The sequence below is a fragment of the Ammospiza nelsoni genome, chromosome 6 (genome assembly GCF_027579445.1).
Source record: "Ammospiza nelsoni isolate bAmmNel1 chromosome 6, bAmmNel1.pri, whole genome shotgun sequence".
NCBI classification, from domain to species: Eukaryota; Metazoa; Chordata; class Aves; order Passeriformes; family Passerellidae; genus Ammospiza; species Ammospiza nelsoni.
Window position 1 is genome coordinate 49640463 of NC_080638.1, and position 70649 is coordinate 49711111.

The 70649-nt window shown below is 40.3% G+C and overlaps 5 protein-coding genes across 6 annotated transcripts in view; all 5 read right to left on the reverse strand.

The window, feature by feature from the left end:
* The window catches only part of LOC132074978 (alpha-1-antitrypsin-like), an 8208-nt gene extending 2951 nt beyond the window's left edge, over positions 1-5257 (reverse strand). The window contains exons 1-4 of the mRNA XM_059475098.1: positions 5227-5257; positions 2943-3584; positions 2025-2295; positions 1338-1482 (exon numbers count right to left, since the gene is read on the reverse strand). Of these exons, the coding sequence (XP_059331081.1) occupies positions 1338-1482; positions 2025-2295; positions 2943-3570 (1044 nt within the window). The 5' untranslated portion in view covers positions 3571-3584; positions 5227-5257. The remainder of the gene's footprint in view (positions 1-1337; positions 1483-2024; positions 2296-2942; positions 3585-5226) is intronic.
* A 3309-nt stretch (positions 5258-8566) lies between these two features.
* On the reverse strand, positions 8567-15391 carry LOC132074479 (alpha-1-antitrypsin-like). The gene is made up of 5 exons (XM_059474318.1): positions 15275-15391; positions 12979-13648; positions 11247-11517; positions 10449-10596; positions 8567-9477 (listed from the first exon to the last, which is right to left on the reverse strand). Exons 2-5 carry the CDS (start codon positions 13634-13636, stop codon positions 9286-9288), a joined length of 1269 nt encoding a protein of 422 aa, XP_059330301.1. The 5' UTR covers positions 13637-13648; positions 15275-15391; the 3' UTR covers positions 8567-9285.
* A 14192-nt stretch (positions 15392-29583) lies between these two features.
* On the reverse strand, positions 29584-35058 carry LOC132074877 (alpha-1-antitrypsin-like). Of its 2 annotated transcripts, XM_059474916.1 has the most exons (5): positions 35013-35058; positions 33589-34278; positions 32877-33147; positions 32020-32167; positions 29584-31286 (listed from the first exon to the last, which is right to left on the reverse strand). In XM_059474916.1, exons 2-5 carry the CDS (start codon positions 34259-34261, stop codon positions 31080-31082), a joined length of 1299 nt encoding a protein of 432 aa, XP_059330899.1. In that variant the 5' UTR covers positions 34262-34278; positions 35013-35058; the 3' UTR covers positions 29584-31079. The 2 variants fall into 2 exon arrangements, with proteins under 2 accessions (XP_059330899.1, XP_059330898.1); XM_059474915.1 differs by lacking the exon at positions 35013-35058 and having other exon boundaries at positions 33589-34306.
* A 9576-nt stretch (positions 35059-44634) lies between these two features.
* Positions 44635-52245, reverse strand: LOC132075068 (serine protease inhibitor 2.1-like). The gene is made up of 5 exons (XM_059475235.1): positions 52078-52245; positions 48723-49385; positions 47613-47883; positions 46806-46953; positions 44635-45984 (listed from the first exon to the last, which is right to left on the reverse strand). The coding sequence occupies exons 2-5, from the start codon at positions 49366-49368 to the stop codon at positions 45790-45792; spliced, it is 1260 nt and encodes a 419-aa protein (XP_059331218.1). The 5' UTR covers positions 49369-49385; positions 52078-52245; the 3' UTR covers positions 44635-45789.
* Positions 52246-62832: 10587 nt separating this feature from the next.
* LOC132075177 (alpha-1-antiproteinase F-like) overlaps positions 62833-70649 on the reverse strand; it is a 14222-nt gene continuing 6405 nt past the window's right edge. Inside the window, exons 3-5 of the mRNA XM_059475387.1 lie at positions 67968-68238; positions 65579-65726; positions 62833-64405 (exon numbers count right to left, since the gene is read on the reverse strand). Of these exons, the coding sequence (XP_059331370.1) occupies positions 64217-64405; positions 65579-65726; positions 67968-68238 (608 nt within the window). The 3' untranslated portion in view covers positions 62833-64216. The remainder of the gene's footprint in view (positions 64406-65578; positions 65727-67967; positions 68239-70649) is intronic.

The following is a 70649-nucleotide window of genomic DNA, read 5'->3' on the forward strand; positions in this document are numbered from 1 at the left end:
AGTGACAAGCTTTATAGAGTGTCTTTCTGCAATACAGCCCACGGATAAGGTTTTTCAGGACTTTCTGTGTTAGGTGTAGCAAATTCATGTTTAGAAATTCACATGAGCTATTTCAGTGATTTTGGATAGCCCTCTATTTTCTTTCTTCATTATCTCCAATGCATCTATTATTTTCTCTCATGAGTCTCTGCTTACCCTTCACCAATTTACCTGGCTTTCCAGGCATCAATCCCATATCTACAATCCAGGTATTTCCATATGACATAGGGAGGAATGTGAGGAATCACGAATAATATATGATGGAAGGACCTCTAGAGGCTGTTGAATGCCACCAACCCTCCTGCACTGTGTCATTCTGACACCAGATGAGGTTACTCAGGATTTAATCCAGTCAGGATTTGCATATTTCAAAGGACAGAAATTTCATAAGTAACCCATACTAGGTTTTGATCACCCTCATGGTGAATTTTTTTACATAAACCCCAATCCAAATATTCCATTTTCAATCTTTTTGGTGTTGTCCTTTGTTGTATCACAGTTCATCTGCAGAAAGAGTCTGTGTCCATCTTGTCTCTCCCTTTCTAATAAATATCTGTAGGCAGTGCTAAGAACCCCCTGCTCACCCTCCCTTCTCCTGGCTGGCAGCTCTGGCTCTCCCAGCCTCTCCTCATCCATCAGTGCTCCAGCCACACGGCCATCCTGCTCACCCTCCTCTGGACTCACTCTGCCCCAGGGTGTCCATGTGTCCCTTGGATTTGGGAGCCCCAAACTGGATGTGTTGAACTCCAGAGGTAGTCTCACAAGAGAAGGATCGAGGGAAGGCTCCCCTCCCTCATGACACAAGGCATATACTCCTTGGGACATTAGAGAAATCATTCTGTTTGTCTGTTTTCTCATTTCTTGCTTGTGAAATAGGGCTATCCCTGTCCCACAAGTCTCTTGTCCATATAAATTCTGAAGTGCTCAGACAATGTAATAATGAAAGGTTTATACATAGTATAAGAATGATTATTCCCAGACTCATGTCATAACTATGATTCTTGCCATGCATTACTTCTTTAGCCCCAGCTTTTTGTGAAATTATTCCTGCTATGCTTTCCAGTTGTTTTCCTCTTCAGAGACCTTCAGCTAAGCCTGTAGAATCACTGTGCACTAAACAATTTAATATTAAACTGTAGGAACAGCAGCCATTTGAGGCCTAACCTTTTCCTTCCTTTATTACCATCATTAAACAAAGTCTACACTCCAGGGGCAGGATCAGCCTATTTGCAGGATTAAACCTGCTTTCAAACAAAGCAGAAAAATCTCTTGATTACCGTCCCTGCTTGCATACTTACTTTGGAAACCTTCAGAAGATCTTTTGCCACTCCAGAGAGATCAGCCTGATCACTGAACACCTCTGTCACACCCATTTTCTCAAACAGGCTCTTAACATCATAGGAGCCAGAGATAGAGAATTTTGGAAGATCCAAGTAGATTTCTCTTTTCAAAAAATAAATAAAAATATGGGTTTGTTAATGAAAGATTCCTTGAAGCAGTATCTATTGTAGGTATATATGCATCCCAAATACCCATGGAGCTAAGGCTTGTCTTTCAAAGATAGTGATAAATCTCATGTTAGAGAAGCAGAAACTGAGGTACCTGTGCCCCCAGCCATGGGCTGATCCGTGTTGCAGGGGTAGTGATGGTTTATGAAAGTGACTGACTGGAAAGTATCATCCAGACTGGAGAAAAAGAAATAGTATTTCCTTTTTAACTGGATTCCTGCAACTGAAGGCAGGTTCCTGAGGGCAATCTACCTGTGTACAGGATCCTCACAGCTGGGAGCTGTGACGGGGGGAGCTGAGAGGAGTCCCCTTTGGTGTGAAATCCCATGATAGCTTGTCTGAGTTAAAAAAGTTGAGTAGTGCTTGTTCCTCAGAGCTGTACTTAGCAACTCATCATGGTATCCTAAGCTTTACCTTTCCTGGATGAGTAGCTTTAGCCCATTCAGTAATTCAACAAAGCCACAATTAAAATATTACCTTTCTTCAAGTGCTCTCAACCAATTAGACACAGTTTCTTTTAGCAGAGCATCTTCCACCTGTTTCATTGTGTCTTTATCGGGCAGAACAAACAATGCAGTAACATTTCCTTTGTATGGCATTTCTACTACCCAGCATGACAACTTCTCATCCCTGTGGACTTTAAAGTCATCATTTTGATGCATCATTTTGACCTTAACCGAATTCTTGGCATCCAAGAAGAAGTCATCATCTTTTGTGATTAAACTGTCAAAAGGTCTTTCCCAGGAGCCTTTGAAAACAAGAATGAGTATAGAATTGAAAAAAACAGAGGGACTAATAAAGGCATGTCACATTAATTGATGCTTAAAACAATATACATGAACTGTAGAGACAACAACAAGCCTATCTCAATTTAAATATGCTTGTTGCCTGGCCATGGAAAGAAACTCCACCTCTTTTTAACAGGTTTAATAAAAATCCCACAAGAAAAGTATTAAGTTCAAGCTTGGAGTGGAAAAGAGATGCATCTTTGCCTGATGAGATAATGGTAAATCTTTCACAGATCCCAACTATACAAGATTGAGGCTTATTCCTTTCATGCAAGTGTCATCTGTGTTTGACCATGTCCTGCACAGCAAATACCTGTGCCTTTCAACAAATGATCATAAATTCTGAATTTCTTCAGCTAAGAACCTGCTTTTAAATTTGCATGCCATTGATCAGTACATCTGCTGGTTCTGTTATTTTTTCATTTTTTAAAATTTTCTCATATAGAAAATGATTCTTCATACCTTCCAAATATTTTCCTGTGTAATTTAAAACCAGACAGACATGTTTTAAATTAGATTATAAGATATGTTCACAATGTGAAAAAGTTTTGTTTCATAGAACTTCCAGAGCTTATTTGTATAGCTGCGACCCATGCCTGTGACTCACCTCTAAAGAAAATGTAGTTAATGAGAATCATCACGGTTTCTGAATCAAGGCCCTTGACTAAATCAACAAATTTGCCATGTGTTTTTGTTTCCACATACGTATTGATTTCCTTTATAGCCTGTGGAAGATTCTGGAAGTTACTAGATACAGGTTCAGCATAGTAAAAATTGGTGACACGGTCTAAAAAGTTTTGAAGCAATTTGACTTTGTTATCTATGAACAGGGCATTGCCCATGTTCAGCTGGTCTTCTCGGTGAGGGTCGTTCAGCAGCTGGAGGATGCGCTGAAATCCCTCGTGAATCTCCTGCTCCTCCATCTGTGTCAGATTGAAGCCAAGGCCTTTCTGCAGCTCTCTGAGCGTGTTTGATCTGGCCCCCAGGGTGAGCATTGCAAAGGCAGTGGAGATACTCAGAGGAGAGAAGAAAATGTTCCTGTTGCCCGACTCATCTCTGATCTGCTTGTAAAGCTTAAATGCAAAGTCAGCATTGCTGGGGGCTAGCTTGACATGAGGCAAGTTTTCATGATCAGCCTGGGACTGCTCTTCTGGGCCTGGTACTTGTTGTACCTGCTGTTGACCCTGTACTTGAAGTCCAAGAAGCAGCAAACACAAATACAGTGCAGACTTCATTGTCCTGAACAGTTCTGTTAAGAAAGGAGAGAGCAACTTTTAGATCTAAAGAAGTTTTTCTTTACTGGATGAAAAAGATTTTAAATTCTACATACTGATTTTCAGATGTCAGTCAATACAACTACTATTCTTTTTGTAAATGCTGCTATATTTGGCCTACAGTTTATTTCTAGTCAGTTCTTCTTATTTGTGACCAAGGAAAAAGGAAATAAGACAATAATGTGGTATTAGCAGGGAAGAATCAGCTTCCCTGAGGTGTTGTGTGTGAAATAGTTCTTGTTTCTGACCAGCATGGCCTCAGTGGATTCCTAAGTGCCTTGGGGCACAAGGCTGAGTTAATGCATTTGCACCCATCTATCTGGTGAGTACTTTGGCAGAGGGACCAACTTTTGCTGATATGTTTCTGTGGTACATATGGTCTTGTAATGACTTTGGATTTCAAGCATTGCAGAGATAGCTATAGCAGTGTGTAAAATCCACCTAAATGCACATCCATTAAACTGTTTATATAATTCTGCCTCTCATATAACCTCTCTGACCCAAGACCTATATTATTTCAAGATTTTACCTTTAGTGTTTCAGCAAACTGAGGCTAAATCGAGAAAGGTTTTGGACACTCTATTTTGTACATAAGCCATCCATAAAGTTGCAAAGCTCAAGACTAAAGAGCTCAGGAAAAGCTACAGTGGAATCTGCCTTGTATTACATTGTATATGTAATTTGACAACCTTTCCTTTTCCTTCAACTGACATAAGCAAATTCTACATAACCCCACAGTCTCTCTTCTGTCTTTTTGGGGGAAGAATCCTGTGACATATTGGAGAAGAATACTCTCCATATAGTGGCTCATCTAAATTATCCCAAATGACAGAAACTCAAACCCATAAAGAAAGCAGTGGCCCTGAGGGAGAGAGAGATGGTCTGAATACTGCTCATAGGAGCTGTATACTTATCCTGGAGAATGAGATTCTGCCCAGAATCTGCCTCAGGCTGTGTGTCTATGCCAGGTTAAGGTCTTGCACCAGAGTTATTATGGGGATTTGTCATTTCCAGGTTGCCCCTTTTCTGGATGTCCGTTATGGAAAAGTGGAGATATAAGCTGTTGAAGTGCTGAGTGTGGGAGCTATGCTCAGCATGTCTAAAATGCTGGGTATAAACACTGACTCAGGAAAAAAAAAGGCATTCTAGCTCTTGATAATTCATTTTGTTCTGGTAACAATTAATTTCATAATTTCCCAGATCTGCCTTTGAGAGAGACTGATTTCTGTTGCAGGCCACTTGACTGCAAGTAGCCCGGTCTTTAAGCACATTAGACAGAAATGAAGCTGCTCACATTAGCCCTGCATCAGCCTGGAATAGCTGGGACATTGAGATTTCAACTAAATTTATTCCTCTGGGAGCAGAGACAAGGTTTTGTTCTTCATGTAGGTACTGATTGTTGGATATTCATTTTGGACTTCAAATCTTGTCATTCTGTCACTATAGCTAGGAGCTGGATCACGGAATGAATTATGCTTCAAACATTCAGAAAATGCTTCCAGAAGCTAAAGTAATTTCCATTTACTGTACAAAACAAATCAATCTCAGGCGTAAATAGCAGGGATTACACAGAGCATAAATTCAAAGACTTCTAAGAAAGCATAGTATGGTACTTACTGTGCTGGACTTTTCTTTCACAGTGCTTCTTCCCTCATTCATTTGCTTTCTAGTATTTAAGTTAACGTCCACTGGTAAAGATTAAACAGGGCAAATAAGAGTTATTTGCAAAGCAAAGAGTAAGTAAATGATTTTTTTGTGGATATCAAATATTTAAAGTCTTTTTCCCATCACACAGCCAGAATGATGCCAGCACCTCTCACCTTTCTAAAGGGAGAGAAAGACCAGAGACTTTGCTACTCTTGGCTCAAGCTCAACTGTACATGAAAAACTTTACCAGTAACTGTGGTTAATCAGTTCCTGAAAACAGAACATGAGAAGATCTGGAAAGCTAATAAAAGGCCAAGAACATGGATTCCCTGTCTCACTGAACTTTGTGCACTGGATACCCTGATACAACAATGCCAGCTAATTGAGTACCCAAGGCAGCAGCAAGTTTGTTGAGGTACAGCTCTGCCCTGCCCTAAATGGCATCATTTAATGGCCTCAGAACACTGGTTAGCTTCTTGAGGGATCATTAATGAGTATTTTAGAAACTAGTAAAATGAAAAGCAAAACATAGCATAGCTAGAAAAATAACTGAAATAAGAAAACAAATGAAAGAATGAAATGGGCAAAGTTTTCCACAGCAAAATGTTAACTGAAGACAAGAGAGAAGACCTTAGCTCCTTGTGCACAGGAGAATCATGAATTACATACATATCATACTATCTTACACTAGGATCCCTCTGAGAGGAAGCTGAAACAGGCACAATTAAACTATTTAGAAGGTTATATAAGGATGAGGTGCATGGCACTTACCCTAATTAGCAATGACTAATTATTTCCATTGAATGTACATGGTTTTGCCCCAGGTAAACCTACAATTTATCTACACACAGGAATCAACCATCATTGTTATTGCTATGTAACTGCTCTCTTACAAGACAGAGGCAGGGTTGGTGAGCATATATTCCTACAGAGAAGTTTTTTTTTTCCATGATATGTGCAAGTACCCAGAAAGTTTATTGCCGTATTATGTAAAATGACTGAGTCTCAGGAGCAGCAAGTATGCTGTTGCTTAACTCTAGCAAAGACAAGATATTTCTCTCAAGCCTAGGCCTGCCTGCATAGATAGCATTAATCTTTCAGCCCAGTCCTAATGCTTGGCTAGCCTTCTGAAGGATGCCACTGTTTCTTGAGAAGGATTTCTGGGAACAGCAAAGGTGCTGCAGTGATTCCTCTCCTTTCTCCCAGGAGATGCAGCAGCACTCAGCATGTCAGGGCGAGAGTGGAAAGTTGCTTCTGTCCCTGCTCACAACTCCTAACACCAGATCCTCTGAGCCTGGCCCAAGTGTCTTCCTAGACAAGGTTAAGACCAGCAGTTACAGCAGACCCACAGATGGCCATTTTCAAAGAATCAGCTTCCAGCAGTTCCAGGCAGATCAGCGTGGGTAATGCATCCATCAGTCACACCCAGTCCTTTGGAAATCTGCCTTGGATGCTAGGTGCCAGAAATAGAGACTCAGATAATATATGTTGCTTCTGTTGAAGGCAATGGAAAATGAGGGTGAATTGCCACACATAGGTATCACCTGCATGTCAGCCAGGAAAAACACAGGAGGAGAAAGCAGTTTGTTACTTGGCTGCACATTGCTGTTGTTGAAAATGGCTGTGTCCCCAGAATACGGTGATATGCAAGGCCAAACTAGAAATTTTGAGTAGTTTTGCAAAAGGAGAGCTATCCAGGGGAATTGCACAGAAGAGAGCTTGGAGTTCCTGGATGCTTTCAGCTAGGTGGTGGCTGGGACAGGGAGACTCTTTCTCTTGGAACCAGGGGAGTTATAAAAAGGACTGACAAACATGCTTCTCCTATTGGCCTGATGATGGTCTATAGGGAAGGAATTAAGGAATAATTTCATTATCTCTCTCTCTGATCTCTCTGACTCTGCTCAGTTATGCAATGTGTCTTGGTTCCTCCTTTTCCAACTTTTCTCCTTCTAGGAGCAGTTTCATTCCTTATCATTTACTTATTTCTGTTGCTGCTTGGTCATCAGACTATCATTGTCATCTGATTATTATATCCTGGCTTTGCATGTTATATTTGAGGGCTTTCCAGGGCAAAGGATTTCTGACTGTAAAAACAAATTTCAGTGAGATAAATATGTACATTGCATCAGAAGTCATTATGCAGCCATTTCTTGTTTCCCTATAAAGATGTATCATTCAAGGTATGTCTACAAAAGTTCATCTAAATTGACTTCTTGACATATGTAACACCATTAAAATCTGGAGATTGGTGTCATTGCAAAACTGGTATAAGTAGAATAAAAATAACCCCTTTCGGTAAAAATTTTATCTTTTTCTGTAGAGGGCATCCCAAATTACTTTCCATGTCATAAAAGTACGTGGGTGCCTCACAGCCTGTGACTTGATGTAGTTTTGAAGGGCATTTATTGAACTGCCAAATCTTATTTCCCATCAGGGTCTCCAGTTCCTTCATTTTTGAGAAGCAGTTGTGAAGGCCTATCAGCATCACCTGGGACTTGGTGTTATTAAAAAAAAATGCAAATTGCCAGCAGAGGGTGAGCTTGTGGGGCTGAGTGGTGAAGGGACACTTTCCCTTGTTCACTGTGTCTCCATTTGTCCCAGTACACGGAGCAGCTCTGGGGAACAGACCTGGCCTTCAGCCTGCAGACACATTCTTATACTTTCAGAACAGTTTCAGACACATGCCACCATATGATTCTTCCAAACAAGTGCTAAGCATGTGTTTGGAGTTAGCCCAGGCCAAGGGCCATTTGCAATAAGTAGGTGGGATGACTTGCAGGGTCAGGATTAAGCAATGTGGATATGACCTGTGATGAGCCAGCTGACCTCATGGTTAGAGAACAGATCTTGGAGCTCTTTATTTACCAGTATAGATGTAAACTCTGGAGATAGGATTAATCTCACTGTTTGTTTTTTCCCCTTCCAGGTATTCATATCCTGTCCCTTCTGAACATACACATTCTATTTACAAGAAATACAAGACTAAATCTATAATGCAATGCCGGTAGAAGCTTTTGGATATCTAGCCAACTATAACATTTCCCAGCACTGCTTTCATATAGAATGTTTGTGTAGAGTTTGTTACATTAATGGGCAGCCCAAGGAAGCCAACACAATGTGGGTGAATGCCATCAGCTGTGAATGTCCTAAAGGAGAGTACGGAGTAAGACTTGACCTGCAAAGGAAGTGCCTAGGCCTGGTCTAAAGTGACTGACTGTCCCAGTGTGTAATTTGCAGCTATACCTTCCTTCCACTGGAAACCCTACAATGTCAGAAGGTGTTAGCGTTCAAAAACACAATCACAGAGCGATTATATGCGGTGCTTTTTATTAAGAGCTCTGGGAATCGGGGTATATTCAACCCAAATCTGACTCCGACCATACATCCGAAATGATCGTGTTTTATACTCTATCGTTACATAGCTTTCATGTTAATTATTAAACTTATATTGTTCTATTGTATACATAAATTTAGCCCCTCTCTGAATTTCCAACATAGTTTCTCACTATTCTTTTTATGGTTATATAATAATTACATTTTAATTACTAAACAATCATCTCATCTAACAATTATATAATTTATCATACTGCTTACGCAGGTGCAGTTGATCTGGGAAAGCACAAAGCCTAACATTTTAGATTCTATCTTTAACTTTTTCCAGGGTTCCACTATCAAAGGCAGCCTGTAGTTTGCAGAGATTTCATTTGGATTTATCCACTCAAATTTTATTTACTTTCACTCTTCCAACTAATACTCTCAGCTGGATATTGCCTTGCCTTTCAAAGATGGCACTCATCACTAAAAGGCTGATTTATCAAATATTTCACAATTCACTAATAGGTATATCTCACTGGTTATTTTCTATGGAAGGACGAAGCAAAAAGAATGTTTCTAAGAATGACTGCACTCTTTCCTGATTTCTGTGGAAAAAGAAATTTGTTAATAACTGTTGGGATATAATTTTAATCACACAATGGGCAATAATTTAATAAAATGCAATTCAAAACAATAATATCAGCCAGTGACCTGTCATTTTTCAGTTGGGTTTACAATTTTTCCCATGAAGAGGATGCTCTGAGTATAGTGATCAACAATCAACAGCAAGAATGGATGATTGAATCTCACAATGGGAGGAAGAGAATGAGGAAGAAAATCTATGCTGCTGGCTGCTGCAGCCTCTGTGCCATTCTCACGGATCTTCAGCATGGCCTTGTGAGTAGCCTACAATAAAATACAGCAAGAATTAATGTATGTGGAAGATGTGGTGTGAAATTATTCAAATTGACCCAAAGGTAATTTAACTGCTGCCTTTCACAAAAATTGCTGATAAGGCAGGAACCAGGAAGAAGGGCACTACAGCCTGTTGTGTGGTTTTAACCATTTTGTCTCAATAAGCAAATATTTACACATTCAGTGTTCCTCACCACAAGTGCATCAACACAGACCTTAGCAACTGCACACTTTGTGGAATTAATTGAAAGTAAAATAACCAAGCAAACTCCCAGGGAATGTCAGTTTCAAAGGGAAAGGAAAAAGGAATCCAGAACTGCTCTGTAAGTATTCCTAACAGCACTTGCGCACAGTTTAGCCAGGAATTCAACACTGCTACCAATTTTTTTGTTATTGTTGGGCATTTAAAATTTTTTTTTACTAGCCCCAAAATGCTAGAAAATTTTAAATTATGTTTTCTGAATGACTGTAAAAATGCTAGTTTTTATCTTCCCAATGTTTTCAGGGAATGGGATGTTTTCCTCGAGTCTGGTCCATTTTATGTTTTTAGCACTCAACAGAGTCTTCAATAGTAACAGCAATTTCTAAATCCTTTAAAATTGTAGAATGCATGTTAGAGAAAGTCCACTTTTTCTGTCAGTGTGCTGATGCAAGACATGCACAACTCCTAGTTACCCACAGGCACCACTTCTACATGCAGAAGATATGTTGTGTTTAGTTTCCTGGTTAATTGCCAAACCCATCCCTCCATCTACCCTCCAGTTTTGCTTGCCACAAGAAAATATCCCTATCTCCAGATCTTGGAGAAGTCTGAGGGAGTTTAAAGGGACTTTATCAGCTAAATGTTCTATTTCAGAGTATCAGCCAGCCCTAGCAATAAGTACAATTTCACAGGTGAACTTAGGGTAAGGCAATTGGGTGTTAAGGAAACCATGGATGGTTGTTTCTGCTGATAAACTTACTTTTGAAACCTTCACATCTGGGTTTCCTGTGATTCCAGATAGATCAGCCCGATTTGAAAACACATCAGTTACACCCAGATTCATTAAGATCCTCTTTAAGTCATAAGTGCCTGAAATGGAAAGTTTTGGAATATGCAGTTCCATCCTCCTGTCAATCCAAAAGCAAAGTATGGTAGTTATTGCAATCAGAATATGCCTTGCAGTGAAGATTCATAACTTGAAGGTGGTTCTTCTGTGCTACAATGATAGTCTTTTCAGCTAAGAAACATGGCAGGAAAAAGAAGATAAGAAGATGTTGGTCTGGAGGATAGAAAAGTATGGAAGGAGAAAGATATCAGATCATACTTCTTTTATGATTCTGCAACACAGTCTCTTTGTGAGACACTAAAAAGTAGTGCACCCAGCATTTTTGGGACAAAGTTTCTTTTTCTAACCTTGAAAGTTCTGCTTTTGGAATTCACACCCCATTCTCTCTGAAGGATCTGACTGCTATGTTGCAGTATTACCACTCAGTATTTTGTCTGAGACAAGGGAAATGGTGATACTTAGCATCAGCTAAAAAAAATGTATGGGGAAAAAAGAATTAAATTTTCCACCTCAGAGATCTCTCATCACAAAGTAATCCTGATTCTAATTTTTTGCTGAAAATATCAAATAATTTGGTCTGATCCTTCGTACCTCTTCTGTTGTTTAAACCTCCCTTCAAAAATACAAGATAGAAACTGTAAAACCTGACCATAGCATTTAGACTTCAGGTTCTGACTACCTCAAATCATCAAATCAAAATTCTATATTTACCGTCGTTGAAGAGATCTTTCCCAGTTAGAAACAGTGTTTTTTGTCAGGGCATGTTCCAACTGTTTCAATTTTCCTTTATTGGGCAGGATAAAGAATGCTGTAACATCTCCCTTGTAAGGAATCTGCACCACCTTGCAGGACAGCTTCCTGTCAGAGTATGCTTTATAAAATCCATCTCGAGCCATCATCTCCACTTTAACTGAGGTCTTTGCATTCACATAGAAAAAGTCCTTGTGAGTCCCCTTAATATTGAAGGGATTTTCCCAGTAAGCTTAAAAACAAAAGAGAAAGAATGGAGTTGAATACTTATTTCAATGAGGATATATTAATATTGTCCTGACTAATGTACAATAAATAAAACCATATCTGAATATTTACACTTGGAGATAAAAAAATACTCAAAGTTTATTAAATATCTTATTATTTATAACAACTAAATACCACAGGTTAAATTTTGTATGGGCTTGTACACAATCTTTCTAAGTCAGATAAATTAAGTAACTTCATCATGTAACCTTATGTTTTATTTGAAGCAAATGAAAACTGACCAGAATCCAGGGATTTACTGTTTTCAGAATTATGCTTGTAAAGCAAGTTTCACAGCAGATGTCTAACTTTTAAAAGTTAGCATGTTATGCTCTTCACATGGTTTTTTATGTGTTTTTCATCTTGTAGCACTAAGGAAAAGCTCACATGCTAGAGAAACAAACTTTTGGACCTGAACATGACTGTAGTATGGTAAATGGAATAGTGCCTCAAGGTCTTTAGTCTTCAAAATGCTTTGCTCTGTATGTTTATTCAACTGAATTTTCTATGATATTTTACTGTGTAATAAAACAGGTCATTCACTAAACAAATAGACTGGGATTATACCTTGCATTCTGTAAGTATGGTTTTTTGGCTTTTTTTTTTTTTTTTAGATGTTGAATTGAAATAGCCTAATTTAAAAAATAAATAATAGAATGTAAACTCCACAATATTCTGGTTACTTTATAAGTTTAAGCCTTCTCCCTTGCCCTCCAGGAAAGAAATTTACTCTGGTATGGTGCTCAGACTAGGAAACCTGAGATTAGGTCACCCAAATTTATAAAGTATATAAAATAAAATATTTTTGTATTTTGCTAAAACTTCATAATTTCCAAATAATCCGTTCTGGGTGGGAAATTCCATGTATGTCCTGCATGCTGCTACAAATGAACACCCAAGAAGAAGTTAATAATTTCCAAAGCAATACATTCAAATACTTCTTGGGATGTGTGTAATATGATGACAAGGTGTAGAACATTTGGATTCCAACTCCAGAGGTACCTACCCATGTAATAGTCATGGACTGTAAGTAAATTAAAGTTTTAGGCAATTTTTGTTAAGCATCATCTTCAGATTTTAGTTTTCTCCTTCACACATACAATGTGAAAACATTTTGATTTTTAAAATACTAAGTAGATGAAGTCTGCCAGAATAATTTAGCAATACATGAATCTGTTGTGCTCTGGCAATTCCCTGAACCTGAATATTGCAAGTAAATGAACTTTTATGCTTAGAAGTCTAAATATGTGCTAGAAAAATTTAGATGCGGAAGAGGTATCAGAGTGGAAAACTTTCAATTTTTTTCATAATAGTCTCATTTGAACACATTCACTTAAAAATTATTCAGAAATAACTTGGTGTACTTGTTTTACTTCAGGTGAAACAGCACAAAACAGATGCATTAAATAGCATCTGTGTAACTTACCTTTGAAATAAATGTAGTTAACAATTACCATCAGAGTGTTTGGATCAAGGTCCTCAAGTATTTGGTTTATATTCCCACAGGTTTTATTCTTTACATAATCATTGATCTCTTTTTTAGCTTGAGTGGAATTCTGGAAGCTGCTGGAGACAGCTTTTCCTCTGTACAGTGTTTTGATGTCCCTCAGAAAGGTTTTCATTGGCTTGAGGCGTTTGTCCATGAACAGGGCGCTGCCCATGCTCAGCTGCACCTGGCTGCCGGGGCGGCTCAGCAGGCGGAGGAGCTGACCAAAGCCGTGGTGGATCTCCTCCTTCTGCATGCTGGTGAGGTTAAAGGCCAGTGCCTCCAGCAGCTGAGCCTGGCTGCTGCCTCGGGAGCCCAGGGCCACAAGGGCAAGGGCAGCAGAGATGCTGACTGGGGAAAAGAAAATGTTCTTGTCAGGCTCTTGAGAGGTTGCTTGCCTGTAAAACCGGAAGGCAAAGTCTGTGTTGCTTGGGATTATTCTTTGGCAGGACTCAAGAGGATCTGCATCAAGAGAATACAGCTCCTGGGGGTCAGTTGCCTCAGGCTGGTCAGTGTGGTGATCAGTCTGGGTCAGACTGTGGGCACTGAGGTGAAGCATGGCCACCAGCAAGCACAGGGGGAGCATGGCCTTCGTCATTCTTCACAGATACTGCGTGGACAAAGAACAAAAGGTCTTGGATGCTGGAGGTTGGCTGTATCAACACCTCATCTTTTATTTCTGTCTGCTGCTGCTGCCTTCAAGTGGAAATCACTGTTATGTCCTGACCTCCTCTTTTGCTATGGAAGCGTTTTTTAAATCCTTGTGCTTTTGAGTTTACCTGTAATTCCTATTCATTGCTGCCTATCTCAGCTCTACTTTACTCTAGCTACAAAAGTTCCTTGTTAGTGGGAAAAAAACATGTGAGTATTGAAGAAAAATAAGAGTCCAAGGGAGAGAAGAAGTGAAAAGGTGCCCTTTTTTTTTTATGACAATGCAACACATTAGAAGCCTTCTGATTAATTATTTTGTGCTTATTTCCTAAGACCTCCAAGGACTATTATGCTATTAGGGTTTGAATGAGTTTTATGTTAAAAAAAAGCAGTGCTACAGTGCTATATCAAAGGAAAACAATATGAGATTGCAAAATTCAGAATTGCTATTTTCTCTCATTCCTGAGTCATTTTTACCATACAAAGTGGCTAATCATAAGAGCTGGTAAAATTTTTCTGCTTCAATACCTGATTAAATTAGAATATGTTTGTCTATTTTAAATGACCACTCATGTGTCACCTGTCTTTCAGACGGGTTCCTTCTTGTGTGTATCCCACATCTGGTCATAGGGAATGTGAGACCGTAAGTGTGGACTTGGCCTCTCCTGTCTTTCCAAGCTTCACATCAGCAGGAAAGTATCCTTTTGTAAGTTAAATATGCCTAAGGCCAGAGTAGTGCTCAGCAGCAAGACTGGATCAGGGCATCTTGGACATTTGTAGTGACTGTGATCACTTTTTGTCTTTGTTTGTTTACTGCTTTCTCTTTTACCAGTTCAACCAAGAACATGCTGGGTTGATTTGTGGTGCCTAAGATGGTTAACCTGTCAGATAACAAGTAAAAGCTATTCCCACTAAAAATATGCTACCAGTGACTAGAAAAGCTCCAAATAGCCTTCACCTAATGTCCTGCTTGTAACAGATCAGCTTCAGGTAGAAGATCACAAGCTACCTGCTTACCCCCTAGTCAATGGTAAAGGCACTCAAAAGACATGGGTTCAGCAGAACAGGGGAGAGGTTTACTGGGATTCTCTCCACCCTGGGACAGCACTCTGACCACCAAGGTTTGGGTGAAAAGGAGCCAGCTTTGCTCTGTGTGATCTGGGTAAGTTGGAATTTACAGAGGACATTGGCATAGCAAAATCAGTTTGTGAATTCTGAGTCATCTTACTGTGAGCAAGACACTTATTCACTTCAGTTTTGGTTATCTGATTGTAAGCTTTAGGGGAAATTAGTAATGATAAATAAAATTGACAGTTGAGAAGTCAAAATACTTCTGTTATTGAAGCATACTTTTTTCTAGATGTTTTTGAGCTATTTGGGATAAATATTCAGAGCAGTTATACTTTGTGGAGCTGCTATAATGAATCCCCAGAATTTGCTATTCAGTATTTCTTAAGTTCAGCTGTCATTTGAGTACTTAGAAACTAGATTTCACCCTTGAAAGCAGATGTGCTTTATGACTCACTGAGCTAAATACCATACAGCTGGGTCAGAGTCATTAAGATAAAGTTAGCTGGGTACTTACTTTACATTCAGAGGACTCGTGCTCTCAATGGGCTGTGCTGTTTCTTGCTGCTTTACTAGTACCGCTGTTTTCCTCTGTTAAACATTACATGGCTTCAGATACATATTTCCTGGAAGCACAAAGCTGAATGCTGATGAGGCCGGTGTTCCCTGACCTTGTGTGCATGTGTCCACATCCCTTCACTCCAAACAGAGCAAAGACCACTGGGCCCAGGCCGGTCAGTAGAGTACAGTGTTACATCCCAAAGGGTATGCAACTCCTAAGCAAATATTTATTGGAAATGATATTTTGGTGTCAAGAGCACAGCACTCTGCCCTGTGTGCTGAGATGAATATAACCATTTATCTTTGCCCAGCATGAAGCAATGAGTCCTCTTGGCCTTGTAAATAAAGAGGGCACCTCATTCAGTCTTGTAATGGTCTCCTCACAATCATATGATTCTTTCTGGAGCTCTGTTAAGGACCTCCTAGCCCATCAAGATCTGAAAAGTACTTAATGTAGGTTTCAGCACTTGAAAAAGCTGTATAAAATATGTACCATCACTCCAAGTGCCCAAAGACAATACTGAACAAATGCAACTGCTGTAATGTATATGAGCAGCAACCTAGTCTCAAATACATCACACAATAGCAAATGATGGAAGAGAGTAATCCAGAAATATTAACCAGTAATAAATCAAGGCAGTATCAAACTGTGAGTCTCACCCTTCTTATAAAGATGTATTTCCCAGGAATCTTCCAAAGGAGGGTGAAGATAAGTGCTGTGAAGCAGGTTCACCACCATTCACCAGTGGAGGTGCTGTTCAGATGCATGGTTTGATCAGCCAGCCAGGAGAATGCCTGCTTAGTCCCTCTATGCCTCTGCTACACTTTGCAGGACTTGTTCAGCAAGGAGCAGCACAATCCCCTTGATACTGTAGAACCAAGGAGCTGTGTATGTAAAGCTGTGTAAGCACGGCAGTTCCCAGCTGTGCTGCTTGCAGAGGTTGTTCTGTACCTGCTGGGATCCATGGCCTTGGTCATGCAGATAAGGTCCCTGCATGGTATTTACAGACTCAACACTTCAACCCTTTTTTTTTCATTTTCCTTTTTTTTTAATTTTTTTTTTTTTATTTCAGAATATAGCTTAATTCTGCAGGTTTGCCTTAGATACAGCCAAAGTTTGCTGTTAAGTATTTCAATTTTTGAATTTGTATTTTTTCTTATTAGAGTACCTCTTACTGCTGTCCCTTGGAGCACTTGTGTCAGGTGGGGCTTGATGGAATAGCCTGTTTTCTTTTTTTTGTCAGCCAAACACAAACACTCTGCAATTAAATTGAATGAATGTATTAGCCAGAATTCCTGATGGTTCAAGTGCAACCTTTCAGGGAAAACAAGAGAAGAGCTCATGGTGCTCCAAGAAAGGCTGTTGGTGGTTATGGACACTTCCTTAGTCATAGTGTTAAATATGTGTGTTAAATATTTACAGTTCTGTTAAACATTGCATGGACTAAAAAACCTCCAACTGTCTGAGGCCACAGATAAATGCTGATGTAGCCACGCAGAGAAGGTAGAAGTCAGTGCTCGCTGGGCCAGCTGGCTTCAATGTTTGTTGTCCCCAAACATGCATAATAGCCATCTGCTAACTCTGAAGAGGAGAGGTCCATGGCCAGGAGCAGCTGAACTACCAGATACACATCCCCAGCTTGTTGTCAGCTAGTGACACAAGGGCTAAGGCATCTCCTGAAGTGGGTTATGGCCTGCACTGGGGCTTTAGATTTTTGATCATGCAGCTTGGTCACCTGCTTCAACATGGCACTAAGAAAAGCAGATCAGAAGAGCTAATTAACACATAGCTTGTTTTTTTCCCCACAAATGAACTCGGCAGCAGTTCAGAAACTGTCCTACATTCAGAGGCTTTCTTTGAGCCTTGGTTTGGTCACAACAGAAGAAGAACCCTGGGCAGTGGACTCCACTGTGCAGCTGCAGGGCCAACCGAAGCAGAAGGTAGCAGGAGAGAGAAGAGACAGTGCTGTAGAGAATGATATTGCAAGCATTGGGGCTAATTCTGGATTCACTCTATGACCCTGAGGTGAACAAAAACATGCTTCAGTACAATGAGAAAACTGTGTCAGAGACACAAACACAAACGTTTTGCTGTTCAGACATTTATCTGTATTGTTGTATATGTTGACATTCATCCCTCTTGTTGAAAGTCAGCACAGATTGATTTTTGAAACTCTTTAAAAATCTGCTTCTCTTTGTTTCAGGTATCCTTGTTGTCATGATGTGGTGGCTTGAAAAAGAGGTTCATCATTCTACTGGGAAGGTCAGAAGAGGTTCTCCAAGCCAGCAGCTGTTGCACCCCCAGGGCCTGCTTCTGGAGACAGTAATGCATAAAGCATGCCTACCCTGTTGCTTTGTTTTACACCTTAGTTCCTTAAAAATTTGACTCTATTCCTATTATTTTATTCAAAATACTTCTTTTAAAAAATACCTAGCTCCTTTCATCAGCAAATACTCAGCATGCCTTGCCTGCAGCCCCAGCCATGCCCTGCTGAATGTAAGGCAGACCATCACTCTATAGAAATATTTTCTCAGGCTCTTAGAAAACTCTCCTGTAATTCTGGGCACTCTGAAGGAAAAGTAATGGCACTGTCTCAAAGCAGCAAAATGTCAGCCTTGGCTGAGGAAGGACCTGGACAAAGTATTTGCAGAGCAGTCACAGCCACCCCACTCCAGATCCATAACATCCACCTGACAGAATACACATCTGGTGTAGATGTGAAACCCTCTCTGTTGGCTGTCCCAAGGCTGTCTTCATGTCCTGTCCACTAAGACAGTACTTGCAATACCAAAATTCACCATTGCTTACCCTGGCACCAGATTCCAGCTGAGAGGATGTGGTGCCTGAGGGGTGGTGGCTCTGGGGCAGTAGTCAGTGTTAGCTTGAAGAGCTTACCTAAAGTATGGCTTGAAGGCATACATGGCTGCAGTCAGAGTTTCCCATTAATTGCTATTCTTGCAACAGGACTGAAAGGTCTGCCCAGCCCTGGCCTTCCAGTCAGCAGGGAAGGAAGAGGGATGCATAGAAGGTAAGATGCACTGTTTTGTCATGGTTCACAGAACAACCTTTCCTGCATTTGTTTGTGCCCAAAAATATTTTTCTTAGCTCTGTTATCCCATTTGACAGAACCCATGTGCTCATTTATACTGTAGATGGAGATTAATGTCAGGAACTTTTTGCTTTAATGAGTCTTTATTAATTTGCATAATTTGAGAGGTAAACATATCGATTTCAAATTATGATAATACAAGCTACAGATGATGAATGGTTTTGTAAAATTGTCCAGGAGGAGCATAGATCTATGATTCACATGTCAGTCAAAAATAATATAGCAGGAGTTCAGTTTCTGTCTGACATTAACATCATTATTTCAGGATAATGAACTTTGTATTTAATAATTTTAAATGTATTCAAGATTTTCTCTTAGTTCATTAAACTCTTGAAAGTTTCCCTTCTATGTATTGCATTTCTTGAATCTGAGAAGAGCCAGAATTTATGTATCAAATACACAGTTTTCTGTGTTGTGTGGAAAATATACTTCTTAAATATGGAAACAGATTTCTTAGATCCATGTTTATGGACTAAACAGAAAATGTTCTAATAATAAGTCTGTACTTCATGGATACATTTGGCAGATGCTTGAAATAAATGTTAAGGTGTTTGTTATATGCTGGTCAAGTCATGTTTTTATCCAAGAGCCATGTTGTTACTAAAAGAGTGCAATTTTAAAGCTCCAACTTTTAAAGCTCTAGTTGTGCTAGTGGAAAGTTTGCCCATGAAAGTGTTACTGGTCCTAAGTAGTTATGTATTTTTTTAGGAGTAATGATTAGCTTACAAGAGACTTTAGAAACAGTGTAAGACATGCAAACACAGGCTCTGGATGGACTGAAATGTCTCTCAGTGATCTGCTTCATTTTTCTTGTTAGCACACTTGAGAAAGAAACATAATTTTGCTCTTAGTTCTAATACAAACACAGGTCGTGTGCAAAGTCATTCTGATCTGATGTATTATGTTTATCCTTTCAAGAGAGACAGCCGTGTTGATTTTTGTTATTGATACTAAAGAAAACTCTCCCCTCATGTTTTCACTTGGCTTGGGCTGCTAGCACTGCTGAATTTCTGTAAGCAGTTACACAGTGGCTGTTCAATGAGCCATGCCTAACAAAGTAATAAGGTTTAATTAGCCCAACTTAATCTGACAGTGTGCTGCTGGCACGCTATCTGTTTCTACAGCTGCTAGTGATGCATGTATGCATATGAAATAAAGATCACTCCTTAAAATTCTTCTTTGCTTCTAGTGTTGTGTAATAGAATTTGAAGTTGTCTTCTCCTACGTTCTCTGCTTCCCTCTGTACAATACAAAAACAGATCTCAGTTAAGCAAATTGACGTTTTCTTCAGTTTGAATTTGATAGAGGCTATTTTCAAGCTACACTTTTCATATTCTTGTTGTTTAACCACAGCAAAATTTGGATCACACAAGAAAGCAATATCTGTGTAGCCAAGCCCCTAATCCTTAATATCACCAACATGTAAAATTTTTTTAGTGTGCAAAAGCTCTAAGTACAGCACACAGGCCGCTTAAGGCAGCACTAGGTCTGCACAGAGATAATAACGGATTAGAGTTTACAGCATCTTCCTTTATACTTTAAAAACATGATCTATACTTTATTTTTCCCCAATGATGTTGATATTCATCATGCCTTACATGGATTTACAAACTCAAAGCTCTGAGCCAAGGTTTCATCAGTGAATTTTTGCTACAGACAGTTTAACCTACAGCTGTGATCAATAACAACTGCTGAGTAGTGGGAAGACAAGATTCAGCAGCCCTGGCTAGTGCAGCCTCAGTGTGCTTCCCAGTAAAATTCAGGAGGTCTTTGTGAACATCCTGCAAAGAAAGTGGGCAAATTTCATAGGAACAGAGGTTGGACAGTAAAAGTGTAAATGGAGCTTGCTCATGGAGTGGCTCCCTGGAATGATTTCATCCGAGGAATCCCAGCTGAGGGACTGGAAACAGACCTACCTTGTGGAGAGCAGGGAACTGGAAGTGACAGAAAGAGGCTGAAGTGAAAAAGTAAGGGAGAAGTTCTGTGTTTCTCTGACAAAACACATGTATGCACTTAGTAATAAAATCTCATTCAACTTCTGTCCTGCTGTGTTGTCCAATGGTTTCTTGCAGCAAACTTATAATCAATATAGCAGAGAAACATTAAAACTCAGGGATGATAATCAGGCATTAAAACATATTTCTAAAACTAGATCTCTATATCAAGTATTTTACTTTTCAGGAAAATATCATCAGCAACCATCCCAGTGTGTTTTCCCCACAGGTTTTGTGCCTGTGTAGCAGAATCTTAGAATCAAAATCTAGGATGGAAGAGACCTCCGGGGGCCATCTAGTCCAGCCCTTTTCACAAAACATCAGATTTCTCAGGTACATCTCTCCAAGCACAGGAGCACATTTTGCAACTTCTCTGGACCATGTCTTCCAGGCTCAACCACTGCATGGTAAAAACGTGTTCGTTATTAGAATTGTTTACATTCAAACAGTTCTCTTCTCTGATCTTCAGTGTTTTCCAGCTCCAGCATCCTATATCCAGCATCCTATATTGTCATGATCCAGGGACTTCTGAGCTGTCATTTACAGAGAAGCCATGACATTTTCTCAGCTGAACTTTGCTTAGCATTAATTGAGAGAAAGCTTCCATGGATCTTCTGCTCTTCCATTTATCTCAGGGGGGGTTCTTGGTGAAGCATAATCCACACGGATGCTTTATCCTCCTCCCCCCCCCCCCCCCAGGTGGGCCTCACAAAAAAAGACTCAAAGGAGAAAATTAAATGTTCTTGTCACCTGCTATTGCCTAGATTTGCTTGAAAAGCCAAAATTTCTGGTGCTTGCCTTCAGTAGAGTCAGGTTGTGACTACACTGTTTTCCAGGAGATGTAGGTAATTTACAGCTCTTGAGAGGCACTATTCAGTGATCAGTTAGTTTATGGGATTGAAACCCTATCACACACAGTGAAATTTTTATTTGCTGGCTGTCATTTACAAGATAATTAGGAAGGGAATTAATGTCTGAGTGAGAAAGCATAATGAAAATTTCCTACCTCTGCACAGCAAGCCATCAATATTTTTTACAGAGGTTAATTTTATCCTAGTTTGGACTATGAACTCAAAGACATTTTAATTAATGTCTTTGAAGTAGTTTCTAAAGAAAGATTGGAACACCCAAAAAATCCACAGAGTGCCAAAAATAATTCCTCATTTTTCCCACAGAAATGAGTTACAAGACTTAGAGTTCAGTGGCCCTTTCAGTGCTGCCAGGCTCCATGAATACTGAAGTATTTAGAGAGGCTATTTTCCCCTTAAACTTCTCTTGACATTTCATCATCTTCCCCAACCCAAATTCCATCTCCATCCAAGGCAGACATGGCACATCCAACTGGAGTGCCTTGGAAAGAAAATGGAGCTGGGCTTCTTGGGGGATCAAGGGAAGAACATTTTGAGAATCAATGTCAGTAAAAAAAATTAGATAAACATAGATTTTGCTTTTAAATATAGAAATAGAAGATATATCTGGCTGTTCTTACTGCCTCTGAACTACTTGCTCTTTTAATTTTGCTGTATTGAATTAAATTAAGATATGTATCTTTGGTGCCTTTATCTGCACAGCAGTACAAGTATAGAAAAAAAAAAGCCTTTTAGAGAAATAAGAATTAAACTGTGTGTTTACCCCACCAGTGGTTTTTGACTACTCTTTTTCTTAATTTCTTTCTAGTAAAGAAATGGAAGTATTTCTTTAAGGAACCCCCACGTTATACTGCCCAAAAACTGGCCAAAAAGTGAGTAATTTCAGATGGGAATAGGTCTGAGTTTCACTTATGATTCATAGCAGTGTATTGAATGAGTTGGAGCCTGAACTAAAGACTGGGTTTAACAAATAAAAAAGAGAAAGGGAGCCATCACCTCACTAAGCCTGGCAGGGAGCAGTCTTTGAGCAGATAAAGGTGTGGAAATTACTGGCAGTTAGAACAGATATAAATGTCTCAGGAAAGAAACTGCTGCAGTGCTCTGCAAATGCTACATGTCTTGGTGCAGGGAGAGCACCAAGTGACACTGGAGTGGAAACTTAACACAAGGGCAGAATGTTTATTCCCAGTGTTTCAAGTTTCAAAGCCTTAAAGGCTTTAAATGTGGCCAGCATGTAACATCCAGTCAAACTCTGATTTCCCAGCAAGGGAAAAGCAGCAGTGCAGCTCCACTTGCATGGGTCTGAGCCTGTGCCCTGTGACTAAACATCTAACTGATAGAGGTGAAAACTTTAGTGTTAAATCTTCTCTCCTACAATAATTTCCTTTTTTCTCTTTCCATTGGCACCACTTTCTGGCTTATTTATGCCAAAAACTTTAATATCTGCTAATTAATTTACAGTCAGGCCTTAGAAGAACTCGAAGTCTGCATTGCATGGTGCTCTGCCCGGGCAGAGGAGTTAATTAGGCCAAGAGTACTGTCAGGCTGCTCTTGCCTTTCTCCTTTCCTGTGTCATGGCAGCTGCAAGAGCCCCCTCAGCTTAAGCTCCTGCTTCTCACAGCAAAATGTGGCTGTCTTGGTAATTCCCCTCTTCCTCACATGTACTCCCCATGGACCTCTGCTGTTTATTTGGGAAAGAACAGGTCTCTTCAAGACATAACATGTTTCTCCACAGAACCTCCAAGAATATTTCTGTTTTCTCACCATTTCCCAAGATATTACAGTCCTTCCTTTGCAGAGGGGTGATGTACTTTAGCACTACTATCAAACCCACCCTTAGGAAGCTGAACTGTGAGTAACATGTAACATAAACTCTCATTTGAGTCCTATCTCATGTTCACACCTCTTGGAAGATGCCCCTTAGCCAAGATGTCCTCGCTGCCCTTTCTTTTATTGCTTGCCTTCACGCAATATAAAACAACTGAATGAGAATGTGAAAACAATCCTGGAGGCTGTAAAGAATCTTCTGAGGAAGATTACTTCCTTTTCATCTTTTTTTCAAGGCAGGCAGCTAGTGGTTTAGGTCCTTGAAAGGTATTGTGATAAAAGTCCAAGATGTGTTTTTCAGTTAACACAAGACACTTTTGGGTCCATTTAAACTGGAGAAATCTCACAAGCAATGTCAAAGTAAGCTGCTCTGAGGGAATGAGAGATTTGAAGAATGGGTTGGAAAGACAACAGCCTCAGCTAGAGCATGCTTTGCTTATAGAGCCATCCATTTCTAATCGATTTGTAAACCTATTTCTTTCCCAGCCCCTTTTCCCAGATGAAATAAGAAAAATGACCAAACCATGTTGTATTTGAAGAAGAGAAATACAACCCTTTTCAGGCCTTTGCAGGAGTCAAATAACCACAGATATTTTTTGTCTCCTGGCCAAATGACAGAGCACAAGTCAGGAATCTAATATATAGAACTATTGAGTTAATATTATGGCTTTCCATTAAGAAGGCTTGGAAATGTTTGAGTGAAATGCATTTTTTTATTTTGCTTTGGCTTTCACGTTTTGTAGTCTCCTAGTAGGCAGTGCTACAATTAAATCCACCCCATTCCAGAAGCCAGGTTGTCTAGCAGTGTTTCAGTCTCTCTAATACTTCAAGCCTATTAACTGTCTCTTGGAATTCATCTACATGCCAAGAAAGGTTATCAGCCTGTGCACACTTTGTGCAGGTACCTTTTCTCCAGGAGAAGCATCTGGGCATCCATTGCAAGCTGCCACCTGCACTGACATCTCCTTCCTTACCAGTCCCATCTGGGTGGAAGCTCCAGGATTCCCAGGGCTGTCTCAGTAGGCACTCTGGTTTTGGCTCTGAAGGAAGAGCCCACCTTTACAGCAGAGACCAAGAGCACGCAGCACTTACCTGAGCTGTGTGCCTCCCAGCATGCCCTGCCCACGCCAAGTGCTACACCACATCCAGTGTGACAATCCCAGAGTCATTTACATGGCCCTGGCAATGTCCCCTCCTCACCAGATCGGCTCACAGGTGTCACAGACATTTCTCCACAGAAATCCTTTCTTTCAGATTTCTGCGTCTTCGGGAGGCCAGAGGCCCCCGAAGAGAAGGTAAACAATTATTATCAGCTGCTGGGGAATGCAACAGGAACACCTTGATTGGCTCATTTTCTATGTTTATAATTAAGGGCCAATCACCAGTGCAAGCCAGGGGACTGAGTCCTTGGCCACAGCTTTGTTGTAGATTTTTTTTCTATCTCTTCCTAGCTAGCCTAGCTGCTCTGCAAAACCTCTCTCCTATATTCTATCAGTATAACTATAATGTATTATATCATATATTAATAAATCAAGCCTTCTGATTCAAGAAACAAGATTCACCGTCTCTCTCTCACCAGCTGCGCCCACTCAGGCGTGGTAATATCTGGTGACCCGATGTGTGAGAGCAGAAATTAATCTGATAAGACCAGAGGAGCAAATTGCTGCACTGGGTAAAAATCCTGTATGTGTAGCATTTGATGGTTGCTCTGAAGCGATCAGAAAGTGGATTCAAGCCAGGAGCTGAAGAACTGAAGATTTGGACAGAGTTCACAGCCAAGGCTGACCACAAAGAGAACCTTCTTCTGGAAAATGATCAGGAAAGATGATGGAAAAGAGCAGCAGACCTGTGGAGCTGGCCAGAGCAAGCTGGACTCTTTCAAAAGGTACTGTTCACTTTTCTATCCCTGATGAACCAGCCCTTCGTAGCTTGTGGCTTTTCGTATGGCAGACACATGCCTTGCCAGAAGAGATTCAATTCTCCCCTTCAGAGGAAAAAAAATAGCCCTCTGGAAACATTGGTGCAGGGAAGATGGTTTCCTTTTGTCAGAAACAGATATCTATGAATTCTTTCGATGGGCAAAGCTTTTTGGGTTCTTTGCTGATGTCTTATATGCTTTAGATGTTTTTGTCTGGGAGTGCATGGACTCCATTATCCAGCGCGTCTACATTGAGGGACGCGTGTTGCCTTCTATCTACCCAGCATTTATAAAGCTTTTCCCAGTCCTGAAACGCAGAGCAGCTTGTTTTCAATGGATTTCTGATTGTTATGGCCAAGCTCCGTTTCCACCACCCTTGGCAGAAGACCTGGTGGGTGATGACTTTGGGCTTCCCCCCCCCCCCTGCTTTGCGGCGGGGGGGGCTGAAACTTCGCGGCGTGAAGAAGTTTTTTTTACTCTTGCTCTGGAGCATGCTCAGATGGAGCCTTCTCCTCCCCCCCCTTCTCTCTCTCCGGGGGGATTGGAGCGGCCGCTCAAGCCAGTGCCGGCCTCTCAGACTCCGCCTCCTTCACACATGGGGGCGGCGCCGGTCTCTGAGGCTTCCTCCACGGCCCTGCTAGAGCTGTCACTCCAGGAGATCCCGTCTCCGCCTCTCCAGGAGGTCCCGCCCACGGTTTCACCGGCCTCCCCGCCCCGGCCAGAGCCTGCGTCGGAGAAGGCCGAAGAGACAGCACTTCCGGCGATTGACCTGTTGCTAAGCAACAGCGACGCTCCGCCGTCTCTCCCAGCTCCGCTGCTGCCTGTTTGCGCTGCGACGGAGACTGCGACTGCGCCTCCGCAGCGGACCCCGGAGTCAGCAGCAGAAAACGGCGTTGAGCCCGCGGGACCCTCGGAGCAGCCCGCGGTGGATCCTACGATCAACGCGGTTCCCTCCCCAGTTCCGGCTCCCTCCCCGCTGCTTCCACCGGACGTCCCAGCAGTCGCTCCGGCAGGGGGTCTCTCCTTCCGTGGAGCGGGGGCTGCCCGCCAGCTCACTGTTGTGGCAGTCCAGCTGCCTGTTTTTAAGATCAGCATTCTTGGCGGTTTGGGGGTGGTTTTTCGGGGATTGTCCCATGGAGGCCGCCGCCTCTCTTGTGCCCTAGTGGCATGGGGGGGCAGGTGCATCCAGAGAGTTCTGCCTCTGATCCCCAGCCCGGAGGGGATGGGGATGATGCCACGGGGTGGATGAGAGACAAACCCGATGCATTGCAGAGGGAGAGGGCACAGTTGGAGGAGACCATAGCTGGTTTGCTGTGGGAAACAAACATCTCCAGACCCCAGATGGGATTGCTGGGGAAGGCTTCTATTTCCCTGCTGCTGGCATGCCTCAGTGGTTTAGGGGAAAGGAAGCATCTCACTACCCGTGCTGCCATTGTGCTGGCAGCAGGGTTCAGGCCTGCGGGAATGCAGAGCCTTCCTTATGGGTTTGGCCTGGGCCGTTTGGCTCAGAAAACTTCTGGGCCGGGCCCACTGCGAGGCCTCCTTATGTTTTTGGGGATTCTGGTTTGTCCTACTGGTCCGGGTCCCCCTTTTGTGAGCCAGTTTTGGGGTTCCTGGTCCAGCATGGGCCAGGGCCCCCAGGGCCTTTCCCTCTCTGGCACTGCTCTGCCCAGCTGCTGCTCTTTTGCTTTCAATAAAAAAAAAAAAAAAAAAAAGAAAAAAAAAAATTAAATAAAAAAGATTGAAAATAGCAGGCAGCAGCTCTGAAGCGCTGAAGCATTGAAGGGCCAGAAAGGACATTCCAAAATTGTACAAATTGTTTTAAATTGTTTAAAATTGTATTAAGACTGTCAATGGTTTTTGATAACTATTGATGGAACTCTTTTGCAGAAGTCTGTTTCAGGACCAAAAGGACTCTCAGATGTCCAAAAGAAAAACTTCAGCTGATGGACTGTTCCTGAAACTCAGCTGCATGGACTCAAATTCTCTTTACATTGTATTTTGCAATTTTCTTATATTGTAGGATTGTTTTAGTGATTTGTGAGTATTCTATATTTTATAGGTGAAGGAATTTCCTGTTCATTCCACATCAGCATTTTTCTTTTATTTTATACAATTTAGAAAGGTGAGGTGTCACAGACATTTCTCCACAGAAATCCTTTCTTTCAGATTTCTGCATCTTCGGGAGGCCAGAGGCCCCCGAAGAGAAGGTAAACAATTATTATCAGCTGCTGGGGAATGCAACAGGAACACCTTGATTGGCTCATTTTCTATGTTTATAATTAAGGGCCAATCACCAGTGCAAGCCAGGGGACTGAGTCCTTGGCCACAGCTTTGTTGTAGATATTTTTTCTATCTCTTCCTAGCTAGCCTAGCTGCTCTGCAAAACCTCTCTCCTATATTCTATTAGTATAACTATAATGTATTATATCATATATTAATAAATCAAGCCTTCTGATTCAAGAAACAAGATTCACCAGCTCTCTCTCACCAGCTGCACCCACTCAGGCGCGGTAATACACAGGAGCTCATGGGTCCCGAGGGGCCCTGGCCTGCTGCTCAGGTGTCCCTGAGCATGGGTGATTCTGCTGCTGGTAACTCATTCTGATATGCCAGGAGTATGCAGGGGGCATTTGAGGTTACCAGTGCTCTTTGAAGGTTGTGGGAGAGCACTGCTTTGAGGCATTTATCTATCACATGGATTTCCTGAGCCTAGAGGTTATTGTGATTAGCAGGTGATGGATGCTGGCTATGAGGATCTTGGCCATGGCACCTCCCTAGCTGCCAAGTTCCCGATGGCTATAGAAGCCATATTTTCTTCCCCAATTAATCACCAAGTTCTTCAAAAACTGAGAAATTCACATAGTATTTCCCAGAAATATATGTTAATTACTAATTGTATGACAATTAGTAGAATATCAGAAAACAAAATTAAATACATGACACCATAGAATTGTTTGGGTTTGGGTTATTGAAGATCATCTAGTTCCCAACCCATGCTGTGGGCAAGGACACTTTCCACTATACCAGGTTTTCTCAGGGCCCCATCCAGCCAGGCCATTGACACTACCAGGGCATCCACAACTTCTCAGGGCAAACCAATTCAGTGCCTTACCACCATCACAGTAAAAATTCCATCTTAATATCTAATCTAACCTACTTTCTTTCCATTTGAAGTCATTCCCCCTTGTTGTGTCACTCCAGGCCCTTGTAAAAAGTCCCTCTCCATCTTTCCTGCAGGGTCTCTTCAGGTACTGCAAGGCTGCAATTAGGTAACCCCAAAGCCTTCTTTTCTCCAGGCTGAAGAATTCCAGTTCTCTCAGCATTTCTTCAGAGGAGAGGTGTTTCATCCTTATTTTATGCATTTAACGCAAGAGTATTACTTGGTCTTTCCAGCAGAATATGTAATTTGTTTTCAGCCCATGACATTTCAGGCTGTTGCTTCTGTAATGTGCTTTTAGATTCTCCCTAGTGGGTGCTGTACAACACTGGGAGCAATGACAGACCTGTGCACTGGCACTAACCACTGGCTGTTGGAAATATGTAATTTTCTTTTATACCTCAAGCATACTATTTCTCTCTCTGACACCACAACAATATACAGTTTCCTGATTTTGCTTGTTCCTTCTTTTATTATCTTTAACACTACTCAAAATTGCCTCTGGTTTTCTTCCAATGTCTGTTGAACTTCACATAATTTGTAGATAACAGTTAAATCTATCTCCACCATGGGTTAGTCTGGGTTTCTGACCTCCTTATTTACATTTTTAGTCTTTGTTTCCCTTCTGGTTCCTAAATATGACAATAAATACAGTTTACTACTATTTCCACGCTGCTTGTTTTCCTTCTCTCCTTATTTCAATGTGTGCTGTTCCAAAGTTTCTGCAATGTTGGCAATTCTTTTTCTGTGGCTGCTAACCTACCATGAGAAGACTGCTTTCAGCCTTTACAGACACTGATCCACCCCATCCCTGATTTCCCTCAGGGTCTGCACAGGCAGGGCTGAGGCTGAGGTTGCAAGCACTCCCACATCTCATCTGTGTGTAGACACCAGTGCAGGCTGCATTGGAAGGTGTCCCTTGCACTTTGTCCCTCATGTGGCTCATCACCCCAGCTCCAGCCTCCAGCAGTGCCCCTGCACTGAAGTGGCCCATCACAGTACTTGCATGCAACAGCAGCAGCAGCTCTTGACTAGCTAGGACCAAAGTCCTTCCCTGGTTACTCTGAAGTTTCTTGCTCACAACACTCACAGCCAGAGAGCCAACCAAGAAACAAAAAACCATGGAAGAAGAAGCAAAAAAGAGGCAGACTGGAAGAAGAAACACTGTCCTGAGCAAACCATGACTGCAGTGGGTTTGTGACAACATAAATGCTGACATTTTTGGGGGGGGGTTGTGCAATCCTTCTGGGCTCATTATTGACTACACAAATTTGCTGCACATTTGCAGTGAAAGGCATGCCCTGTTTTTTTGCCAAAATGGAAAGAAAACCAAGGCAAGACATGTACAGTTCCTGCGCTTGTCTGAAGATGGTTCCTTAACAAGATATTTTCTGGTCATCCAGTTCTTAAATCAGCTTTATTTTTGTCTATCCACTTTCAAATGAGTTAAGAGGCAAGGCTACTTCTCAAAGTGAGTTGTGATTGGCAAAATAGCACTCAGATATTTTTTCCTACTAACAAACAGAGATTATTGATCTGAGGTTCATGATGAACAGCAAACAGGGTCTCTTGATATTTGCCTACAGAGTTATTTGTCATTGCAAAGCTGGACTTTGACAGCTCATCCTGAGTTAGTCCTGAGATTTGGCAAGAAGTTTGAAATGATCTTCTGTAGAATAAATTTATCTGTATTTCACCTAGACCAAGTCCTTATATGTTTAGAGGCATGAAGACAACTACTTGCTACTAAATATGGAACATACTAAATACAGTTATGAATAAGAAACTTTTGTCATTGATTTATGTGATTTTGAGGAGGTTAGAAAAGGTACAAATATGAATTCCTAGTCTGCTTTTAGTCTATAACAGTAATCCACTGCTAACATTTAGAAAAGTGACTTCTGAAATATTTTCTGTATTTTTATGTGTGTTTATGATAGCTTAAACCAAGTTAACAGTCCCCAGGAAAGCTCTGCAGTTCCTACTGAGAAAGTGCAAACTTTCTGGAGTTATAATTTGCATTCCTCCTTTTTTCTACCACAATCTGTCAAGTCTGGAAAGTGAATATCGAAGGCGGCATCAGTAGAAACAAGAAATGACAGTGACAACAAATCTATGAAAAGGAAACAGGTGCTGTGTCATGGACTACTCCATAAGGCTTTTATCTTGAGGTGTTAGCAACAATTGTTCTATTATTAGGATAAAACAAAAGTCTTTTTTCTGCTATGCATTCCTTCCTTAGTAGAGTTTAAATTACCTGTACAGCAAAGCAGCCTTCTTGTCTCCATGCCAGGGCTTCTGCTGAGGAGGAGACAGAGGAAGGCAAGCTAAACCAGCTGCACTCATCAGCCCTTTCCATTGGTGGTGTCCTCCTTCTCACTCACTGATCCTGCATTTTCATGCTATGCTTGTTTATAAAACATAAAGAAATTAATGAAAATTCACTCCAATATTAAAGAAATCTGCATCTAAGTGTATTCATCAAGGGTTAGTGGCTTAAACAGACAGGACTTAATAATTTGTGCCTCATTTTTCCTGTTTCTCCTTTCACATGCACACCCTTTGACTGTACAGCAATACCTACATCAATTGGAGACTTTGAACCAGCTGAATACCCCACAGGAGCATGTCAGAAAGGGCTTCTTACTAAACTGGTGAAAAGTGACTTGTATTTCATTAACACTGCATGCTGTATTCAGGTGTAGGCTGTGGGAAATCCTAGTGACTTTTGGACAAGGAAAAATAATTTTTGTGTTGTAAGGGATTAATAAGGTTTCTAAGGATAATGGTTGAAAGCTGAGCACTAGCACAGAGTGGTAGGCATACATAAGTGTTTCGCTGGATCACAGGAATTTGGCCAGTGATGTGCATAAGTTTCGTCAATCAGTCATTTTTCTGAGGGTTTACAATTTTCCCAATGAAGAGGACAGTGTGGGTGAACTTATCCAGAATCAGCAGGAGGAATGGTCTGTTGAATCTGACCCGAGGTGGACGAGGAAAATCCCCAGATCTCCAGGTAATCTCCTTCACCGTGGCCCCGGCCGCCTCAGTGCCATTCTCATGAACATTCAGCACGGCCCTGTGGATCACCTGCAAGGAACAAAGCAAACAGCCTCCAGCTGACCATCCAGCAAGAGGAGAGCAGCCTGCCACCCTCTTCACTTTGGCCAGGCAAAGGGAGCCCTGCCTGGAGCAAGACCAAGCAGCAGCAGCATCTGGGAAGGTCATCCCCAGTTGCTCCTGTTCCCACTGCAGCACCAACAACCATCACACCACCCAAGCCATCCTCCTTCACTGGTTCTGCAGAGTAACCCTCAAACTGCAGGCAGCCAAAGAGCACTCAAGATGACTGATGACAAGAAAATCTGGAAGCAAAGAAACCTGGTAATTTAGCTGAGACTCAATTTTGTCTTTGGCAGCTTTATGTATTATTGTGAATTTACCCTGTCATCTAGCTGAAAAAAATAACTTTTTGAGAACACTAGAAGGGCAGGAATAACAGCCCTTTGCCCTGTGTAGGAAGAATTAGAGGAAATTTTACCAAACCTAATGCTCTACATTTAGATAATTTTGTTTAGTAGCCAAAAGAACATTTAATTATATGTATGTTTTCATCCTCATCCTCCAACCATGCCTTTCTAACCCCTTGTAAGCATGTTTGGCTTCAGGTTTATGACAGACAGGGCTTTCTTTGCTTCCAGACTGGCAGCTATTGGAGAATGAGTGATGCTTCAGAGAGACTGGGATAAGCTTTTCATGGAATATTATTGTCAGGTTCCTGGGAACAGGCAAATCCTGTGGCTGCTTTCACACGCAGACTTACTTTTGAAACCGTCAGTCCAGGCTCCTCAGTAATCCCTGAGAGATCAGCTTGTTCAGTAAACAGATTGACCATACCCATTTGTTTGACTATATTTTTCACATCATAAGTACCAGAAATAGAAAATTTTGGAATGTGCAGATGTATTTTTCTGTAACAAACAACACAAATAGGGACAAATCATCATCTAGGCAACATTCCTCAATGACTTCAGTATACCAAAGTCATATTTGTTTTTCTAAGTATTTACAGCCTTCTCTGAGGGTTCAGATAGCACTTCTTATCAGGTTAGCTACTTAATGTGGAGGATTGGATAGAATAAGCCTGTGCTAGTTCCTTCCTCTGCAGTGGGGTTTGAGGAGTGGGGTGGAGACACAGCTATACCAACTCAGAGGCAAACAGAGCTACTACTGCCAGGTAGGAGGGCTTTTTCAAATGATTGTAGCTAGCTGACCTAAGGCTGCTCAAATATACAGCAGGGCCTTGGCCACCACAGAAATAGCTGCAGTAATGGTTAATTAATCCACTTTTACACAGAATGCCCTCAACAGCTACTCCATTGCAGTTTCCCAGTGCCTGCTTGAAACAAAGGTCTGTTGACCTCATCAGGGTGCTAAGTAATTTTTGGTTGAATCAGGAACTTAACCCAAGATTAATCCCAAGCTCAATGACCTATTTGTTCACTACCCATAGCTCTTTTTAATTTTCATTTTCCAGCTAAGAAAAGGGAAGTCCATCATAGAGTCAAGTAAGTCTATACATTAAGTGTATAGAGTTCAGTCATTTGATGTTTTGTCTTGGTGAGATAATCACAACTAATCTGTAATATGGTCACCTCTCACCTTAGCAAAAAGTCTTACCTGTCTTGGAGGGACTTTTCCCATTTTGTTACAGTTCTTTTCAAGAGGGCATCTTCTACCTGCTTCATCTTCCCTTCATCAGGCAAAATAAATAATGCTGCAACATCTCCATTGTAAGGAACCTGAACCAGCCAACAGGACAGCTCTTCATCAAAGTAATTTCTGTAGTAACCCTTTCGATACATCATGTCAACTTTTACAGATGTTTTCTGATCCACAAAAAAATCCTCCTGTTTTGTCAGTGCTGTACTGAAGGGTTTCTTCCAATGGGCTTATGACAAAAAGAAAATGTGTTCAGTGGAATACAAGGAGGAATGGTCACAGTGAATAAAACAGGATGTGTTTCCACAGCCTTCCTTTCATTAGAGTAAATATCCTTTTCATGTTACTGCATCCTCAGGTGTTACAGCATTGAGTATGTATTTTTTTAGGTGCTTAAAGACAATTACAGACAGATAATACTGAAAACACCACCTTCACTACAGCATGAGTCTATGATCACATGCAAAATTACTGAATTCAATAAAGATATTTGATTTAAAATTTCATTAAAGGAGGTGAGGAAATATTTTTACTGGCAACAAATATACATGGGTTTATAGCTATACCTTCCAGATATTGAACATGATTTCCTCTATTTAAAATATTTAATTTTTTTCTCTTTTCATTCTCTGTAATAAGAATTACCTTTGCACCCTTTGATATATCTTACCTTTAAAGAAGACATAGTTAATGAGAACCATTACAGTCAAAGGATCAAGATTTTCCACTAGTTTAACTATTTTCCCTTTTGTCTTTTCCTCAATATAACTGTTGATCTGACTCTCAGCACCAACAGAGTTGTTAAAGTCAGTAGAAAAGACTTCAGATTCATAAAAGCTTTTGACATCATCAAAGAACTTCTGTACTGGTTTTAGTGTTTCTTCTATAAAAAGGGCATTGCCCAGGCTCAGCTGGAACTCACTATCTGAACGGTTCAGCATGTGGAGGAGTTGGCAAAAACCTTCATGTATTTCCTGTTCCTGAGTCTTTTTCAGGTTAAAGGCAAGCCCTTCCAAAATCTGTGTCAGTGTCACAGCCTTGGCACCAAGTGCCAGCATTGCAAAGGAAGCAGAGATGCTTATGGGTGAAAAGAAAATATTTTTGTCCATTGCTTCAGATGCAACCAGCTTGTAAAAGGAAAATGCAAAGTCAGCATTGCTGAAAACTAGTTTGACAAAGGTTTTGTTCTTAAGTGGAGAAGCTTCTTCCCACTGAGAATTACGTCCTGGGTAATATGTCCCTTTAGCATCATCCTGCTGATTACGGTAGTGAGGATGCTGTTGATGCAGGGCAACAGTATGCAAACCAACTAGCAATAAACACAAGGAGAAAGTGGTCTTCATTTTTCTTTCAGCTGTTTCTGCAAAAGAAATAGACATGCAAAACATGTCATGGAAATTAATTTGTTCATACCATGTCCTCCAGTAAAGTAAAATGATGCTCTCAGAACACACCAATTCTCCAAAGCCCCCCACACTTATAATTTGCATTTCTGATGCATGTCAGTGTTCCCTGGAAAGAATACAACTCCACTATTGATATTTTTTGTCTAGTTCTCTTTCAAAAGAGGTAATTTAAAACTTTTAAAAGTTTATTAACTTTAATATTAGCATATTCTTTTAAAATTTTTAAATAACTGGAAGCTTATGACCTTTTCCCAAGAGTAACTGGCATGAGTGGGTTTTGCACTCACTACTGCATGAAGGTTACTGCAGCTCTGTTAGTCTTCCTCAATTCATCAAATAATTGGAGAATTTAATCTGTGTTAAATAAAAATGTGATATATGCATAGATCATACTATCCAGAACCAAAATTACAAAATACTCTTACAGTTCCTTCAAAGGTGAAAGACTAGATCACTAGTCTTTGTGGTATAAAAGTCTATAGTAATTTCTATTGTTTCCAAATGCAATTTTTACTTTATTATGAGAAGTATCTTCCTTAGTATCAGTTCTTTCTGGCTTTTGAAATGTATTGATTTTTTTCATAAGAGGTATATTCCCTATTTACATGTACAAAGGCACCACTCCCAGGCAACGACCCCCTCAAAATGAAGTACAAGAGATCTAAAGGAAAACTAAAAGGGTACTTACATTGCTACAGCTTGGTCTTGTCTGCCCATTCTTCTCTTCAATACCATTAAACAGAGTTAATGAGAGCATTCTGTTAATCATTAATTAGTTCAAATAAAACTTGCCAGTGAGGATGCCAGGGAGAGTGCATGACATTGGCTATTTTGGACAATTTTTCCAACCCAGACAAATGCTGGGTGATGGGGCTGCAGACTAGAAGGAATGGAGCAGAGACTGTATCTCTGTTGCTTCCATGCTTGTGGATTGACAGGAGGGACCTGCTGCTGTGGGTGTTTGGCAAGGGAGCCACAGCCATACCTTTCGTGGCTGGAGCTGACAGCTGTGACTTGGTGTGAGAGCCACCCCTTGCTTGGGTCTGCCTGAGCCAGCACCACTCACAAAGGATCACAGTGTCCCTGCCAAAATGCCTTCTTTGATTCGTTCTGGGGGCACTGCCCATGCCACAACCTCTCTGGCAGGATTTCAAAACTGGGTTTGGATTTAGAAAGTCCTTCTGCCTTACTATATACCTTAGTCACAACTTTCAACACCATGTTTGATGGTTTGGGGGATTTTCTTATGCAGAGCAGACCATGTGTGATTGGTTCACAGTCTCCAGGTTTCTTAGGAAAATAACACATGACATTATCATTCCAGTGGGACATTTGCAATCAATAAAGTTGTTTACTCATTGCTGTTGACCATCACCTGTGACTGAGTGTTTGGGGAACTGGGGAAGAGTTTTCACCTGGCTTTGTAGAAAACACAACAAAACCACTACTGCTAAGAAGCAGCACCGACTGCAAAGAGAGACATAGTCAGATATTTTGTTTCCTTGGGATAATCTTCTGCATCATATGCACCTGAAATGGACACTAGGAGGACACAGAACAGGCTGCCAATTCACCTTTCATCCAGTACTAAAGAAGACATGCTAGCATCACTGGATGATATTCAGGGTTGAATATAATATATGAGCAAATCACTGCAGGAGAACCTAAGGCAGAAAATGAACTTTTTTAAACAGATCTAGTTGCCAACATATCCCTATCTGCAAGTTCCTAGGCATTTGATTTCTGAGCAGGAGTCCCAGACAATATCAAATATTGAAATGCCCCACATGATGTGTTCAACATCTCTGGATGAGATTACACTGGTGGGGAGCTGCGCTTAGGAAGCTGAAGGCAATGCTGGAAAGGGAACTGGATTTTCTTCCCCTCAATCTCAAATCAAGGCTCTTGTCCTGTGGTTGTTTTATATGGCTGCATAGTTAAGCAGCGAAACAGGACAGGGCATACCCTTTTATTTTTTAATTCAGCAGAGTTAATCTTTTTGCACTCTTACCTAGGGGCTGGAACACCTGATCACTCGATCTGGTTACAAGACCCTCAAACCATTCTACTTGAGACCATCAGACCCAAGTCACCCACTTGGCTCCTATGTGAGCTGCAAGAGGCTGATGATGAAGTGAGGGGAAAGGTAATTCACAGCTTTCCTTCTGAGGGTCTTCTGCTTAAAGATCAAACGAAATATAAAACTACTTATGGGATGTGTGTAGATAATTTTGCATGAATTTCTGTGAAAGACATGTATGTGAATGCACACACTTCTAAGTATTCATAGGAGTGGAAAAAGATCATCCAGTAAATGTGATTTGTTAATGTAATAATGCACACACAAGTCTGGTTGACAGAAAACTTGGGCTGCCCTCTGAGAACAATTCAAATAGAAGAAGAAACAAAGGCCCTAGGAATTGTTTCTGAATGTGATAACTGATTGATGAAGATGTGGAATTGTTACTAATTCTAATCATAGCAGTGTGTGAGTAGTTCTGCCAAAGAGAATCATTACCTTTGTTAAATCTGAACAGAACCTGTGGCTAATAATATGTGGCATAATTAATACATTATGATTTGAACTGAAAAAAAAAATGCTATCTCAAATTGCTTGTGATATTTTGATAACATATAAATAACATGATTTGATATATGATAATATATAAATGATATGATAATATATAAATAATAACCTCAAAACATTTTAAAGAACTTTGAAAAATTACACATTTGGTAGATTTTATATGCAATTGTTTTAAAATTTTTTTCTAAAAGCTAGTAAAAATTAGTGTGCTCTTTTCCATCCTGGTATGAAGTAATGTAAAGGGGCCATTTTCTCTTCTGATGACAGACTGTCTGAGAGAGTTAACGTCTCTCAGCCTGATTATTTACAGCCTAATCAACTTATTTAATTGTCTTACTTTTATTAATTTAATAATTTCATTTACATCTGAAAGTGATTCTCAGGTTTAAAATATTTTTACATCACTTAATATTAGAATGGGAAAAAATTCAAATCACACATTTTTGTCATGCATGGAGAACACTTTCTGGGGAGAGTGCCAATGTAGTGGAAGGACAAAACATGTTGCTTTGTGGAGCCCTTAACAGGGAGTCTGTCCATCTAATCAGGTAAACACAGCTATTTTCCAACCTTTCCTATTATATTAGCTCAATTTTCACTCAATAGGAAAAACCTAAGTGCAAGAGATTGTTGAGAGGTTATTCTGTCTCTTTGGGTTGGTCCTAAACATTCTCCACAAAAAGTTCTCTCAGCCCAGGTCTGTCATTCAGGAGCGTACCAGGAGGACATGCTCGAGGAACAAATAAAAGTTGCTTCACCCTTCATCTTCCTCACAGCATTTTAAATGCAAAAATTAATCCCTTCTGCTTTGTGTCAAAAAAAGCCTTTACAATGGAAGATGAACTTATTGTGGAGGAACCTCCATATTCTCTCCTGTAAGTTCTGATTCCCAACTCTTCCCCATTCCCCATCTGCATCCAACAAGGGCCCTACATGTGCACCTTGGTCCTGCTTTTCCATCAGCAGTCTGGGCTCCCTGGAAAAGGGGTTGATAGCAGGTGTTACTCCTGTGAAATATATAACAGACACAACATGAAATGGAAAAGCACTGTATGCAATATCTACCCAGGAAATTTATGGTTTGTAGGCTGCATTGTGTATAAAGATAGAGTTAGGGAAAAAAAAAGCCTTACTGATCATTGGAAATTTGTGTCAGGAACACATGAGGAGCAAGCAGTGTGCTGGTGCACCTTTGGAATTGCAGCATCACCCTGCAATGTGCCACTCCACATACACTGCCTGTGGGTGCAGATCCATCTCTTTTTACTGGCATAGAACTTGGCTCCTATGTGCTTCGTGGGATGGTCTGTGGCTCTGGCATCAGATGTGATAATGGAACACAGTCTCTCTTTGCCCAGTCTCTGCCATAAATAAGTTTTGCCTTTTTTTATACCTGCTAAGTTGTCTCTTTTCAAGGCTGAAAATCTTTCACCTCCAACAGGAGCCATTCCAGACCTTAGATTAACCTTACAATTTTTTCTGAAGATTTAATAGTTCTCTGTTATTATAGGATCATGTGTGAATGGTCCAGAGATTTAGATAACTTGCTATGTGATTTGCTCTTTTTTTCTTTCCCAGTAATTTCTAATATTTAATTTGCCTTCTTTTCCACTACTGAGCTGATCTGTGTATGTACCACCACCAGAACACCAAACCATCAATCCTGTGTGACAGCAGTCAGTTCAAGTGCAGTATTTTGCCAAACCTGCAGCTAAAACTGTGCAAGAAAATCAAAGTCCCTATCAACACAATAACAAGCCAGAAAGATACTGTTGTTTCTGGTTTGAAAATGAGTCAGAATTTGTCATGTCCATTCCTTTACTTTACCAGGAGATGGTGGCACAGGGCTCCTTTTCCTATAATCCCCAGAACTCGAGGCTCCACGCATAACAGTTCTACTTGCAGATAATGTAGAAGAATCACACTGAAAGGTTGGCTTCTTGCAAGAATCTCACTCATAGCTGGTGTACTGAAATATTTGCATTTTACCAGTTGAATTTGCCCTATGGACCTTTTTCTCTTGGTCTTAAAGAGCCCTTCTTATGCAAATAACTTTTAGAATAATAAGTTCACCAGAATATAAAAGTTCTTATTTTGAAATGAAATTGTCTACCCATAGAAACCTCTTGGTGTTAAATTAAATTTAAATTGATATCTTACGTTCTATATTTTTGTGATGCAAACATGGCCATAATCAAGCACTAGGAAAATCCCTTATATAGATATTTTGGAATTACCCTCAAAATTTATTGGTTCCAAAGCCAGATAGAAAGTATTAAGGCTAAACTTTGCAAAGTGCTACCTTTTGTTGTTGTACAACAGATTAATATTGTTGGCCTCAGTGAAGAAGCAGAAGGAAGATCAACTAGCTGAATAAATATATTCAAAGAAATTAAATTTATTGTATGATTCTATTGCTCATTTCCCTTTTCTTAAACAAGCCTGACACTCTAAGATTTTAGGATTTTGAGGATTCTGACAGATTGGATATGGTGAAGCAACTCTCTTCCCATCTTCAATGGAGGCAAAATACGAGACTATGTGGTTGCCCTTAGCCTCTGCAGATCACAGCCTGGCAGGTCAGCACAATTCCATTTCCATCAATGACTTACATTATCATGGCTCCACAGGACACTTTGGGATCCAGGATGTACCTGCATGGGCTTTCTGCCATGGTTCTGCATCACCTTTCCTAGCCTGCCAATCCAAGGGCGTACAGAGGTGCTGGAGCAGATCTGCTCCTGTTGGATGACTCTTCTTGGTCACCTTTGGTGCCACTGTGAACATGTCAGGGCTATGGCACACAGCACAATCACAGGCATGGGCATGAGGGGGTAATCTTTGGCTGGGCCACTGACACACAAAATGTCTTCAAGTTTTACCTATAAGATTTACCAAGAGACACAGCTCTCACTTGAAAGATAGAGGAATAAAAAATAAATTCTAGTAACCATCCTGTGAATATGTAAGTTATGATATGACTTTTTTGATGGCTAGACAATCTGAATCTGCAAGAACAGCAAACCTAACAGCATTCATACGCATTTTAGAATCTATTACATCTTTCATCATCTCTGTGCACAGATATTTTCTCCTGCTATGAGGTTCTTTCCTGGCTGCAACCATTTCATGGTGACTGTAACATGTAGGTTGGACTCGATAATCTTTTCCAGCCTTAACAATTCTGCGATCTTGTTTTGTACTGATTTTTCATTTCAAACCTCTTGCTTCATCAGAGCATCCTCCCTGTGGTCTGTTTTTCCTACATGAAACATAGTAAACAATATAGTAACTTTTCCTTAATAAGATATTTGCTCCAGTCACACAGTCTTCTTCAGACCTTCCATATGAGAATCACATTGCTGTTAACAGTTTTCAAATGATGAAGAATACATTCTTGCTTAGTAAAGTAATAAATCATAAGAATTTTTTCCAGATGGTTTATAGAAAAGAAACTGAATGCAACAAAAAATAGAGAAATAAAAACTGTATAAATAAAGTTTATTCACTTGTACTAAATTCATCTCCAGCACTAGAACTGAACTATGCTTTCATCACTGAAATTCTTTCTTGCAAAAAACCACCAAAATAATTTGCAGTTATTATCAACATCAGAGGAGTTTGTGTAACCAAGATGTTAGTCATATCAAGGACATTTACATGAAATGGATGAATTATAGTTTTCTTTAAAATTGTTCGTGTGGGGAAAGTGCAATTACCAAATTATTTTAAATGGATTTACTATTATACCTGGGACTTGGAACTTAATGAAGGATATTTCCAGATCAGTTTTTGGTGGCTAACAGTTTAATGATATCATGAATGAATGATATCATATATATGCTGTGTTTACATCTAATGGAAGCAGTCCCACGTGGGTTAGGGCAGATGTGCAGTACCCAGCCAGGAATGGGTAAGATTTGAAGGGTGTGTTACAGGACTCAGAGATACATAGCCCATGAAGGTCTTCATGCTTTTTTGCTCTTGATGATTTGCACTTGTTCTAACTCCCACTGCAGTGAATGTTTAGAGCTTTCGAGTGAAACACACATTTAAGAATGTTTGTGTTTCTCTTGCACTTTTTCTGTGGTTGGAAATCCTAGTGCCTCTGTTCTTTGGAGAAATTATTTGAATGCTGGATTAGGGATTAACTCTGTCTGAGGTTTTTTCCTACGTTCCAAACTACGAAGACTCATGTCAAGACTCATGAGTAGCTGCGTTCTCAGAATCTCCACTCAAAACCCACCTTGCCTGGGAACTATCACAATCTGGTTTTAAGAACTTTGTGATTCTCTGCTTGGAATTAGTACAAAGAAAATGCCTGCAGCTTTTGTTGCACTGAATCTACTGAAACATTTAGAATGGAGTTGGCTTGCAACCTGTCCAAATTCTCATTTCCTTGCAATAATAGCAGTGATCACAGGCTGTGCAGATGACCGTGGGGAGAGGGTGGATGTGCTTGTTCAAAGCATTCCAGATACCAGGGCTGAGACTCAAATGGTATAGCTGGGAACAAGTCCAAAGTATTGGTAGCGCCTGAACAGCAGAGTTTATGTGAGCAACTGGTGCTTCTGTACCTGCCCAAATGCTCTGTGCCCTTTGGCATTGTCAGCACCTCTCCTTACTGCTGAAAGGAACACACATTGCAGTGGCCCTGCAATTCCACTGCCTCATGTTTTGTAACAACATTCTACATGGACTCTGCCATGTGGCAAACAAACAGTGTTGCTGACAGAAGATATCCTGTCATCAAGCAGAGTCCCACTGGACCATAAACAAGGTCAGACAGAACAAACTTACGACTCCCACATGGCCCATAGGCTGCCAGGAGAAGTTTGGTACTCGGGGGTCCTGGGGCACAGCTGGGCTGCCTTCTAGGGACCAGCCCTGTGGGTCTGTCTTCCCTCACAGGGGCTCTCAGCTGAGCTAAACTCTCTCTAGGTCCTTTTCCTCGTGACTTCCCATAAGTGTGTCAGATCACAGACCCACAGGAGTTGAATGTTTATGATAGGTGGTCACACGCTTCACTGTAATCTGTATTATCCCCTTCTGCTAACTCTCACTACAGGGTCAGGTGGATTAAGTTAAAGGCTACAACCTTTAGCTTATAAAGAAAGTCTAGTTTTCTTTCAGGGCTTAGTTTGGATCCAACTGCCCCATAGACTGAGAGAAAGCATGAGTGGGAATTGTAGAGGAATAAAAACATCTCCAGATAAATGAGAGGCACCATAAAACACGTGTTTACCACAGATTAAATACACAGTCCCTAAATGAAAATTTTAGTTATTTATGTCTATCAGAACCCTTCCTTTTTTTGTCTACCTTTAATAACACTAATAGAATGAAGAGGGTTCCCTATCACATATTAAGAGAAAAGAAAACTGCAAAGACAAATGATGCAAAGTAGACCAAGACAGATTTTCTTGGAATTAGGAAAAAATACTCCATCTCCCTAAACAAGCTTTACAGAATTGTTCAGTTCCTAAAGAATATTATCAGAACTGTGCTGAGAGTAACATCAGTGAGGTATGTTCAGTGCCCAGACACTATAGATCTTCATACTGTGAACTGTAGGCATTTTTCTGCTTTTGGTGTATGTTTGGCACAAGATTTATTAGTTTACTGTCCCCTACACATCCCCTTCTTCCAGAGGGATTTAGGATCCTACCCTCAGTTGGTGCCACAATTCAGGTCAGCTTGATGGTCTGGGACATGAAGTTGCGCATCTGGAAGACAACTGTAGAGATGCCCCACAGCTTGGTAGGTAAGGCCCAAACCAGCATTCAGAGGTATCTATCCCATTTTGTACTTTTGCTAGTAGCAGTCATTTTCACAGACCATTAGCGAAACTTCCAATGCAGCTGTTGTCCTGCCATCTCAAACCCAAAGGCCTGGGAGGTAGATGGGGAAGAAAGTTGCTCTGTGTGTGATTTCCCAAAGCTTTTGCTCTGTCCTAGCAACGATTGGATTTTTCCTAACTTCTTTCCCTTTAGCAACAGGCCAACAACCTATTTTTCTGCCACCACACTCTGATAAAAATCTTGTGGCTTTGATAAAAATCTCACCATCCTACCTTCTAATCAGTCTTGATGCACAGATTTATCTGGATGGGATCTCACAGGAACTGCTCCCGGCTCCTGCTGGGTTTGTGTGGGCACTGCAGAGCAGGCTGCCTCACACCACGGCAAGTTCTCATTAATCTTGCTCTGTAAAAGCTGTTCTTTGCACAGAGGTGTGGTCTCTGCCAGTCCCCTGAGTGATGCCATCTTACCTCATGAGGAGCAATAGCTCAGGGCTTCCACCGAGTTCTTGCCATTTGCAGCAAAGGGACTCACACAAGGCAGCAATCTCCAAGTCCCCCTGAGTCAGAATCACAGCTCCCCATACACCAACCCAATCCTACAAACACCAGTGAGCCCCTGCAAAGCACCCCTGTGTAAGGTGGGCCAAGTTTGGGAGAACAGGTCAGAAGGCCAGAGAGATGTCAGGGATGGGGAACTTGTTTGTTGTTTTGGGGCTTGCACCACCTTTGCAGTGCTCAAAATGGACTGCCAGGATCACTGTAGAAATGAGCAGTGTACATTCAGAAGCCTCATCTTCCTAGGGATGGGGACTCAACTCCACTTGCAAAAAATGTATCCAGGGTGAATGTGCAATGGCATGAGAGCAGCGCAGTGGGATAGCAGCTGTCAAAGTCAGCCTCTCCTTGAGGCAGCAGCTGTGCAATGTGCCTCAAGGTTTGCTATAGAGTTTAGCCCCAGTGCTCCACTGAAAGAGTGGGTGATCTACAGACCCACAACAGCAAGAAAGTGTTAAGGTATTTCTTGAAAACAGATTTTATCCAAATAGGCGTGTAAAGAGAGAATGTGAAGAATCACAATTTCCATATGAGAAAAGCTGCACTCATTTAACAGCTTTCAGACAGATTTTGCTGATATCTCAGTAAGAATGACTAAAGGTGTTTGTTGTTTTTGAGATTTATAGAATGGTAAAAGAGACTGGAGTAATTCCTTAAGTGAAATATTTAAATTACATTGTATATTTTATTGATTATCCACAATTGATCAATTATTCATGAATGACATTTTTTCACAGACAATTCTTTGACAATTTATGCTATGCCCAATGTCACTGTCTCAGAGTTTTTTGCTGACCTTGTGGAGTGCAAAGAGACACTTGCAATAAGAGCTACATCAGAATAAGTCTATTGTTTCAGGGATTATTCTCTTTCTTTTTTGTCAATGATTTCTTAAGATGTCCTAGGCAAAGAGTTGGAACATGTGAGAAAGAACAGGTTGATTGAGGATAAACATCAGCCTAGGCAACAAAGAGTGATGTAAGGAGGAAAGGACTCTGCAGGGACCAGTTCAGGTAAATACTGGAGAAAACATAGTAGAATGATAAGAGTTGTGACCTATTGGGATAAAACTTTTGGTGAGTAATCCAGAACTGAAAGCAGGACAAAACTCCTTAGCAGAGATAATTAATTTTTAAATATAACAATGTACTTAAGAAAAAGTTATCTTCCGTGGAAAATTTGGGATATGCATTAATAAGTTGAATTGTTATGGTGGTTTGATCCTGGTTGAATGACAAATGCCCACTAAAGTAATACCATTACTCCTTTCCTCAATTGGGAAATGCAGAGAAAATAAAATGAAAGGTTCGTGAGTCGAGATAAGGATAGGGAGAAATCACAAACTGATTACTGTCACAGGCAAAATGGACTTGGAGAAATTAACTAAATTTATTACCAATTAAAATCAGAGCAGGATAATGAGTAGTAAAACAAATCTTAGAAACACCTTTGTGCCAGCTCAGGGAGACAGGCAATAAGGCTCATGGCCAGTTCATCTTGTGGTTCTGCTGCTGCTTCCTCCTCAGGGAGAGGAGTCTTTTCCCTGCTCCAGTGTGTGGTCCCTCACACAGCAGACAGTCCTCCACAAACTTCTCCAGCATGAGCCCTTCCCATGGACTACAGCTTTTTATGAACTGCTCCAGTGTGGTCCCTCCCACAGGATGCAGCCCTTCAGGCACAGCCTGCTCCAGTGTGGGTCCTTCCACAGGATGCAGCCCTTCAGGCCCTGAGTGCTCCTTCAGGCTCTAGAGTGGGCTCCTCTCTCCGTGGGTGTGCAGGTCCTGCCCGGAGCCTGCTCCAGTGTGGGCTTCCCATGGGGTCACAGCCTCCTTAGACATCCACCTGCTCTGAGGGGGCCTCTCCATGGGCTGTAGGTGGATCTCAGCTCTCCCTTGGACCTCCATGGGTGGCATGGTGACAGCCTGCTCACCCTGGGCTGTACCACAGCCTGCAGGTGGATCTTTGCTTTGGCACCTGCAGCACCTCCTCCCCTGGTTCTGCACTGACCTGGGTGTCTGGAGGATGATTTCCGTCATTTATTCTCACTCTGAACTCCTCTGGCCTCAATTACTTCTGCAAAATAACTTTATTCCCTTCTCAAATATGTCACCACAGAGGTGTTACTATCGTTCTTGATTGGCTGAGCCTTCAGCAGCAGCAGATCCACCTTGGAGCTGACTGGCAGTGGCTCTGTCTGATATGGGGAACTTGTGGCAGCTGCTGAGTGAAGTCACCCCTATAGGCCCCCTCACAAGCCTCCCACAGGCCCCCACTACCAAAACCTTACCATCCAAACCCAATACAATTATTCAGCTGGGGAAAATGTCACATTTAAAAAGTGTCATTTGATGGTGATTTTTTACAATGTTTTTTCCTTATTAATTTTGTTAGAAAATTTCTTATTTACTTCTGAATATCCCTCAATCAGAGACTAGTTAGCAGCACTACCTAGCCCAAAACTGCAAGTGCTGTAGCCATTATAACCCATATCCAGTATCACTGTGCCAAATAACTCAGCTATTACTCCTTAGTAGGATCAACAATTTTCCCCATGAAAAGTGTGATGCCAGTTTGTTTGTCAGAGATCAAAATAAGGAAGGGCCTGTTGAATTTGATGGTATGAGAAGTAAACGAAACTCTGGTAAAGATGATGGCAGTGGCTCCTGCAGCTTCAGTTCCAGCCTCATCAACTTCCAGCAAGGCCTTGTGAATTGCCTGCACAGAATAGGAGAAAACACTGTGGTTTATATATGGGACAGGAAGCAGGAGTAAAATAAATTCTCTTCTTATGGAACATTTAGGAGAAGAAAGGAGTAATAATCCAGTAGATTAAATTTTATTGTATGATAAATCTCCAACAGTTTGAAACAGGAGTATTTTATATGCCAGGACTGGGCAAGGAGGGCCAAAAATTAGCATGGACACACTGAAATGCATTCTCAACAGTGCTGAGTAGAGTGGGATAAAAATACCCCATGTACAAGCTAGTTTAATTTCTTAGATGGTTTGGACTTCTACTAGCAACACTTTCTCTTATTTCAAGATTAACTAAAACCTGCTATTTAAATGCTAATATGGGGCAGTATTTGGCATTTTTAGCATTAAATCATAGCTCAAACTGTCACAGTCAAATTCTGCTACTGCAAACTGGAGATTTCCTGAAAACCTTGGGAATATTAAAAATTGAGATATTAATCAACACAAATATCATTATGAATTCTTCATTTGTAGTTTACAAATGACACAACTTCATGTAAACTCTTATATTCCAGTGCAAAGAAGTTATTTAAAGTGTTGCCCAATATCTCTATGTATTTAATATCCAGCTTTTTAATAACAGCATTAGCGTAATACAAAAGTGAGCTGGCAGATTCTTTCTGTAAAAAAGCACAATTACTGAGCTAGCCCCTACATGTCATTGTGAGTTTTACTTACAACTTCAGTAATATAAAGAGGAAAATAAAGTCTTTAAAAATCCCAGACACAACAGATCAAATCAGCCAACCACCATCCCATCACCAGCTCTGTCTACTTACTTGTGAAACCTGGAGATTGTGGTTGCCACTAATTCCAGACAGATCAGCATTACCTGAGAACACTTCAGTAATGCCCATTTGCTCAAACAGGGTTTTAACATCGTAAGACCCACTAATAGAAAACTTTGGCAACTGCAGATTTAATCTCCTGTTGATCAAAGAACAGAAAAGAGCAGTGAGCCCTTGCAGCCTCTTTACAGCCAGCTGGGTGTATGCAACTCGGCAACACTTGAAAGCATTCTTTTGATTGCGAATTTGTTTGATGGTAGTCTTTGTATTCCTTGAGCAATTTTGGCTTCCTGAGAGATGCACCATCTTCTTGAATTTACACTGTCTATGTGATTTTGGGAAAATAACCAAATCTGTTCATTGTCTCTCTTTCATCCCAGTGCCACATGAGCAGCTAGTAGAGTTTTTTGGCTAAAGGGTTAGAGAGTAAGCAGACAGTAGTCTGCTGGACAGTGGAAAGCCTAAAATAAGGGAAAAGGAGGATAAAATCTAGGACATATTCGCTATGGAATAGGAATATGAATCGTGTTAACACCATGAAAGAAGAGGTAAGGTGTCAAAAAGTAGCCAAGCAAGTTTTGAGGCATCTGTTACAATGCTGTGTCCCCTTCTGTCAGGTCACAGAGCCTGCAGTTTCTTAGTGATTGTGCTCTGCTCTGACTCTTTTGGGGAATTGCTTGAAACGTCCCTTTATGAAATCAGGACCTTATATCCAGCGGGAGGTGATCTGAAATTGGCATTTTCCCTTGAAAAGAGTGATGTGTGCTCAAATGTAGCAATCCATATACTAAGAGTTACCTGGTCGCAAGTTTGCTGTCCCATTTACAAACCGTTTCCTTGGAGAGAGCATCTTCCACTTGCTTCATCTTTCCATCATCAGGCAGAATAAGCAATGCTCGTGCAGTGCCCTGGTAAGGAAGCTCTACCACCACACAGGAGAGCTCCTGGTCATAGTAAACGTTTGAGATACCATCATGCTGCATCATGTTGACTCTAACAGATGCATTTGGGTTCACAAAAAAATCATCCTCATGTGTGCGCAAAGGATCGAAAGACATTTCCCAGGCAGCTAATGGGGAAAAAGAGATGTTGTTGCACTCAAAGATAATGAAGAATGGCTCATTTAAATTAGACCAGCTTTAATGTAGGACACTGGAGGTATATTGATGGGAGAAGAGGCTCACTAAATCACTTCAACCTCCTCCATAACACCCAATAAAGCATTCTAGCTGTGCAGTAAGCTCATCATATTTTGTGTGCACATGCAATGTCTTGCTGAAGAACAACCAAAGGCCGATGACCAGTTGAGAGTCCTTCTTTGACTGTAAGCCTGTGTAATGCCTTTCATGCCATTTAAAAACAATCAAGCATTCAGTCATAGGCCCTTCTCATGGCTTTTCTGTTAGGCTGTACCCTATGCAAGCTGACTGCACTCTGCATGGTGTAGAATTCATCAGTAGTTAGAGTCCTAACATTTGAGCAAGGCTCCAGCAGCACAGGCCCTCAAGATATTATGTCCCAGTTTTTCATGCAGAGCACCTAGTAGATCTACCATAAAACTGGGGTCCCTGTGCAAGGATGTCAGTCCACCAAGTCTGACTGGCATGCGCATCTTTAGTCATTATGGCCTCAAACAGTGAGACTATGTGCATCCTTGTCTATGAGGCATCCACTAGGGTGGAACTTTTCTGTCCATAGCTTTCAAGCAAATTAAATCAAAACAAAGAAATCAGTATGTCTCAACAATCAGATACTCTGCTTTTGGCCAGATCTAATCTTTACTTGAAAGGTCCTGCACAGTTTAGCTCTTTTCTAAATTGTCACTCTGGTAATAAATCATCATAAGTTTCCTAAAATTGGTTTTTTTGTATCAAAACTGTCTATTGAAATATATGTTAATCATCTTACCTTTAAAGTAAATATAATTAACAAGAACCAGTACAGTACTTGGATCAAGATGACCAACTAATTCAGGAATTTTCCCCTTAGTTTTGTCTTCTACATATTTATTGATTTGCTTTGTAGCTTCTTCTGGTTTATGAAAATCACTGGAGAAAACATCTGCATCATAAAATTTTTTGGTATTTTGTAGAAACAACTCCTGTGGTTCATACCCAGTCGCTGTGAAAAGGGCATTCCCTATATTTAATGTGATGTTAACATCAGCACAGTTCAGTACTGACAAAACTTTGTGAAAACTTTCATGTACATCATTTATGCGAGTTTCAGTCAGGTCATCAAAGCCCAGTCCTTCAAAAATCTGAGAGAGAGTTGTTGATTTAGCACCAACAGCCAGCATGGCAAAGGCAGTGGAGATGCTCATAGGAGAAAAGAAGACATTTTTATCAGCTTCTTTTGATGAAACCTGCTTGTAAAATCTAAATACAAAATCTGCATGGTTAGAACCTTTCTTGTCACAGCTATATGTTAATAAATTTTCTCTTCCATCTTGCAGATTAGTATTGTTGACTTCATGGCAAATCTCTTCAGGGCAGCAATGGGTTACAGCACAAAGAGCAGCAAGGAGTAAATACAGGCACTGGAGAAACTTCATCTTCTTTTCAAATTGTTCTGTCACAAAATAAACAGTCATTAAACAGTCAGATGCTAATGATGTGCTTGGTAGTAAGAAATAATCAATAGTTTGTTAGCACAAATGTTGCATAGTTCAACTGTAAATATGTACATAGCAAGCTTAAAGTTCTCATGGGCACAATGTCAAATTTATGTAACAAATTCTAATAAATTATAGACTAAAATGTCAGGCATAAGAAATTCATAATACTCCATTGTAACTGCTCTGAAAAAGCAGTACTTTTTTCCATTGGCAATGAAAATATAAAGCAACAGTCTGTAATAATCTTTGTTCACAATGACGTTATCTTCCCAAAACACTGTCTTCTATAGGGTACATCTAGACATGCAAGTTATTACAAGGTAAGGCAGGGTGTGGGTTTCAAAGACGTCAAATATTCCACAGCACCTGCCCAAAAGCAATTTGATATATGTAAGGAAATGTGAGGCAGCTCACTACTCACTGGGACTGAGGAAATTCCCTCACTTTCCTCATGGACAGAGAGCTATCATGGACTATCCTGTGCTTGTTAAATCACACCCCTGTTTACTTCATGGCTACTTGCTCACATGGCCAGTTACTGGCCAAAACTGATAAGTGATGGAAGAAGGTGAACTACATGAACTCCAAAGCAAAAGCCTGGAGCATCCTGTGCCATGACAGCAGTGCACAGAGAGTTGGGCACAATGACATGAGCAAGCAGCAGGTTTGTGTCAGATAATGAGGTGCATGTTTGGAATGAAGGAATCTTCCTTTTGGGGGAGCTGCGACGAGTGTTTGTGACTTCTTACATGGTGGTGTGCCCCTCACCATAGGTCAACCTGCATGGGATGTGGGAAGGACCTGGGTCAAAGAGGGAGAGAAGCACTCATCCCATTTGGACACCAAAGGACACAGATTAATTCCCTTGGAGATTACAAGTTTTTTCATTATTCTTGTTCTCCTAAAGCTGACATGATATACTTCACATGAGCCACCTGCTCTCCACACGAGCTGGAACAAATCTCTGGTTTACTGAATTCAGTTCCCTGCAATTCTGGGGAGGCATCTCATATAAACCCTCTTCAGAACTGTAACAAGCTATCAATGAAATAAGCTTTTTGTCCTCACATATTCAGCATGAAAACATTTTTAGAACTTTTCTACTGTCATGGGTTGTATTCTGGTTTCCAGCAAATATAGCCTATTTATATATTTTTTCTTTCAGGAATGTATTTTCCCATATCTGTGGTAAAGTTCTCTTGGTTCTACATTCATTCCTAGATGTGAAAGATGACTGTATATACTATCTAAAGATTTAGAGTTTCTGATGGCAGCCCAAGTTCAAGGATTCTTGGTGATTAACCAGTTGTTTTATTTTTGTATTGATAGTCTTTTTTTTTTTTTTCATAGCAAACATAAAGATAGCTGTGTGTTCTCATATTTGCTAGGATCTGAGTGTACTGAGTCTGCCCAAGATCAGCCAGGGCCCACTGCAGTGACCCACACTAACAAGTGGTAACACTAAATTTGAATTTCCTTAAAACAAAAGATGGAGTATGGCCTAGATGAGAATGTGATAAAACTATTTGCAGATAACTTTTAAACAGAACTCTGCCACTTTTTCATAGTAAAAAAAAAAAAAAAGGCAAAACCCAAACAACTCTTATGTACTGTGGAAAAAAGAAGAAATAATATAGTAGGAAATGTGTTTCAAATGTATTTAATGTTAAACATGTCATAGTCTGTTTTTCTCTAGTTATTTGAGATACTGGACACTTAAGTGAGAAAGAAAAAAATAATTTTACTTCCTGTGTCCATATTGAGATTAGCCTAAATTTTAAAGAATTTCTGAAGCAAAGAGTATTGTTCGGGTTTTTTTTCTGCAGCAAACTTATATTAGGCATGCTTTTAACTTCTGCTGTAACAGATCAGTTAAAAACTTCTCCTGGTATCATAACTTTCTACAGAAATCTAGAAGTATTTCTATCAAAAGCTTGAAAGCACTGAATATTTTCATCAAGTTTTCCTCACATACTTTTCCTTTCAGAAATGAAAAACATGTTAATTTCAACATTTTGAGATTAGAAAATTTCTGACACCAATATTTTTGTTGACATTTCAAAGCTGAAGAAATTGTCAAGGCTTTGTTAAATCCGGAAATACTTTTAATACAAATTAGAAAAGAATTCTCTCCCAGACCACATATTAGTTTGTCTATGGGAGGAAAAGGGGCAATTAAATTTAAATTGTGGCCTTCCACCTACCCCCTACAATCACCCCAGTCTTAATTAGAGAGCCTGGCCTTAGCAATTCAATTGTTGCTTTATAAATTAAGTCACCAGAAGAGTTTTTAAATTGGACTTGGTTGTTCAGTCACTAGTGGGATTATACTAATTTTGAGTCACTGTGAAGGCTGTTTCCAGCCTGAAAGGTGATTACATCAGTATTCTCTTTTAACAAGTACTTAATAAGTCACCATGACTTCAAAGGGTTTTTTTAGTTTGATTTCAGTCTAAGCATATTTCCCCAGAACAGCAGGTCCCACTGGTCCCTTGCACATCTGCTTGGTTAATGTTTCATTGCAACATCCACACAGAACCAAATCACAAACAGAGAAATAAAATTAACCTAATATTAAAATTCCACTGACTACAGAAAGCATCATCTCCAACTCTCTAAAAACAAAAATGCGTGTGTAGTACTTACAAAATCAGAAGCCCCGTTGCATTCAGCTGACTGTGCTGTTCCCACACTGTTACTTATACTGCTTCATCATCTTCTGCTTAATTAGAGATGTTAAACATTACACAGACCCGATAAAAATTAGAGCCAACCAAAATAAAGGAGGAAACAAAGCAAATATTGATGGAACAGGGTTCGCAAGGACCATCTCTGTTGTTCAGCCAAAGAAGTTGACAATCTTCAGCCATTTCAATAGCAGCTGTGACATCCTCTCTGCTGCCTCTGACCATGTGGAGGAGCTTAAGTGCAAATGTGTGATCAGGACCCTACTGGAAAGCAGGAGGTTGTGCCTGGAATCACTAGAAACAGGCTAACTCTTGGTGCCAGAAGTCAGACCTTCTGTGTTGCGATGAAGCACACATGGAGCTGACAGCCACGTATCAATCAGGTTGGTGCTCTTCCAAAATCTACCTTGAGACAAATCTCCTGCATGATCCTCAGCCTGTATATGGATGACAAAGTAATTGCCTGTACCTTCTTACTCTGTAGCTTAATACCACTGAGGGGGTATGTGATAGACAGGTTTCCATGATAGATGTCCCACCCTGGCTGATGTGGTCCCTTCATCTTTCTCAGTTCTGGGTGCATCTCAGTTCCTGCCTTGGGCAGGAGTACAAGTGGTGGGAATACAAGGATCAGGCTGTTTACTCCCACATGTTGGAGTACTGCGTGTGCTCACCCACTTCTCATTCTCCTTACCCTCTCACACAGTTTTAAATTGTTCAAATGAAAACAAGTGTTGTTTGTTTCTATTACCTTTTCCCAACAGGACTGAAATGCTGATGGACTAGGATGACTGAATTTTTCCAGCTAACAATAAAGACCATGATTGAGTGGTGACATAAAATACATTTCCCCATTTGTGATGACTCTTTTCTTTGTACTTGTTTACTCACATGTGTAATTTTGTTGTTACAAACATAGATAAACATGGAGACAGAACATAGATAAACACTGTCTGGACACTCCCCTTCTTTGTTTTCCTCTATATTTCTTCCACTCTCCCCCTCCCCCTTCCCTTTTTACTTGCTCCTTCTAACTCTGGCTGTAAAGATCACAAACACAGAGATTATTTTAGTCATCAAAGCCCAAGTGAATAACAGGTCATGGTGGTCAAGGACGAACTGTGTTACAAAATGGTTATAAGCCTCTTGTTTTCTCTTTCATTTGTGATGCCTTGTAATTACTGTTTTGTTTTTAATAATGTTAAGCTAAACTTTAATAAGGCATTTCCTTACCATTTCATTATAGCAGCAGAAATAAGGTACTACAGCAGCTTGAAACTAAAACGATGAGCAGACAGACGCAGGCATGCCAGGTGTAGCACACACTGCCCTGAGCCATCACAGTCCCACCTCCCTGCTGACCACAGTTTCAACTCCAAGTCATGAAACCATGTTAACCAGCTTCATACTGATCATTTATCTAATGAACTGGATCTTTTGCTCTACTATTTATTTTTTATAGGAATAAAAGTACAGAACATGGAAATAACAAAATAGATGTGTTTTATTCCTTCTGATAATTGAAACCACGTCAGTGTCTGCATTGCTTGAGTCCATGTTACTGCTCTATAGTTCATGTAGGTCAGTTTCTACACCACACCCCAGCTCACATTTTGACATCTTTAGGAGAAATAGAGCCATATATTCATTTCATGCATTTGCTAATACCTTGAAACATCTTCAAGACAGTTTGTTTTGTTTTGAATAGAACATTCCAAATCAGGTTTAAAGAGTTCTTTATTAACCATTGTTGCGGTGTGATGTCGTAACTTGCATATTCAATGACAAGAGAACCATCCAACTTGTCCAGTGTTCTTGTTTTGCTTCTATACCTTAGGTAAGGAAATTAGAGTTTTGTGTCAATTTAGCAACAATAAAACTCTTCAGGGATTATGGCTCACAAATACACAAGTCACTTCAAATGTCAAAAAATTTTATATCTCTAAATCTGTTATGTTGTAACTTAAACAAAGACTTTTAGTGTAAAAAATACAGACCACAAGCACAAGCATGTAGAAATAATGAAAAACCAGTCTTCTTTTGAAAGAAGACTGACAAAGCAGCAATATGAAGGAAATGGAGTATGGAATTAGGAAGGAACTTGACACTACCTTCCCCTCCATTTCCTTGCTGATTGCCTTGAATTATGTTATAGTCTATGGGAAGGAACGGGCACCCAGAGCGCAGGAAAATTGCTAAGATTGGAGGTGTATGCATGTCTGGTGAACTATGTTTTTTCTAGTCTGGATGAGGTATATAATGAAGAGTAAAGGCCCAATCTGCTCATAGTGGTCATGCCATGTTTTCAGTACTTCTTAGAGAATCTCCTCTACTGTCCTACCAGAAAGACAAAATTCAGTAGTTTAGAAAGGGACTGTGAAATTAGGATGACATATAGTCTATATATATTGAGGAAAATTTGCACAAGGAGGGGTAAGTTCTGCTCACAGAACTTTTTTTTTTTTCATTTGAATTAGCATCATTCATATCAACTAAGTAAAGGGATGAGAATTTAAAAAAAAATTACCAATGGCAATGACCAATAGTGAACACTCATCATAATTTTTCAGTTGGAAAACCAATTTCAGTTGCAAATTATACACTAAAATGTAGCAGGTTTGCTACATGTATGGTGCACCAGTAACAAATGAACACCTGAGTCCCCTATTGCTACTTGAGTGAGTGCAGGTTAGTGGGTATGACACAGCAACCATAATCTCCTATAAAAGGGGCGGGAGAGTAGGCAAATTGCTCTAACATTAGAAACCTTTATTTAGGCCCCAGAATCTTTCAAAAGAAGACTGATTTTTCATTATTTCTACATGTAACAGCTTTACCATGGATTTTCTTTTTAGACCTCAAAGAAGGTACCTTATTTCTGTAACACTAATATTAGTAGTGACAGAGCTACCAAGATTTTAATATCTGGGTGATTTCCATCTAGGATATTGTGAAAGAATAGTATGCATTCTGTTTTCTGTTCTTTCTAACCACCAAAATAGATGACAAAATAATCTTATTGACCATAAAGATCACCAATAATGTCTTTCATTGGCCAAGTACTGTGCAGGATACTGGAATGATTTCAGATGGGGATGGACCACCTGATGAGAGAACCACTGGACTGAAAATTCAGGATAGATGGCTATCTCTGTTGAGCAGCTCAGTTTTGGCCTTGGGAACATCACTAACACTAGTAGGCTTCAGTTTTCTCACTTTTAAGATAAAAATGACACATCTAACCTACTCACTGAGATTAGATAATGTGAAAATAAAAAACTACTTTCAAAGGTCTTGAGCATTACTTCAGTTCTTTATTGAGTTTAATGAAGACAGGATCATTTTTATAAGTTTTATTCCATGACACATTCCTTGGTAACAGTGATACACAATTTGAAAAATCTGTGGTCTGCAGGATACAGCTTTGTACAGCTTCAAAGTGAAACTTGAAAATTTTCTCGATTGCAAGCTTCCATGAAAAGTCCTCTGGGCTTCACAGAAAGTGTCTTCTTTCCTGGTAAGCTTAGCACTTGTATTCAATGGGTGGTAGTTCTGAGGTATATTACAGCATGGGGATGGGTGATTAAGGACACCCAAGTATTGCAAGTAGTGCCCCTGTATGCACCCCATGACACAGCACAAATCAATCCTTTTACCAGGTATTTTTCTTTCATGTCTAGAAAATGCAAATATCTGTTGCCAGCACCTACAGCATAAGAGCCATATACAGGAAAATAGAGAAGGATAAGACCTTTACACTTGCTGATTTTTTTTTTTTTTGTCTTGAACCAAGCATCATGCCAGCATTGATTATTTCACCTGAACCTCTTCATCTATTGCCCATCCAGTATTGTGCTTTTAAAAGCATATTGTTTACCTGTGGTAAGGCAGCTAACTCCTGCTCTGACTATGTAAGCTAGGAGAGGAAGGATGGTCAGTACATACACTCAGAGGAAGGATGGTCACTATAGCTTAGTGGGTAGCTATGAGCAGCCAAGAAGCTGTTTCTGTAATGTGAACCTGTGACTGAGCTGGGAAGGGAAGCAGAAACTCCCAAGTCCCAACCCAATGCTTTGTAACTACTGGTCTCTCCTTCTTTCCTAATAATGTTCTTGCGTTAAAGAAAGAAAGGAATTAATCAATTAATTATGGGTTTCCAACAGCAATAGAGTACTTAAAATTTTAATAAATGTGTGTCTATACAACATGAAAATATACTTAACAAGAACCATCCCAATGAGTAATTCAAGACTTAAGCAACTAACATAATTCTGAGAGCCTTCATTAAAAAGTTCTTCTTTACCTTCCCATTTGGTCTATTGACCCTGCTATCTGGGACCATCTGAACTGCTTTCTTTACCTCCTGTGGACTCCTGAGTGATACTGAATCAAATATCTACCTTTAATCACACAGCTGATCAAGTAAAGTTGGTCAAAGTGGATTGAAGTAAACAGTAATGACATTATTCTGTTACTCAGAAACTCAGTTGTCCAAGCAGATCATATGGATTTTGGCTAATTCTCAAAGAAAGGACACAGAAAGTGGTCTTGCAAGCCAGAGTAAATTTACCTTTTTTATTACACCTTGTGAGAACAGCTCTGTTGAAAATGAGGGTACAAACACAGGAGTGCACCAGGGAAAAAGTGCAGAGGGGAGGCAGGATTCAATTCTATTTTGAATGGATATAGAGTAGATTAAATTTTGCTGTGGCCACTGCTTTTAACCATGCTGGGAGAAGATTTAGACTAACACCATATAGCTGTTAAAAATCTTGCTCTTGATCAATATGCAGACAAATTAAACAAAGCCATTTTTTCTATGTAACAACTATTACACAAGCATCTCAAATCTTACTTTTTACAGCAAATCTGTTGGAACTGTGACAAAATTTCCCTAATCCAAACTCGACAATACCCTGTCTAGTGTTGTCTCCTACATGCTGATATCTCCTCTGACATTCTTTTCTTGCCTTTCCTCACATCACACACAGTCACTTGCAGACGACTCTCATCTTGGCACACCATTCCTCTACCCCTGCTTCCTCCATTTTCTTGGAGAGCAATGGCAAAGAGAGCCTGTTGAAGATTATAGAAGGAGGCATTCCCAGTAAGACCCTTCCTTGAAACTTAACCTCTGGGGATGAGGGAGAGGCCAGACTGATTTTCACAGAATACCCAGGTGTCTTTTTGGATAGAGCAGCACAGCCTTATGGCACTTCTAGAGCTGGGGTCAGCAAGAATGGGGCTCAGCCGTAGAGAGCAAAAAGGTTAATCAGGTCACAAAAACTTCTAGGTGACGATGTCCTGCTCTTAGGTTCATTGATCAGCCAGTGAGAGTATTTTATTTTTCTTGATGATGCAATGTTTTTAAATTAATGCCTTTGGTAGAACTTAGGTGGGTGGGGATTATGAAAACCAGTTTGAACCGGTCTTTGGCCTTTGTGAATGCTCCGACTCTCATACTAATGATGATTGAATTAATCTCTTAACAAACACGTTTGTTTTTCTAATTCGCCTCCACACACTTAATTACTATAGCTCCAAACCCAACACCCAAATATTACAGCACAGAAGGCACTTAGTCTTCCCTGATCTCCGGAAATCTCTCAGCAATCAGGATCTTTCCTGAAGTAATTTCTGAAGCACAGTGAATAGGGTTTCCTCACCAGAAACAGAATCCTGGAAGCCAAGACTATGTCTAAGAGGATTCATTGTCTACAAAAGAAGATATTTTTTACCAGCATGTTCTAAATATATTTATTTTCAGAGTTTAGTGTAAAAGTAATTATTTTTATTTCTGCTCTATAGCATTCAGTGGCCAGCCAAAGCTGAGAAGTCCCTAAATCCTTTGATCTGGAGGCCCCAGCTTATATCTGATGGTAGTAGTGTTATACCCAAACTATAACTTCAGTGTTCTATTACTAATAACCTACTTCACAAATGCTCAACATTTTTCCCACACTTGAGAAAATTTCCTAGATTGCACAAGTGTCCAGATTCTTCCTGTAGCCTTTAATGTTCCACTCAAAAATCCTTTCTCAGAAAAACTTATTGGAAGCTGTCTGAAAGAGAAGTTCCCTGTAAGAAAGCAGAGTCAAAGAAACCTTGACATTTTCATGAATATTTGACTTTGTCAACATTTTGAAAGAGAAATTATGAAAATATTCCATCCTAATTTTTATTTTATAAGATAATATGAAGTGAGTGATTTTTCTATTATTTAACAATAAAATGGAAAACAAAATTCAAAATAATTTTAGGAAATTTGCTGAGAATTATAATTTTTGTCACAATTTGTGAAAAAATCGTTGTATTGAAATTTGTCTTGGGAGAGAAAGGTAATTTATTTCATATGAAGATAATAAAAGTAAGGGACTATGAACATTATTTAAAGGCAGTCATAGAAAAGTCTGACTGGACAGAAAACAATTGTTTACAGGAAAGTTTGTATCGTGCACCCAATTCTTCAATTCAGGATGGAAAATCCTCTGCATCAGTTGTAGAGGACCTGAGGAATGAGGATGTCCTTATTTTGCCACTCATAATTTCATTCTCATTTGCCTTTTTTCATGAACTAAAACCAGATTTATCATACTCTAAGGAAATAGATGCTGAGGAAAAATGGTTTAGAACTGGTATACTGAGAGCTAATTCACATTAATAAATAAATTTTATTCAAGTTTGCTTTGAATCTGATGGGAAAAAAATTATTGCTAATGAGATATTCCCATTTTAAAGAATGTATATAAATACAATTGATAGAGAAATAAAAGAACAAAACCCAAAAGCATAAAAAAGAGATATCAGATCTGGTTAGAATCTTTGTGAAGGTTCACTGGTAAATAGCAAAGCATTAATTTGATTGTAAGTATAATTAATGGTAGCAAAAAGAACAAAACTGCAAATATGAAGGCAAATATAAATTGACCTCCTTCAACCTTTCAAAGTGATAAAAAGACCCTTTTAAAGTCTCAGAAAAACCCACACTTTTTCACTTTTTTTTTCTTTTTTTTCCTTTTTTTTTTTTTTTTTTTTTTTTGTGGTGAATGCTTCTAAAGTACTGAGTCATATAATTTGGCTTAGATTTTTAGACATTTCCTACTGAACCATTCAGCTGATAGAAGTGTTGCTGTTAATTGAGGAAATAAAAGTGCCCTGAGAGGTCTTGGACAGCCTTGGGCACAGCAAGAGGAAATGAGCACTTAGGCTTTGGCAGTAAATAGTGGCTACACATACACAGTAGAATACATACATAGGGCACACAAATACACATGCTTTCTCTCTTTCCCTTTCTTCACATCTCATGCTGCTTAATTTCCTTTTTCCCTGTCACTGAGCATAGAAATGACACATTCAGTGGCCTATCCAGCATCACTGCAAAATCTCTGTCCTGAGGGGCAATGAGTAACCTGAGTCCACCATGCAAAGTATAAAACAAGGGCTTTTCCCTTTGTGTTCTTTGCCTTGTATTTAGTGATTCTCCTCTGATCAGCAGGCCACTGAGTACTGCGAGATCCTTCCCACTGGACAAGGTGAAACCCCCAGAAAAATGTGTAATGTCACAATATATTAAAGTCCCATGTCATCTCTAACTTCTCTGAATAATGCATGCCTGAACTCTGCTTGTAAAAGGTATTCCCTACCTACTAGTTTATGGTTGGTTTAGGTCCTGCCCTCAGGAATTTTGTAAGTTTTCAGAAGTACGTGGCATATACCAACCAAACCATTACAAAATGTGGACATACCAGCTCTTCAAAGAATTCTTTGGCAAAGAGTTCTGGCTACTGCTGTAAGAGACAATAAAATGTTTCTATAAATACATTAGCAGTAAGAAGCTAAAGATAATCTCCATCCTTTATTGGAGGCAAGAAGGAAGATTGTGACAATGGATGAGGAAGACCCTGAGATTCTCAGTGCCTTCTTTGCCTCAGTTGTCAATAAAAAGGCCAATTGTTCACAGGGTACCCAGACACCTGAGCTGCAAGACAGGCACAGGGGGAAGGATGAAAACCTCATAAACCAAGGGGTAATGGTCAGTAACCTCTTGCACCACTTAGACACACACAAGGGTACTGAGGGAGCTGGTGGAAGAGCTCACCAAACCACTTTCGATCCTTTATCAGCAGTCTGGCTCACCAGGGAGGTCCCAGATAAATGGAGGTTGGCAATTGGGCTGCCCATCTACAGGAAAGGCCAGAAGGAGGATCTGGGGCATTACAGGACACAGCCTGACCTCAGTGCCAGGGAAGGTTATGGAGCGGATCCTTGTGAGTGCTATGACACAGCACGCAGAGGACAACTGGGTGATCAGGCCCAGCCAGCACAGGTTTATGAAAGGCAGGTGCTACTTGTACTGACCTGACCTCCTTCTCTGACAAGGTGACCAGCTGAGTGAGGGAATGAGGAATGGCTGTGGATGTTGTGTACCTGGACTTCAGTAAAGCCTTTGATACTGTCTCTCAAAGCATCCAGCCAAAACAACCACCTGCAATACTACAGGCCTGGTGGAAAAGGAGCTGGGGGTGCCCTCTGACAGCAGCTGAACAGGAGCCAGCTGTGCCCAGGGGGCCAGGAAGGCCAATGGCATCCTGGCCTGTGCCAGCAATGGTGTGGCCAGCAGGCCCAGGGCAGGGATTATCCCCATGATTGTCAGCACTGGTGAGACCACACCTCAAATCCTGTGTTCATGACAAGAAAGACTTGCTTGAGTCTTTGCTGGAGAAAGTCCAGAGAAGGGAAGACAGCTAGAGAAGGGTCCAGATAGTCAGTCATATGAAGAGTGGCTCAGGGAGCTGAAGTTTTTTTAGCCTGGAGAAAAGAAGGCTGAAAGGGGGACCTTGTCACTCTCTACAACTCTCTAAAGGGAGGAAGGAAGGCGTAGTCAGGTGGGGGTCAGTTTCTTATCCCAAGTTACAAGTGATAGAAGAAGAAATATGGCTTCAAGTTGTGCTGGGGAGGGGCTTAAAGTGGGCAGATGGGGAAGGAGGTGGTTAAATTGAGTATTAGGAAATAATTCTTCATGGAAAGGGTTGTTAAACATGGGAACAGGCCACCCAGGGAAGTGGTTGAGTCACCACCCCTGGTGGAATTTTGAAGATATGGGGATGTAGACAGGGTTGGACTTGACTGCTCTGGATTAAAGGCTAGAGTTGATCTTAAGGGTTGATCTTCCAACCTAGATTCTATGTTTCTATGACAGTCATGTTTATTATTCAATATTTTGTCATACTTATTCCTAGAACTACAAATTCTGCAGTTTCAAAAAACTTGAAGTTGATCTAACTAGTCTGCACTCCAGATGCTTGCATCTTTTTGAAAAAATTGAATGTCACATTTCTCACTTCCTATTAGTGTGGTATGGAGACAGTTTAACTGACAGTTGCACCAGTGTGGAAAGCTTAACATTTTTCTTCTTGAGACAGCTAAAAGCTCTTGCATGTATACTAAACTATCAGGGTAATTTGTTGTTACTTACTCTTTGACTACTTTTTCCCCCCCTGAATACTATTCTATTGTTCAACTTGGAATAGTGGTTTAAGCTCAGCCACTGCAAAGGAAACCCATGTGCAATAGACTGAGCTTTTCTGTTTTGCCATTGCCCCCCTTGAACACTTCTTTTACACTTTGAACATCTACTGGTCCCTCAGGCTCTTTGAAATGATTTATTTTAAAAAGAATATATTATTTTGTGACATTTCCCTCAAAGTTCTCCTTGTCCTTTCTTATCACAATTTTAATGTTGTGGAATTGTTCTTTTTGGCAAGGGGACATTCCCTGAGCTGATAATTACTTCAATTTCTGAAATTTTTCTTCTTAATTATAGTTTAGCTTTCTGTGTGAATATATACTTCCCCCCCCCCCCCCTTTTAAAGTTGAAGTTTCTTGGATTTACTTCCAAATGCATTGCTGTACATTTTTACAGGAATGAAAGCCACAAGATCTGGTTTTGTCAGAGAACTATCTGTCACCTAGGAAAATCTGCAGTGCCTTTAGTCTGATGTAGATTACAAATATGTGTAAGCATCTGAAGAAAGCATCCTGTGCCTACATCAGGGGATTTGCTATGAATCCCCTGATGTAGGCAAGTTTACTACACCTAATTTTGTGTTTGGGAAACTCTAAATTTATGTTTTCTTATTGCCTTATTTGAATGCCATAGATTTGAGCTTTTCTTCACTGTGATTTTAATTTGGAAGTGGGTTCCTCTACAAGAAGCTTCTAAACAATTTTTTTGTTTCTCTGTCCTATTTATTAAAACTCAAAAAGGTATGATATAGATGGCCTGTATTTTATTTATGGAATAACAGGAACTTCAGCTAAAGTGTGCCAAGACTGATAACAGAGCTATTAGAGGGAGTCAAGAGAGAGCTTTTTAGAAGAGTGATGAGACACACAGGAGCTACACACTTGATAGAGTAGAAGCAACACACTTTCTAAAAGTTTTGAAATAAACATCTTTGCATGAGATGAATGTCTAGCCTTCCCAAAAGGTTCTCTGCCTAGCAGACATAACCTACTATTAATTGCTCAGGCTGAAGGCAGAGGGCTTTCTGAAACTCATTACTGGCATTACTGTGCCGATCTAATGTATACGAGCAGTAAATTAATAATTATTTGTTGACACTACTCAAAAAAACCTGCCTGAACCACTTAATTCTTAACTCTGAATTATAGAAGTAAAATAGCAATATTTGAAATTTTTTAATGTCATGTTTATTAATTCTTGTTGTTCTCCCATAGTACATTTGTCTGCATATTTCAAGGCTGTACAAAGACTTGTGTAAGTGCTTAATACCTATTAACAGACTAACCCACTTTAGTCAAGAATTGACCCCTCCTGCAACCAGAGATCAGATATATACCAGGAACATGAGCAAAGAAATAAAATAATGATTGATGTTGTAAAAACCAGAAGAAAAAAATAGATAGGAAAGAAAACAAGGAAATAAAATAAGCATGTTCATTATGAATGTGACTGGTTATTGTGCCTCTTAATAGTGAAAACAGCTCTTTATAATATTGCGGCTATACTAACCATGAAGCAGATGAGAAGAAGAGTACCAATGCTGTATTACCAGACAGTCTGGGAACAGAAGGGGTTATATCAAGAGACGTGGCAAGTACCACTGGTAGGGTATGGGTGTTATTGGTGGGGTGCCTGATCCTACAAACAATACTGGAGTGGCGCTTGCTGCCATGGGTAATCTCCCAGGCACAGACAGTAATGGTACAGACTCTGGCACACAGGGGGACATGGCTTGTGCTCCCTGCTGCCTGGGGACTTCTAGGAGCTACTTTAGGTGCAGGCATGTGCTAGAAGTAGTCTTCTGGCTGCTCTGAGCATGCTTATTTGATTCGCAATGGTTGGCTTCAGGGCGCCCAAGTGCAGAGATCAGATCTATCTCTTTTATTCTTAGATCAAATTCTTAGAACCTCTAAGGTTTGCCCTGGAATGAGTCTGGACTATTGATTACACAGAAAGAGTAGGCAGAGCAGTATGGATCTGCAGGGAGGAAAAAACCCTTCTTTGAGACCCTTTTGCAGCAGCCAAGCTGGGACAACAGCTGACAGGCAAGGGTGTAATAGACTCACTGGACAACAATGGTACTAGGGAAGGTAATAAGCATTATGCATGTTAAGGTTTATGCTAGCTATGAACTTCATGTTGGTAGGAAAATTGACACAAATAGTAAAGTGACATAACTTGTACCTATTTGTCAGTCAACATAAAAAATAGGAGAGAAGGCAGCCATGAGGGAAGAAGCAGATGTACACAACCCTCTCCACCCACATGCTCCTCATCTTCCCTGCTAGAAGATGTATCTATGCTGTCAGTATCACACAGGCCTATTTTGTCCCAGAGCTAATGACAGTTCTGCATGAATGCAACCTTCTTTAAAAAAAAAAAAAAAAAAGAAGCAAGGCCCAAACAAACATGCAAGTATGGTAACTTAAATGGATGAAGAGTCTCAGCTACAAAAAACAGCGAATAACATCAGTTAAGAGGTGGAGAGCCCCTCTGTAGCCATGCCATACTCATCAGGTCTAATACTTTATCTAGGAGTGGTCATCACCACATACCTAATTTGTACATTAACTTAATTTCTCTTCAGAGGGTTCACAATTTTTCCCATGAAGAGTATAGTGTTTTCCATATTTATGACCATTAGGAAGGGCCTGTTGAATCTAACGGTAATTGGAACGGACATGGGCACTATTTCCATGCCTGTGGCAGCTGCTGCTTCGGTGCCAGTCTCATCCACCTTTACCACAGCCTTATGAATAGCCTGTGAAGAAACACACATTTGACAAGTCAAGGGAGTACAAAACTGGTCATCTAAATAAGAATGAGAGTTAAAGGTGCCTGAAGAAATTACTGATAAGAAAGTGTCAGATGGACACATGTGAGTCCACTGCTTAAAGATAGCAAAGTTAGGGGGGGAAAAAATCAGCAAACTACATGCAGCACAGCTTTCTAGCCCCCAAGAGGAAAAGTTACTCTCCAGGAAAAGTTACTCTGGAGGGGCATGTCCCTGCTAGTGAAAACATTTGCTTTGTTTCCTTTTTTATTATTTGCATAGGCTCATGGAGATCTGTACAGCTACACCAAATGTTAAGAGAGTAAGACCATATTTAACTGTGTATTAGAAGTTCACACAGTTGAAAAAATAACATGAATAAAAACCTTAAATTATGTTTCCTATCTTCCTTCATGTTTTGGGAAAAATGGGAGCAAAGATGAATGGCCACAAACGGAGGGTTAAAGCACAGAAACACAAAAGTTTGACCTTGTGAAATCAACACACTGACAGATCCTGATTTGCTAATGTCCACTTGAGGCCATGAGGGCAGTTGTTTTCTTCATTATACAATTAAGTTTGCCCTGATTGTGAGCTTTAAACTCTAGGTTAATTGAAGCATGATCTATCTGTAGCTTTTACCAGAGCCTAGCAATAATTGTTAATATGCTTGAAGCCAAATGTTTGTAATAATTGCATTTTCATTTCTCCCAAACAGTTTAAAAGCAAGCAGTGTGTTTTTCCTCTTCCCTCGCCTCCATAAAATATGAGCAGTGATACATCCTACAGCTCCCTACTTGCCCACAAGCAGGCTAAAGAAGGCAGACACAAACAGAAGCACCCAGTGGTGACTGTAACAACATGCTGCAAGAGGGTACCAGGGTGTGGATAGATAATGATTTGGTCATGTGTGTTTTATAAAGTTGCTCCATGCAGGTCAAAATAGCCTTCTAAATTAAAAAATTACAGACTAGTAACTTGCTCCAACCCAATTGCTCATACAGTGCAAGCAACATGGATAAAATACTCTGCGTGCCATCAGCTGCCTTTTTATGGAAGCAAAGCCTCTTTACATGAGTTTTGCACCATGAATAGCTGTGCAGAAAGTGATGCAAGTATCAGTAACCATGGGCCCATAAAACAAAAAGCAGTATGACTTACCTGGGAAATCCTGTGCTGAGGCTGCCCAGTGATCCCAGAGAGGTCAGCCTTATCAGTGAATAGATCCATGATGCCCATTTTATATAAGATATCTTTTAGGTTATACGTCCCATAAAGCGTGAATTTTGGAAGATACAAATTTACTGAGCTGCCAGGAAAGAAGTACAAGAATACAGTGAAACATTTGATCAGTTATCACAGAACAACACAGACTGATAAGAGGAAAACTGATTTTGCTTTCTCCCTAAAGACATTTTGCCTGTAGCCTCCCTCTAGTCTACATAGGAGATGAAAATTTTCTGAAGTCAGTGATCTCTTCTGCAATCAGCTGGAAGCACCTTAATCATGAGCCATTACTGAGGAGGCACCTTGTGAAAAAGAGACTCCTTTAGGTGTCTCAAGCTGAGCACAAAAAAAATCCAACACATTCAAGTTCACAGAATGTTACTTTTGGAGAAAAAACTGGCCTTGTGTATTTGTCATATAAAACAGGACAGACAAAATGGAATTATATCCACTAAAGAAGCAGGACAACAGTAAGTAGTGATAGAAGGCATGGCAAAATAAAAGACAAAAGCAAATTTACAGAATACAGTTAGCCAATAGATAATTTCTTTCCTGTGTCAACCTCAGTGTCTGACTTACTCAGTTTTAAGTGCCTAGATTGCTGCTTTACATAAATTAACCAAAGCTCTATGTTTCTGACTCATTTATCCTTGTTTTTCCCCGTTTTTCTCCTAAGTATCTAACAATTACTTTTCAAAGGTTAAGCCCAACATTTATGGCTGGAAGCAGCATAATGAGACAGAGGTTAGTGATAGCACTGACATTATGTACTATTACCTGCTGAGAAACCAGGGCAGCTCTCCAGGGCTTTAGGTCAGGGAGATGTGGAGCACTTAATGAAGCTAATCAAAGAGAAAGTCATCCAATGGGCAGGGGGGAAGGAAAAGCCCATACCTCCAGCATTGCACAGCATCTAATGCCAGCTCTGGCTGTATCCAAAAACAAGAGTGCTGTGGATTGATAACAGGTTGCTTGACCTCTTACTTCTCCCTGATTTCAGTCAATGCTGATTGCTGCCATGAATGAGGGTGCAGCTATCACTGAATCCTCTGCCTTACTGTTACCTAAAGGCACTCCTTCACAAGCCCCCACTTGCTTCCAGTACAGAGCAAAGGGAAAGCCACAGACACACAGGAGCAATGCAACCAGGAGTGGAGCAGTGGGATACATTTTCCAGGAGTGAAAGTGAGGTTTTCTCTTTAGTTCAGCCATTTAAAAGGTCTCAGCTGTCTGTACTGGTGACACTTCAGCACTGTTCTGTCAGCCACCAGAAATGAAAGATGTCCTTCACAACACTTCTGCCACTAATATCAACATCAGTTTGCAGACAGAGAAGTAGGTCACAGCCTTTACATGATTCCATATAATACTTTCATTTATTAAGACCTCCCAGAGACTCCAAATAATAGCTGGTACAATCAATTGTATTAAAGATTAAAGGGGAAAGGAAGAATTTGTGTCATTATTTTGTAGGAGAGAATGGTTATGATGAAAAATGGGGAGCAGCATGAAACAGACTTGTCTTTGACTGTCATTCTTTTTCATATTGTAAGATGGAGAGAGGAAATATAAATTCCCCCAATTGTATTTAGCATTCATCTTGATAATTGTAAAGGCAATTGTTTCTTTGACAAAAATTATACCTAAGTATCTTGAGTCACCATCTTTTTGTCCTATAATCACAAACCACATAGCTACTCCCAGAAGTTTCAAAACTGTAGAGGTGCACAGAGAATTACATTGTTTTTGCTGGGTTTCTTTTTTTTTCTTTTTTTTTCTTTTTTTCTTTTTTTTTTTTTTTGTTTGGTTTGGTTTCTTTTTATTGTTGTTGTTTTGGTGGGGTTTTGTTTGTTTCTTTTGTTTGGCTTTGGTTTTTTTCACATATTGAGCTTTGCCTTCACAGTTGCTAAATGGAAGTTGTTATTTCAGCATTAACTGCACAATTGCTGTTAATTTTAATAGGCAGAAATTAAGAAAGAGACAAGAAAAGAGGCTGAAGTTGTAGGAATACACTTGTAAATAGAAGGCAGAAAACTTCCCCCCAAAAAAGTGAGAAGGGGTCTAAGTCAAAAAGGGCCTATTAAGAGCTGAAGATGGGAAACAAAATGCAGAAATAACAAAAATCCTAATCTGTGAAGGTTTTCAGTGTGTGCAGTCCTGAATGTGAGAACACATGGACACTAAATCAGCCAGATCCAACTTAGGTCAGGAAATTTCTTCTACTGCATAAAGCAGAACTAAAAATTAAATATTGATTTTGTATCATACCCCAGCACATTTGTTTCCTTGGCTACCATCTGAACCAAGAACTGCAGAATTTTACCTTTTTGTGACTAATGACGACCATCTTGACAAATGTTCACAAGACAATCTTTTCTCCAGCTTCCTCATTCTTCCTCTATCAGGCAGAATAAAAAACGCTGAAGCACCTCCTTTGTAATCCATTTGCACCACAGTGGAAGAGAGCTGCTCATCATAGCCATGCTTGAACAGGCCCATTCCAAACATCATTGGGACTTCAACAACCTTGGTCCCATCCACAAAAAATTTGCTCATTTTGGTGTATTTTGGATCGAAAGGTTTTTCCCATTCAGCTTGAAATATAAGAGACAGAGTTACAGGATATTTTTAAGGACATGAAACCATAGGACATATTATCATAGGACACATTCTTAGATGACAGAAACTGGTACAGATGGATCAGCTTCAAAGACAAACCAATTTGCAATGATCACGATCTTACTAAATACTCAGAATAATTCAATAGCAACACATGGTTGGTAAAACATGATGTAAAAGTCTCCCTCAGATCTTACAGCAGGCTGCAAAATCCTTCATTTAGATGAGTTATCAAGGGTTCTAACTTGCACTTTTCCTGCATGATGACAGTCTTGAGGAGCCTGTAAAGTCCTCATATAATGCAGCCTTTTTCTAAGCTCAAAAGAAGATTCTCTCATTTTCTTATTCCCAAACCAAAACAGGCTTGTAAAAGGTGACACAAGGGATGAATTCTCCAGAGAAATTAAGGGATTTGGGTTACTTGCAGAGAGGTGTTGGTACCTCACATTAGCTGATGATGTCATAAGGAGCTTAATTTTACCAGACTGCTGATCTAGGAAACAAAACAGCAACAGCAGAAAACTTTTCCACTGTCATCTTCACCATATTAAATTTTCAAAGGTTTCTCACTTAGTCATGGTGAAACAAACTATCCACATTGAAACTCTGAAAGGTTCTTATCCTCAGTGGAGAGGAGTTTCAAAACCAAATTCCAGGTATCCACATCATACCTTTCAGAGGCTGAGCAAACTTTTTTAAAAAGTGGGAAATTGTGGAGTTTTGGAAAGTCTTTTTGTTGTTTTTATTTTAATTTTTAAGAAATCTTGTTGCCGTGTAGTAAATTTTGCCTTCTAGAGCAAAACTAACATTTTATGTATGGGCAAAAGTAGAGCTGTGACACTAAGTAAAATGAGTGGCATCAGGAAAACCATGAAACAAGATGCAACCCCTGTTGACTTCTGATTTCTACTTGAACACTGATTACTAGGCAACTTGTTACAAATTAAATAATTATTTTCTGCTGTTTCCACCATCTGACACAGCCTGCACTACTAAGTAGCTTTTGAAAAAGTGAGATGAGATTTCTTCAGTGCATGTCTTGGTCTCTGAAAGCATAAATTGACAACTGCAATGCTCTGAATAGGGAAAAGTTGCTACTTTTATACATTTCATATACTTTATGTACTTCATTAATAGTGACTTCTATCATCAGATATATAACACCCAGAACTTTTACATTATTATGCTTAAGGGGACAAAAAAAGCATAATGAATCACAAAAACATGACTGACACCAGTCCTGAAAAACTTAAACATTTATCTAGCGCTCAACTCAGGGAAGACCAACTGATTTCAAGAAGAATTTTGCTTGAAACCTGTCTAGGATGTTAGGACCACTACTCTGGGCTTCAGGAGTGCAAACTTTGGCCTCTTCAGAGATCTGCTTGGGATAAGGCCATGGAGGCAAGTGGGCCCCAGGAAAGCTGGTTTGTCACAACAATCTCATGCAGCTCTAGAGGCTGGGGGCAGAGTGGCTGGAAAGTGGCCCAGTGGAAAAGGACCTGAAGGTGCTGATTAACAGCAGCTGAACATGAGGCAGCTGTGCCCAGGGGGCCAGGAAGGCCAATGGCATCCTGGCCTGTGTCAGCTATGGTGTGGCCAGCAGGACCAGGACAGGGATTGTCCCCATGATTGTCAGCACTGGTGAGGCCACACCTCCAGCTCTGTTTGAGGCCCAGTTTTGGGAGCCTCACAGTGATTGAAGTACTGGAGCATTGAGGGCAACAGAGCTGAGGAAGGCTCTAGAGAGTCAGTCATGTGAGGAGCACCTGAGGGAACTGGGGATTTTTAGGCTGGAGAAAAGGAGGCTGTGGGGGGGAGCCTCATTGCTCTCTACACCTGCCAGAAAGGAGGATGTAGCCAGGTCAGGGTCAGTCTCTTCTCCCAGGCAACAAATGATAGGACAAGAGGAAATGGCCTCAAGATCATTCAGGGGTGGATCAGGTTGGACATCAGGAAATTTTTTTTTTCACTGAAGAGGTTGTCAAACATTTTAAAAAGCTGCTCAGGGATATGCTAGATTCATGATCACTGGAAATGTGCAAGAAATGACTGGCCTTGGCACTTAGTGCAAATAATTTATTTGATATGGTGGTGTTCAGTCTAAGGCTGAACTCAAAGATATTGGGGGTCTTTTCCCACCTTAATGGCTCTGTGATTCTCTTGATATTCAAGGATGACCTCCACCAAGCACAGGAGTGATCCATCCTAACAAAGGAGTCAGGTAAAAATTCCAGGAGGCCTGTGCAGATGAACAAGGAGCTCTTTGGTGAACACAAACACAAACAGGTAGCCTACAGAAGGTGGAAGCAAGTACAGGTAACCTGGGCAGTATAAAAGGAGATTTTCTGAGCTTCCAAGGAATAGATTAGGAAAGTTAAAGGTG

Bases quoted from the DNA above. Each gene is read 5' to 3' on its own strand.
- LOC132074479 (XM_059474318.1), bottom strand. From the start codon at position 13,636: ATGACGAAGGCCATGCTCCCCCTGTGCTTGCTGGTGGCCATGCTTCAC. The intron at 11,518-12,978 runs GTAAGTTACACA...TTTGTTTTTAAG, and splicing joins TAACTACATTTATTTCAAAG to CTTACTGGGAAAATCCCTTC. The intron at 10,597-11,246 runs GTAAATATAGAA...TTGGATTGACAG, and splicing joins GAAAGATCTCTTCAACGACG to GAGGATGGAACTGCATATTC.
- LOC132075068 (XM_059475235.1), bottom strand. From the start codon at position 49,368: ATGAAGTTTCTCCAGTGCCTGTATTTACTCCTTGCTGCTCTTTGTGCT. The intron at 47,884-48,722 runs GTAAGATGATTA...TTTCCCCATTAG, and splicing joins TAATTATATTTACTTTAAAG to CTGCCTGGGAAATGTCTTTC. The intron at 46,954-47,612 runs GTAACTCTTAGT...TTTGATCAACAG, and splicing joins GACAGCAAACTTGCGACCAG to GAGATTAAATCTGCAGTTGC.
- LOC132074877 (XM_059474915.1), bottom strand. From the start codon at position 34,306: ATGTTTTGCATGTCTATTTCTTTTGCAGAAACAGCTGAAAGAAAAATG. The intron at 33,148-33,588 runs GTAAGATATATC...TTTTGTCATAAG, and splicing joins TAACTATGTCTTCTTTAAAG to CCCATTGGAAGAAACCCTTC. The intron at 31,287-32,019 runs GTAAGTCTGCGT...TGTTCCTTGCAG, and splicing joins CTGGACTGACGGTTTCAAAA to GTGATCCACAGGGCCGTGCT.